Source organism: Maylandia zebra, linkage group LG4 (genome assembly GCF_041146795.1).
Source record: "Maylandia zebra isolate NMK-2024a linkage group LG4, Mzebra_GT3a, whole genome shotgun sequence".
Taxonomy (NCBI): domain Eukaryota; kingdom Metazoa; phylum Chordata; class Actinopteri; order Cichliformes; family Cichlidae; genus Maylandia; species Maylandia zebra.
The window spans coordinates 8,973,194-9,045,282 of NC_135170.1; the positions used below are offsets into that span (position 1 = coordinate 8,973,194).

General features: G+C 38.1%; 1 long non-coding RNA gene across 1 annotated transcript; it reads left to right on the forward strand.

Moving 5' to 3' along the window:
* Positions 1-34,609: 34,609 nt before the first annotated feature.
* Positions 34,610-36,306, forward strand: LOC143418325 (uncharacterized). The gene is made up of 2 exons (XR_013098270.1): positions 34,610-35,019; positions 35,129-36,306. It is a non-coding gene; the product is annotated as an uncharacterized LOC143418325 (long non-coding RNA).
* The last annotated feature ends 35,783 nt before the right edge of the window (positions 36,307-72,089 follow it).

Genomic DNA, 72,089 nt, shown 5'->3' on the forward strand with positions numbered 1-72,089 from the left:
CCCATTCAAATGCATGTAACAGTGAGAAACGCACTGTCTTGGCGAAAGAAAGCTATTTTGTACAACTTCATATAAATAGCTGTAACTTTTGATAGAAGACTCAGACAAACATGTTTATGGCCTTATATTATAGAACTCAAGGTCTCCGTGCTGGGAAAACAGGTTTTGCAGCTGTTTGAGCTAAGATTTCCAAGTTATTCACATAATGAAAACCTATACTTTGTTTCGGTCGAGTTCCCCATTCAAAATGCATGTAACAGTGAGAAACGCACTGTCTTGGCGAAAGAAAACGTTTTTGTACAACTTCATATAAATAGCTGTAACTTTTGATAGAAGACTCAGACAAACATGTTTATGGCCTTATATTATAGAACTCAAGGTCTCCGTGCTGGGAAAACAGGTTTTGCAGCTGTTTGAGCTAAGATTTCCAAGTTATTCACATAATGAAAACCTATACTTTGTTTCGGTCGAGTTCCCCATTCAAAATGCATGTAACAGTGAGAAACGCACTGTCTTGGCGAAAGAAAACGTTTTTGTACAACTTCATATAAATAGCTGTAACTTTTGATAGAAGACTCGGATACACATGTTTATGGCTTTATCTTATAGAACTCAAGGTTCCCGTGCTGGGCAAACAGGTTTTGCAGCTGTTTGAGCTAAGATTTCCAAGTTATTCACATAATGAAAACCTATACTTTGTTTCGGTCGAGTTCCCCATTCAAATGCATGTAACAGTGAGAAACGCACTGTCTTGGCGAAAGAAAGCGTTTTTGTACAACTTCATATAAATAGCTGTAACTTTTGATAGAAGACTCGGATACACATGTTTATGGCTTTATCTTATAGAACTCAAGGTCTCCGTGCTGGGCAAACAGGTTTTGCAGCTGTTTGAGCTAAGATTTCCAAGTTATTCACATAATGAAAACCTATACTTTGTTTCGGTGGAGTTCCCCATTCAAATGCATGTAACAGTGAGAAACGCACTGTCTTGGCGAAAGAAAACGTTTTTGTACAACTTCATATAAATAGCTGTAACTTTTGATAGAAGACTCAGACAAACATGTTTATGGCCTTATATTATAGAACTCAAGGTCTCCGTGCTGGGAAAACAGGTTTTGCAGCTGTTTGAGCTAAGATTTCCAAGTTATTCACATAATGAAAACCTATACTTTGTTTCGGTCGAGTTCCCCATTCAAATGCATGTAACAGTGAGAAACGCACTGTCTTGGCGAAAGAAAGCGTTTTTGTACAACTTCATATAAATAGCTGTAACTTTTGATAGAAGACTCGGATACACATGTTTATGGCTTTATCTTATAGAACTCAAGGTCTCCGTGCTGGGCAAACAGGTTTTGCAGCTGTTTGAGCTAAGATTTCCAAGTTATTCACATAATGAAAACCTATACTTTGTTTCGGTCGAGTTCCCCATTCAAATGCATGTAACAGTGAGAAACGCACTGTCTTGGCGAAAGAAAGCTATTTTGTACAACTTCATATAAATAGCTGTAACTTTTGATAGAAGACTCAGACAAACATGTTTATGGCCTTATATTATAGAACTCAAGGTCTCCGTGCTGGGAAAACAGGTTTTGCAGCTGTTTGAGCTAAGATTTCCAAGTTATTCACATAATGAAAACCTATACTTTGTTTCGGTCGAGTTCCCCATTCAAAATGCATGTAACAGTGAGAAACGCACTGTCTTGGCGAAAGAAAACGTTTTTGTACAACTTCATATAAATAGCTGTAACTTTTGATAGAAGACTCAGACAAACATGTTTATGGCCTTATATTATAGAACTCAAGGTCTCCGTGCTGGGAAAACAGGTTTTGCAGCTGTTTGAGCTAAGATTTCCAAGTTATTCACATAATGAAAACCTATACTTTGTTTCGGTCGAGTTCCCCATTCAAAATGCATGTAACAGTGAGAAACGCACTGTCTTGGCGAAAGAAAACGTTTTTGTACAACTTCATATAAATAGCTGTAACTTTTGATAGAAGACTCGGATACACATGTTTATGGCTTTATCTTATAGAACTCAAGGTTCCCGTGCTGGGCAAACAGGTTTTGCAGCTGTTTGAGCTAAGATTTCCAAGTTATTCACATAATGAAAACCTATACTTTGTTTCGGTCGAGTTCCCCATTCAAATGCATGTAACAGTGAGAAACGCACTGTCTTGGCGAAAGAAAGCGTTTTTGTACAACTTCATATAAATAGCTGTAACTTTTGATAGAAGACTCGGATACACATGTTTATGGCTTTATCTTATAGAACTCAAGGTCTCCGTGCTGGGCAAACAGGTTTTGCAGCTGTTTGAGCTAAGATTTCCAAGTTATTCACATAATGAAAACCTATACTTTGTTTCGGTCGAGTTCCCCATTCAAATGCATGTAACAGTGAGAAACGCACTGTCTTGGCGAAAGAAAACGTTTTTGTACAACTTCATATAAATAGCTGTAACTTTTGATAGAAGACTCAGACAAACATGTTTATGGCCTTATATTATAGAACTCAAGGTCTCCGTGCTGGGAAAACAGGTTTTGCAGCTGTTTGAGCTAAGATTTCCAAGTTATTCACATAATGAAAACCTATACTTTGTTTCGGTCGAGTTCCCCATTCAAAATGCATGTAACAGTGAGAAACGCACTGTCTTGGCGAAAGAAAACGTTTTTGTACAACTTCATATAAATAGCTGTAACTTTTGATAGAAGACTCAGACAAACATGTTTATGGCCTTATATTATAGAACTCAAGGTCTCCGTGCTGGGAAAACAGGTTTTGCAGCTGTTTGAGCTAAGATTTCCAAGTTATTCACATAATGAAAACCTATACTTTGTTTCGGTCGAGTTCCCCATTCAAAATGCATGTAACAGTGAGAAACGCACTGTCTTGGCGAAAGAAAACGTTTTTGTACAACTTCATATAAATAGCTGTAACTTTTGATAGAAGACTCGGATACACATGTTTATGGCTTTATCTTATAGAACTCAAGGTTCCCGTGCTGGGCAAACAGGTTTTGCAGCTGTTTGAGCTAAGATTTCCAAGTTATTCACATAATGAAAACCTATACTTTGTTTCGGTGGAGTTCCCCATTCAAATGCATGTAACAGTGAGAAACGCACTGTCTTGGCGAAAGAAAGCGTTTTTGTACAACTTCATATAAATAGCTGTAACTTTTGATAGAAGACTCGGATACACATGTTTATGGCTTTATCTTATAGAACTCAAGGTCTCCGTGCTGGGCAAACAGGTTTTGCAGCTGTTTGAGCTAAGATTTCCAAGTTATTCACATAATGAAAACCTATACTTTGTTTCGGTCGAGTTCCCCATTCAAATGCATGTAACAGTGAGAAACGCACTGTCTTGGCGAAAGAAAGCTATTTTGTACAACTTCATATAAATAGCTGTAACTTTTGATAGAAGACTCAGACAAACATGTTTATGGCCTTATATTATAGAACTCAAGGTCTCCGTGCTGGGAAAACAGGTTTTGCAGCTGTTTGAGCTAAGATTTCCAAGTTATTCACATAATGAAAACCTATACTTTGTTTCGGTGGAGTTCCCCATTCAAATGCATGTAACAGTGAGAAACGCACTGTCTTGGCGAAAGAAAGCGTTTTTGTACAACTTCATATAAATAGCTGTAACTTTTGATAGAAGACTCAGACACACATGTTTATGGCTTTATCTTATAGAACTCAAGGTTCCCGTGCTGGGAAAACAGGTTTTGCAGCTGTTTGAGCTAAGATTTCCAAGTTATTCACATAATGAAAACCTATACTTTGTTTCGGTGGAGTTCCCCATTCAAATGCATGTAACAGTGAGAAACACACTGTCTTGGCGAAAGAAAGCGTTTTTGTACAACTTCATATAAATAGCTGTAACTTTTGATAGAAGACTCGGATACACATGTTTATGGCTTTATCTTATAGAACTCAAGGTTCCCGTGCTGGGCAAACAGGTTTTGCAGCTGTTTGAGCTAAGATTTCCAAGTTATTCACATAATGAAAACCTATACTTTGTTTCGGTGGAGTTCCCCATTCAAATGCATGTAACAGTGAGAAACGCACTGTCTTGGCGAAAGAAAGCGTTTTTGTACAACTTCATATAAATAGCTGTAACTTTTGATAGAAGACTCGGATACACATGTTTATGGCTTTATCTTATAGAACTCAAGGTCTCCGTGCTGGGCAAACAGGTTTTGCAGCTGTTTGAGCTAAGATTTCCAAGTTATTCACATAATGAAAACCTATACTTTGTTTCGGTCGAGTTCCCCATTCAAATGCATGTAACAGTGAGAAACGCACTGTCTTGGCGAAAGAAAGCTATTTTGTACAACTTCATATAAATAGCTGTAACTTTTGATAGAAGACTCAGACAAACATGTTTATGGCCTTATATTATAGAACTCAAGGTCTCCGTGCTGGGCAAACAGGTTTTGCAGCTGTTTGAGCTAAGATTTCCAAGTTATTCACATAATGAAAACCTATACTTTGTTTCGGTCGAGTTCCCCATTCAAATGCATGTAACAGTGAGAAACGCACTGTCTTGGCGAAAGAAAACGTTTTTGTACAACTTCATATAAATAGCTGTAACTTTTGATAGAAGACTCAGACAAACATGTTTATGGCCTTATATTATAGAACTCAAGGTCTCCGTGCTGGGAAAACAGGTTTTGCAGCTGTTTGAGCTAAGATTTCCAAGTTATTCACATAATGAAAACCTATACTTTGTTTCGGTCGAGTTCCCCATTCAAATGCATGTAACAGTGAGAAACGCACTGTCTTGGCGAAAGAAAGCGTTTTTGTACAACTTCATATAAATAGCTGTAACTTTTGATAGAAGACTCAGACAAACATGTTTATGGCTTTATCTTATAGAACTCAAGGTTCCCGTGCTGGGCAAACAGGTTTTGCAGCTGTTTGAGCTAAGATTTCCAAGTTATTCACATAATGAAAACCTATACTTTGTTTCGGTGGAGTTCCCCATTCAAATGCATGTAACAGTGAGAAACACACTGTCTTGGCGAAAGAAAGCGTTTTTGTACAACTTCACATAAATAGCTGTAACTTTTGATAGAAGACTCGGATACACATGTTTATGGCTTTATCTTATAGAACTCAAGGTTCCCGTGCTGGGCAAACAGGTTTTGCAGCTGTTTGAGCTAAGATTTCCAAGTTATTCACATAATGAAAACCTATACTTTGTTTCGGTCGAGTTCCCCATTCAAATGCATGTAACAGTGAGAAACGCACTGTCTTGGCGAAAGAAAGCGTTTTTGTACAACTTCATATAAATAGCTGTAACTTTTGATAGAAGACTCGGATACACATGTTTATGGCTTTATCTTATAGAACTCAAGGTTCCCGTGCTGGGCAAACAGGTTTTGCAGCTGTTTGAGCTAAGATTTCCAAGTTATTCACATAATGAAAACCTATACTTTGTTTCGGTCGAGTTCCCCATTCAAATGCATGTAACAGTGAGAAACGCACTGTCTTGGCGAAAGAAAGCGTTTTTGTACAACTTCATATAAATAGCTGTAACTTTTGATAGAAGACTCGGATACACATGTTTATGGCTTTATCTTATAGAACTCAAGGTTCCCGTGCTGGGAAAACAGGTTTTGCAGCTGTTTGAGCTAAGATTTCCAAGTTATTCACATAATGAAAACCTATACTTTGTTTCGGTCGAGTTCCCCATTCAAATGCATGTAACAGTGAGAAACGCACTGTCTTGGCGAAAGAAAGCGTTTTTGTACAACTTCATATAAATAGCTGTAACTTTTGATAGAAGACTCGGATACACATGTTTATGGCTTTATCTTATAGAACTCAAGGTCTCCGTGCTGGGCAAACAGGTTTTGCAGCTGTTTGAGCTAAGATTTCCAAGTTATTCACATAATGAAAACCTATACTTTGTTTCGGTCGAGTTCCCCATTCAAATGCATGTAACAGTGAGAAACGCACTGTCTTGGCGAAAGAAAACGTTTTTGTACAACTTCATATAAATAGCTGTAACTTTTGATAGAAGACTCAGACAAACATGTTTATGGCTTTATCTTATAGAACTCAAGGTTCCCGTGCTGGGAAAACAGGTTTTGCAGCTGTTTGAGCTAAGATTTCCAAGTTATTCACATAATGAAAACCTATACTTTGTTTCGGTCGAGTTCCCCATTCAAATGCATGTAACAGTGAGAAACGCACTGTCTTGGCGAAAGAAAGCGTTTTTGTACAACTTCATATAAATAGCTGTAACTTTTGATAGAAGACTCGGATACACATGTTTATGGCTTTATCTTATAGAACTCAAGGTCTCCGTGCTGGGCAAACAGGTTTTGCAGCTGTTTGAGCTAAGATTTCCAAGTTATTCACATAATGAAAACCTATACTTTGTTTCGGTCGAGTTCCCCATTCAAATGCATGTAACAGTGAGAAACGCACTGTCTTGGCGAAAGAAAGCTATTTTGTACAACTTCATATAAATAGCTGTAACTTTTGATAGAAGACTCAGACAAACATGTTTATGGCCTTATATTATAGAACTCAAGGTCTCCGTGCTGGGAAAACAGGTTTTGCAGCTGTTTGAGCTAAGATTTCCAAGTTATTCACATAATGAAAACCTATACTTTGTTTCGGTCGAGTTCCCCATTCAAATGCATGTAACAGTGAGAAACACACTGTCTTGGCGAAAGAAAGCGTTTTTGTACAACTTCATATAAATAGCTGTAACTTTTGATAGAAGACTCAGACAAACATGTTTATGGCCTTATATTATAGAACTCAAGGTCTCCGTGCTGGGAAAACAGGTTTTGCAGCTGTTTGAGCTAAGATTTCCAAGTTATTCACATAATGAAAACCTATACTTTGTTTCGGTCGAGTTCCCCATTCAAATGCATGTAACAGTGAGAAACGCACTGTCTTGGCGAAAGAAAACGTTTTTGTACAACTTCATATAAATAGCTGTAACTTTTGATAGAAGACTCAGACAAACATGTTTATGGCCTTATATTATAGAACTCAAGGTCTCCGTGCTGGGAAAACAGGTTTTGCAGCTGTTTGAGCTAAGATTTCCAAGTTATTCACATAATGAAAACCTATACTTTGTTTCGGTCGAGTTCCCCATTCAAATGCATGTAACAGTGAGAAACACACTGTCTTGGCGAAAGAAAGCGTTTTTGTACAACTTCATATAAATAGCTGTAACTTTTGATAGAAGACTCGGATACACATGTTTATGGCTTTATCTTATAGAACTCAAGGTTCCCGTGCTGGGAAAACAGGTTTTGCAGCTGTTTGAGCTAAGATTTCCAAGTTATTCACATAATGAAAACCTATACTTTGTTTCGGTCGAGTTCCCCATTCAAATGCATGTAACAGTGAGAAACGCACTGTCTTGGCGAAAGAAAGCGTTTTTGTACAACTTCATATAAATAGCTGTAACTTTTGATAGAAGACTCGGATACACATGTTTATGGCTTTATCTTATAGAACTCAAGGTCTCCGTGCTGGGCAAACAGGTTTTGCAGCTGTTTGAGCTAAGATTTCCAAGTTATTCACATAATGAAAACCTATACTTTGTTTCGGTGGAGTTCCCCATTCAAATGCATGTAACAGTGAGAAACGCACTGTCTTGGCGAAAGAAAGCTATTTTGTACAACTTCATATAAATAGCTGTAACTTTTGATAGAAGACTCAGACAAACATGTTTATGGCCTTATATTATAGAACTCAAGGTCTCCGTGCTGGGCAAACAGGTTTTGCAGCTGTTTGAGCTAAGATTTCCAAGTTATTCACATAATGAAAACCTATACTTTGTTTCGGTCGAGTTCCCCATTCAAATGCATGTAACAGTGAGAAACGCACTGTCTTGGCGAAAGAAAACGTTTTTGTACAACTTCATATAAATAGCTGTAACTTTTGATAGAAGACTCAGACAAACATGTTTATGGCCTTATATTATAGAACTCAAGGTCTCCGTGCTGGGAAAACAGGTTTTGCAGCTGTTTGAGCTAAGATTTCCAAGTTATTCACATAATGAAAACCTATACTTTGTTTCGGTCGAGTTCCCCATTCAAATGCATGTAACAGTGAGAAACGCACTGTCTTGGCGAAAGAAAGAGTTTTTGTACAACTTCATATAAATAGCTGTAACTTTTGATAGAAGATTCAGACAAACATGTTTATGGCTTTATCTTATAGAACTCAAGGTTCCCGTGCTGGGAAAACAGGTTTTGCAGCTGTTTGAGCTAAGATTTCCAAGTTATTCACATAATGAAAACCTATACTTTGTTTCGGTCGAGTTCCCCATTCAAATGCATGTAACAGTGAGAAACGCACTGTCTTGGCGAAAGAAAGCGTTTTTGTACAACTTCATATAAATAGCTGTAACTTTTGATAGAAGACTCGGATACACATGTTTATGGCTTTATCTTATAGAACTCAAGGTCTCCGTGCTGGGCAAACAGGTTTTGCAGCTGTTTGAGCTAAGATTTCCAAGTTATTCACATAATGAAAACCTATACTTTGTTTCGGTCGAGTTCCCCATTCAAATGCATGTAACAGTGAGAAACGCACTGTCTTGGCGAAAGAAAGCTATTTTGTACAACTTCATATAAATAGCTGTAACTTTTGATAGAAGACTCAGACAAACATGTTTATGGCCTTATATTATAGAACTCAAGGTCTCCGTGCTGGGCAAACAGGTTTTGCAGCTGTTTGAGCTAAGATTTCCAAGTTATTCACATAATGAAAACCTATACTTTGTTTCGGTCGAGTTCCCCATTCAAATGCATGTAACAGTGAGAAACGCACTGTCTTGGCGAAAGAAAGCGTTTTTGTACAACTTCATATAAATAGCTGTAACTTTTGATAGAAGACTCGGATACACATGTTTATGGCTTTATCTTATAGAACTCAAGGTCTCCGTGCTGGGCAAACAGGTTTTGCAGCTGTTTGAGCTAAGATTTCCAAGTTATTCACATAATGAAAACCTATACTTTGTTTCGGTCGAGTTCCCCATTCAAATGCATGTAACAGTGAGAAACGCACTGTCTTGGCGAAGGAAAGCGTTTTTGTACAACTTCATATAAATAGCTGTAACTTTTGATAGAAGACTCAGACAAACATGTTTATGGCTTTATCTTATAGAACTCAAGGTTCCCGTGCTGGGCAAACAGGTTTTGCAGCTGTTTGAGCTAAGATTTCCAAGTTATTCACATAATGAAAACCTATACTTTGTTTCGGTGGAGTTCCCCATTCAAATGCATGTAACAGTGAGAAACGCACTGTCTTGGCGAAAGAAAACGTTTTTGTACAACTTCATATAAATAGCTGTAACTTTTGATAGAAGACTCAGACAAACATGTTTATGGCTTTATCTTATAGAACTCAAGGTTCCCGTGCTGGGAAAACAGGTTTTGCAGCTGTTTGAGCTAAGATTTCCAAGTTATTCACATAATGAAAACCTATACTTTGTTTCGGTCGAGTTCCCCATTCAAATGCATGTAACAGTGAGAAACACACTGTCTTGGCGAAAGAAAGCTATTTTGTACAACTTCATATAAATAGCTGTAACTTTTGATAGAAGACTCGGATACACATGTTTATGGCTTTATCTTATAGAACTCAAGGTTCCCGTGCTGGGCAAACAGGTTTTGCAGCTGTTTGAGCTAAGATTTCCAAGTTATTCACATAATGAAAACCTATACTTTGTTTCGGTGGAGTTCCCCATTCAAATGCATGTAACAGTGAGAAACGCACTGTCTTGGCGAAAGAAAGCGTTTTTGTACAACTTCATATAAATAGCTGTAACTTTTGATAGAAGACTCGGATACACATGTTTATGGCTGTATCTTATAGAACTCAAGGTTCCCGTGCTGTGCAAACAGGTTTTGCAGCTGTTTGAGCTAAGATTTCCAAGTTATTCACATAATGAAAACCTATACTTTGTTTCGGTCGAGTTCCCCATTCAAATGCATGTAACAATGAGAAACGCACTGTCTTGGCGAAAGAAAACGTTTTTGTACAACTTCATATAAATAGCTGTAACTTTTGATAGAAGACTCCGATACACATGTTTATGGCTTTATCTTATAGAACTCAAGGTTCCCGTGCTGGGCAAACAGGTTTTGCAGCTGTTTGAGCTAAGATTTCCAAGTTATTCACATAATGAAAACCTATACTTTGTTTCGGTCGAGTTCCCCATTCAAATGCATGTAACAGTGAGAAACGCACTGTCTTGGCGAAAGAAAGCGTTTTTGTACAACTTCATATAAATAGCTGTAACTTTTGATAGAAGACTCGGATACACATGTTTATGGCTTTATCTTATAGAACTCAAGGTCTCCGTGCTGGGCAAACAGGTTTTGCAGCTGTTTGAGCTAAGATTTCCAAGTTATTCACATAATGAAAACCTATACTTTGTTTCGGTCGAGTTCCCCATTCAAATGCATGTAACAGTGAGAAACGCACTGTCTTGGCGAAAGAAAGCTATTTTGTACAACTTCATATAAATAGCTGTAACTTTTGATAGAAGACTCAGACAAACATGTTTATGGCCTTATATTATAGAACTCAAGGTCTCCGTGCTGGGCAAACAGGTTTTGCAGCTGTTTGAGCTAAGATTTCCAAGTTATTCACATAATGAAAACCTATACTTTGTTTCGGTCGAGTTCCCCATTCAAATGCATGTAACAGTGAGAAACGCACTGTCTTGGCGAAAGAAAACGTTTTTGTACAACTTCATATAAATAGCTGTAACTTTTGATAGAAGACTCAGACAAACATGTTTATGGCCTTATATTATAGAACTCAAGGTCTCCGTGCTGGGCAAACAGGTTTTGCAGCTGTTTGAGCTAAGATTTCCAAGTTATTCACATAATGAAAACCTATACTTTGTTTCGGTGGAGTTCCCCATTCAAATGCATGTAACAGTGAGAAACGCACTGTCTTGGCGAAAGAAAGCGTTTTTGTACAACTTCATATAAATAGCTGTAACTTTTGATAGAAGACTCGGATACACATGTTTATGGCTTTATCTTATAGAACTCAAGGTCTCCGTGCTGGGCAAACAGGTTTTGCAGCTGTTTGAGCTAAGATTTCCAAGTTATTCACATAATGAAAACCTATACTTTGTTTCGGTCGAGTTCCCCATTCAAATGCATGTAACAGTGAGAAACGCACTGTCTTGGCGAAAGAAGCGTTATTTTGTACAACTTCATATAAATAGCTGTAACTTTTGATAGAAGACTCAGACAAACATGTTTATGGCCTTATATTATAGAACTCAAGGTCTCCGTGCTGGGCAAACAGGTTTTGCAGCTGTTTGAGCTAAGATTTCCAAGTTATTCACATAATGAAAACCTATACTTTGTTTCGGTGGAGTTCCCCATTCAAATGCATGTAACAGTGAGAAACGCACTGTCTTGGCGAAAGAAAACGTTTTTGTACAACTTCATATAAATAGCTGTAACTTTTGATAGAAGACTCAGACAAACATGTTTATGGCCTTATATTATAGAACTCAAGGTCTCCGTGCTGGGAAAACAGGTTTTGCAGCTGTTTGAGCTAAGATTTCCAAGTTATTCACATAATGAAAACCTATACTTTGTTTCGGTGGAGTTCCCCATTCAAATGCATGTAACAGTGAGAAACACACTGTCTTGGCGAAAGAAAGCGTTTTTGTACAACTTCATATAAATAGCTGTAACTTTTGATAGAAGACTCGGATACACAGGTTTATGGCTTTATCTTATAGAACTCAAGGTTCCCGTGCTGGGCAAACAGGTTTTGCAGCTGTTTGAGCTAAGATTTCCAAGTTATTCACATAATGAAAACCTATACTTTGTTTCGGTCGAGTTCCCCATTCAAATGCATGTAACAGTGAGAAACGCACTGTCTTGGCGAAAGAAAGCGTTTTTGTACAACTTCATATAAATAGCTGTAACTTTTGATAGAAGACTCGGATACACATGTTTATGGCTTTATCTTATAGAACTCAAGGTTCCCGTGCTGGGCAAACAGGTTTTGCAGCTGTTTGAGCTAAGATTTCCAAGTTATTCACATAATGAAAACCTATACTTTGTTTCGGTGGAGTTCCCCATTCAAATGCATGTAACAGTGAGAAACGCACTGTCTTGGCGAAAGAAAGCGTTTTTGTACAACTTCATATAAATAGCTGTAACTTTTGATAGAAGACTCGGATACACATGTTTATGGCTTTATCTTATAGAACTCAAGGTTCCCGTGCTGGGAAAACAGGTTTTGCAGCTGTTTGAGCTAAGATTTCCAAGTTATTCACATAATGAAAACCTATACTTTGTTTCGGTCGAGTTCCCCATTCAAATGCATGTAACAGTGAGAAACGCACTGTCTTGGCGAAAGAAAGCGTTTTTGTACAACTTCATATAAATAGCTGTAACTTTTGATAGAAGACTCGGATACACATGTTTATGGCTTTATCTTATAGAACTCAAGGTCTCCGTGCTGGGCAAACAGGTTTTGCAGCTGTTTGAGCTAAGATTTCCAAGTTATTCACATAATGAAAACCTATACTTTGTTTCGGTCGAGTTCCCCATTCAAATGCATGTAACAGTGAGAAACGCACTGTCTTGGCGAAAGAAAGCGTTTTTGTATAACTTCATATAAATAGCTGTAACTTTTGATAGAAGACTCAGACAAACATGTTTATGGCTTTATCTTATAGAACTCAAGGTTCCCGTGCTGGGAAAACAGGTTTTGCAGCTGTTTGAGCTAAGATTTCCAAGTTATTCACATAATGAAAACCTATACTTTGTTTCGGTGGAGTTCCCCATTCAAATGCATGTAACAGTGAGAAACACACTGTCTTGGCGAAAGAAAGCTATTTTGTACAACTTCATATAAATAGCTGTAACTTTTGATAGAAGACTCGGATACACATGTTTATGGCTTTATCTTATAGAACTCAAGGTATCCGTGCTGGGAAAACAGGTTTTGCAGCTGTTTGAGCTAAGATTTCCAAGTTATTCACATAATGAAAACCTATACTTTGTTTCGGTCGAGTTCCCCATTCAAATGCATGTAACAGTGAGAAACGCACTGTCTTGGCGAAAGAAAGCTATTTTGTACAACTTCATATAAATAGCTGTAACTTTTGATAGAAGACTCAGACAAACATGTTTATGGCCTTATATTATAGAACTCAAGGTCTCCGTGCTGGGCAAACAGGTTTTGCAGCTGTTTGAGCTAAGATTTCCAAGTTATTCACATAATGAAAACCTATACTTTGTTTCGGTCGAGTTCCCCATTCAAATGCATGTAACAGTGAGAAACGCACTGTCTTGGCGAAAGAAAACGTTTTTGTACAACTTCATATAAATAGCTGTAACTTTTGATAGAAGACTCGGATACACATGTTTATGGCTTTATCTTATAGAACTCAAGGTTCCCGTGCTGGGCAAACAGGTTTTGCAGCTGTTTGAGCTAAGATTTCCAAGTTATTCACATAATGAAAACCTATACTTTGTTTCGGTCGAGTTCCCCATTCAAATGCATGTAACAGTGAGAAACGCACTGTCTTGGCGAAAGAAAGCGTTTTTGTATAACTTCATATAAATAGCTGTAACTTTTGATAGAAGACTCAGACAAACATGTTTATGGCTTTATCTTATAGAACTCAAGGTTCCCGTGCTGGGAAAACAGGTTTTGCAGCTGTTTGAGCTAAGATTTCCAAGTTATTCACATAATGAAAACCTATACTTTGTTTCGGTGGAGTTCCCCATTCAAATGCATGTAACAGTGAGAAACACACTGTCTTGGCGAAAGAAAGCGTTTTTGTACAACTTCATATAAATAGCTGTAACTTTTGATAGAAGACTCGGATACACATGTTTATGGCTTTATCTTATAGAACTCAAGGTATCCGTGCTGGGAAAACAGGTTTTGCAGCTGTTTGAGCTAAGATTTCCAAGTTATTCACATAATGAAAACCTATACTTTGTTTCGGTCGAGTTCCCCATTCAAATGCATGTAACAGTGAGAAACGCACTGTCTTGGCGAAAGAAAGCTATTTTGTACAACTTCATATAAATAGCTGTAACTTTTGATAGAAGACTCAGACAAACATGTTTATGGCCTTATATTATAGAACTCAAGGTCTCCGTGCTGGGCAAACAGGTTTTGCAGCTGTTTGAGCTAAGATTTCCAAGTTATTCACATAATGAAAACCTATACTTTGTTTCGGTCGAGTTCCCCATTCAAATACATGTAACAGTGAGAAACGCACTGTCTTGGCGAAAGAAAACGTTTTTGTACAACTTCATATAAATAGCTGTAACTTTTGATAGAAGACTCAGACAAACATGTTTATGGCCTTATATTATAGAACTCAAGGTTCCCGTGCTGGGAAAACAGGTTTTGCAGCTGTTTGAGCTAAGATTTCCAAGTTATTCACATAATGAAAACCTATACTTTGTTTCGGTCGAGTTCCCCATTCAAATGCATGTAACAGTGAGAAACGCACTGTCTTGGTGAAAGAAAGCGTTTTTGTACAACTTCATATAAATAGCTGTAACTTTTGATAGAAGACTCGGATACACATGTTTATGGCTTTATCTTATAGAACTCAAGGTCTCCGTGCTGGGCAAACAGGTTTTGCAGCTGTTTGAGCTAAGATTTCCAAGTTATTCACATAATGAAAACCTACACTTTGTTTCGGTCGAGTTCCCCATTCAAATGCATGTAACAGTGAGAAACGCACTGTCTTGGTGAAAGAAAGCGTTTTTGTACAACTTCATATAAATAGCTGTAACTTTTGATAGAAGACTCAGACAAACATGTTTATGGCTTTATCTTATAGAACTCAAGGTTCCCGTGCTGGGCAAACAGGTTTTGCAGCTGTTTGAGCTAAGATTTCCAAGTTATTCACATAATGAAAACCTATACTTTGTTTCGGTGGAGTTCCCCATTCAAATGCATGTAACAGTGAGAAACGCACTGTCTTGGCGAAAGAAAACGTTTTTGTACAACTTCATAGAAATAGCTGTAACTTTTGATAGAAGACTCAGACAAACATGTTTATGGCCTTATATTATAGAACTCAAGGTCTCCGTGCTGGGAAAACAGGTTTTGCAGCTGTTTGAGCTAAGATTTCCAAGTTATTCACATAATGAAAACCTATACTTTGTTTCGGTCGAGTTCCCCATTCAAATGCATGTAACAGTGAGAAACGCACTGTCTTGGCGAAAGAAAGCGTTTTTGTACAACTTCATATAAATAGCTGTAACTTTTGATAGAAGACTCGGATACACATGTTTATGGCTTTATCTTATAGAACTCAAGGTTCCCGTGCTGGGCAAACAGGTTTTGCAGCTGTTTGAGCTAAGATTTCCAAGTTATTCACATAATGAAAACCTATACTTTGTTTCGGTCGAGTTCCCCATTCAAATGCATGTAACAGTGAGAAACGCACTGTCTTGGCGAAAGAAAGCTATTTTGTACAACTTCATAGAAATAGCTGTAACTTTTGATAGAAGACTCAGACAAACATGTTTATGGCCTTATATTATAGAACTCAAGGTCTCCGTGCTGGGCAAACAGGTTTTGCAGCTGTTTGAGCTAAGATTTCCAAGTTATTCACATAATGAAAACCTATACTTTGTTTCGGTCGAGTTCCCCATTCAAAATGCATGTAACAGTGAGAAACGCACTGTCTTGGCGAAAGAAAACGTTTTTGTACAACTTCATAGAAATAGCTGTAACTTTTGATAGAAGACTCAGACAAACATGTTTATGGCCTTATATTATAGAACTCAAGGTCTCCGTGCTGGGAAAACAGGTTTTGCAGCTGTTTGAGCTAAGATTTCCAAGTTATTCACATAATGAAAACCTATACTTTGTTTCGGTGGAGTTCCCCATTCAAATGCATGTAACAGTGAGAAACGCACTGTCTTGGCGAAAGAAAGCGTTTTTGTACAACTTCATATAAATAGCTGTAACTTTTGATAGAAGACTCAGACAAACATGTTTATGGCTTTATCTTATAGAACTCAAGGTTCCCGTGCTGGGAAAACAGGTTTTGCAGCTGTTTGAGCTAAGATTTCCAAGTTATTCACATAATGAAAACCTATACTTTGTTTCGGTCGAGTTCCCCATTCAAATGCATGTAACAGTGAGAAACGCACTGTCTTGGCGAAAGAAAGCGTTTTTGTATAACTTCATATAAATAGCTGTAACTTTTGATAGAAGACTCAGACAAACATGTTTATGGCTTTATCTTATAGAACTCAAGGTTCCCGTGCTGGGAAAACAGGTTTTGCAGCTGTTTGAGCTAAGATTTCCAAGTTATTCACATAATGAAAACCTATACTTTGTTTCGGTCGAGTTCCCCATTCAAATGCATGTAACAGTGAGAAACACACTGTCTTGGCGAAAGAAAGCGTTTTTGTACAACTTCATATAAATAGCTGTAACTTTTGATAGAAGACTCGGATACACATGTTTATGGCTTTATCTTATAGAACTCAAGGTATCCGTGCTGGGAAAACAGGTTTTGCAGCTGTTTGAGCTAAGATTTCCAAGTTATTCACATAATGAAAACCTATACTTTGTTTCGGTCGAGTTCCCCATTCAAATGCATGTAACAGTGAGAAACGCACTGTCTTGGCGAAAGAAAACGTTTTTGTACAACTTCATAGAAATAGCTGTAACTTTTGATAGAAGACTCAGACAAACATGTTTATGGCCTTATATTATAGAACTCAAGGTCTCCGTGCTGGGCAAACAGGTTTTGCAGCTGTTTGAGCTAAGATTTCCAAGTTATTCACATAATGAAAACCTATACTTTGTTTCGGTCGAGTTCCCCATTCAAATGCATGTAACAGTGAGAAACGCACTGTCTTGGCGAAAGAAAACGTTTTTGTACAACTTCATATAAATAGCTGTAACTTTTGATAGAAGACTCAGACAAACATGTTTATGGCCTTATATTATAGAACTCAAGGTCTCCGTGCTGGGAAAACAGGTTTTGCAGCTGTTTGAGCTAAGATTTCCAAGTTATTCACATAATGAAAACCTATACTTTGTTTCGGTCGAGTTCCCCATTCAAATGCATGTAACAGTGAGAAACGCACTGTCTTGGCGAAAGAAAGCGTTTTTGTACAACTTCATATAAATAGCTGTAACTTTTGATAGAAGACTCGGATACACATGTTTATGGCTTTATCTTATAGAACTCAAGGTCTCCGTGCTGGGCAAACAGGTTTTGCAGCTGTTTGAGCTAAGATTTCCAAGTTATTCACATAATGAAAACCTATACTTTGTTTCGGTCGAGTTCCCCATTCAAATGCATGTAACAGTGAGAAACGCACTGTCTTGGCGAAAGAAAACGTTTTTGTACAACTTCATATAAATAGCTGTAACTTTTGATAGAAGACTCAGACAAACATGTTTATGGCTTTATCTTATAGAACTCAAGGTTCCCGTGCTGGGAAAACAGGTTTTGCAGCTGTTTGAGCTAAGATTTCCAAGTTATTCACATAATGAAAACCTATACTTTGTTTCGGTCGAGTTCCCCATTCAAATGCATGTAACAGTGAGAAACGCACTGTCTTGGCGAAAGAAAGCGTTTTTGTATAACTTCATATAAATAGCTGTAACTTTTGATAGAAGACTCAGACAAACATGTTTATGGCTTTATCTTATAGAACTCAAGGTTCCCGTGCTGGGAAAACAGGTTTTGCAGCTGTTTGAGCTAAGATTTCCAAGTTATTCACATAATGAAAACCTATACTTTGTTTCGGTCGAGTTCCCCATTCAAATGCATGTAACAGTGAGAAACACACTGTCTTGGCGAAAGAAAGCGTTTTTGTACAACTTCATATAAATAGCTGTAACTTTTGATAGAAGACTCGGATACACATGTTTATGGCTTTATCTTATAGAACTCAAGGTATCCGTGCTGGGCAAACAGGTTTTGCAGCTGTTTGAGCTAAGATTTCCAAGTTATTCACATAATGAAAACCTATACTTTGTTTCGGTCGAGTTCCCCATTCAAATGCATGTAACAGTGAGAAACGCACTGTCTTGGCGAAAGAAAGCTATTTTGTACAACTTCATATAAATAGCTGTAACTTTTGATAGAAGACTCAGACAAACATGTTTATGGCCTTATATTATAGAACTCAAGGTCTCCGTGCTGGGAAAACAGGTTTTGCAGCTGTTTGAGCTAAGATTTCCAAGTTATTCACATAATGAAAACCTATACTTTGTTTCGGTCGAGTTCCCCATTCAAATGCATGTAACAGTGAGAAACGCACTGTCTTGGCGAAAGAAAGCGTTTTTGTACAACTTCATATAAATAGCTGTAACTTTTGATAGAAGACTCCGATACACATGTTTATGGCTTTATCTTATAGAACTCAAGGTCTCCGTGCTGGGCAAACAGGTTTTGCAGCTGTTTGAGCTAAGATTTCCAAGTTATTCACATAATGAAAACCTATACTTTGTTTCGGTCGAGTTCCCCATTCAAATGCATGTAACAGTGAGAAACGCACTGTCTTGGCGAAAGAAAACGTTTTTGTACAACTTCATAGAAATAGCTGTAACTTTTGATAGAAGACTCAGACAAACATGTTTATGGCCTTATATTATAGAACTCAAGGTCTCCGTGCTGGGAAAACAGGTTTTGCAGCTGTTTGAGCTAAGATTTCCAAGTTATTCACATAATGAAAACCTATACTTTGTTTCGGTCGAGTTCCCCATTCAAATGCATGTAACAGTGAGAAACGCACTGTCTTGGCGAAAGAAAGCTATTTTGTACAACTTCATATAAATAGCTGTAACTTTTGATAGAAGACTCAGACAAACATGTTTATGGCCTTATATTATAGAACTCAAGGTCTCCGTGCTGGGAAAACAGGTTTTGCAGCTGTTTGAGCTAAGATTTCCAAGTTATTCACATAATGAAAACCTATACTTTGTTTCGGTCGAGTTCCCCATTCAAATGCATGTAACAGTGAGAAACGCACTGTCTTGGCGAAAGAAAGCGTTTTTGTATAACTTCATATAAATAGCTGTAACTTTTGATAGAAGACTCAGACAAACATGTTTATGGCTTTATCTTATAGAACTCAAGGTTCCCGTGCTGGGAAAACAGGTTTTGCAGCTGTTTGAGCTAAGATTTCCAAGTTATTCACATAATGAAAACCTATACTTTGTTTCGGTCGAGTTCCCCATTCAAATGCATGTAACAGTGAGAAACACACTGTCTTGGCGAAAGAAAGCGTTTTTGTACAACTTCATATAAATAGCTGTAACTTTTGATAGAAGACTCGGATACACATGTTTATGGCTTTATCTTATAGAACTCAAGGTATCCGTGCTGGGAAAACAGGTTTTGCAGCTGTTTGAGCTAAGATTTCCAAGTTATTCACATAATGAAAACCTATACTTTGTTTCGGTCGAGTTCCCCATTCAAATGCATGTAACAGTGAGAAACGCACTGTCTTGGCGAAAGAAAACGTTTTTGTACAACTTCATAGAAATAGCTGTAACTTTTGATAGAAGACTCAGACAAACATGTTTATGGCCTTATATTATAGAACTCAAGGTCTCCGTGCTGGGCAAACAGGTTTTGCAGCTGTTTGAGCTAAGATTTCCAAGTTATTCACATAATGAAAACCTATACTTTGTTTCGGTCGAGTTCCCCATTCAAATGCATGTAACAGTGAGAAACGCACTGTCTTGGCGAAAGAAAACGTTTTTGTACAACTTCATATAAATAGCTGTAACTTTTGATAGAAGACTCAGACAAACATGTTTATGGCCTTATATTATAGAACTCAAGGTTCCCGTGCTGGGAAAACAGGTTTTGCAGCTGTTTGAGCTAAGATTTCCAAGTTATTCACATAATGAAAACCTATACTTTGTTTCGGTCGAGTTCCCCATTCAAATGCATGTAACAGTGAGAAACGCACTGTCTTGGCGAAAGAAAGCGTTTTTGTACAACTTCATATAAATAGCTGTAACTTTTGATAGAAGACTCGGATACACATGTTTATGGCTTTATCTTATAGAACTCAAGGTCTCCGTGCTGGGCAAACAGGTTTTGCAGCTGTTTGAGCTAAGATTTCCAAGTTATTCACATAATGAAAACCTATACTTTGTTTCGGTCGAGTTCCCCATTCAAATGCATGTAACAGTGAGAAACGCGCTGTCTTGGCGAAAGAAAGCGTTTTTGTACAACTTCATATAAATAGCTGTAACTTTTGATAGAAGACTCAGACAAACATGTTTATGGCTTTATCTTATAGAACTCAAGGTTCCCGTGCTGGGCAAACAGGTTTTGCAGCTGTTTGAGCTAAGATTTCCAAGTTATTCACATAATGAAAACCTATACTTTGTTTCGGTGGAGTTCCCCATTCAAATGCATGTAACAGTGAGAAACGCACTGTCTTGGCGAAAGAAAACGTTTTTGTACAACTTCATATAAATAGCTGTAACTTTTGATAGAAGACTCAGACAAACATGTTTATGGCCTTATATTATAGAACTCAAGGTCTCCGTGCTGGGAAAACAGGTTTTGCAGCTGTTTGAGCTAAGATTTCCAAGTTATTCACATAATGAAAACCTATACTTTGTTTCGGTGGAGTTCCCCATTCAAATGCATGTAACAGTGAGAAACGCACTGTCTTGGCGAAAGAAAGCGTTTTTGTACAACTTCATATAAATAGCTGTAACTTTTGATAGAAGACTCGGATACACATGTTTATGGCTTTATCTTATAGAACTCAAGGTTCCCGTGCTGGGCAAACAGGTTTTGCAGCTGTTTGAGCTAAGATTTCCAAGTTATTCACATAATGAAAACCTATACTTTGTTTCGGTCGAGTTCCCCATTCAAATGCATGTAACAGTGAGAAACGCACTGTCTTGGCGAAAGAAAGCTATTTTGTACAACTTCATAGAAATAGCTGTAACTTTTGATAGAAGACTCAGACAAACATGTTTATGGCCTTATATTATAGAACTCAAGGTCTCCGTGCTGGGAAAACAGGTTTTGCAGCTGTTTGAGCTAAGATTTCCAAGTTATTCACATAATGAAAACCTATACTTTGTTTCGGTGGAGTTCCCCATTCAAATGCATGTAACAGTGAGAAACGCACTGTCTTGGCGAAAGAAAACGTTTTTGTACAACTTCATATAAATAGCTGTAACTTTTGATAGAAGACTCCGATACACATGTTTATGGCTTTATCTTATAGAACTCAAGGTTCCCGTGCTGGGCAAACAGGTTTTGCAGCTGTTTGAGCTAAGATTTCCAAGTTATTCACATAATGAAAACCTATACTTTGTTTCGGTCGAGTTCCCCATTCAAATGCATGTAACAGTGAGAAACGCACTGTCTTGGCGAAAGAAAGCGTTTTTGTACAACTTCATATAAATAGCTGTAACTTTTGATAGAAGACTCGGATACACATGTTTATGGCTTTATCTTATAGAACTCAAGGTCTCCGTGCTGGGCAAACAGGTTTTGCAGCTGTTTGAGCTAAGATTTCCAAGTTATTCACATAATGAAAACCTATACTTTGTTTCGGTCGAGTTCCCCATTCAAATGCATGTAACAGTGAGAAACGCACTGTCTTGGCGAAAGAAAGCGTTTTTGTACAACTTCATATAAATAGCTGTAACTTTTGATAGAAGACTCAGACAAACATGTTTATGGCTTTATCTTATAGAACTCAAGGTTCCCGTGCTGGGCAAACAGGTTTTGCAGCTGTTTGAGCTAAGATTTCCAAGTTATTCACATAATGAAAACCTATACTTTGTTTCGGTGGAGTTCCCCATTCAAATGCATGTAACAGTGAGAAACGCACTGTCTTGGCGAAAGAAAACGTTTTTGTACAACTTCATATAAATAGCTGTAACTTTTGATAGAAGACTCAGACAAACATGTTTATGGCTTTATCTTATAGAACTCAAGGTTCCCGTGCTGGGAAAACAGGTTTTGCAGCTGTTTGAGCTAAGATTTCCAAGTTATTCACATAATGAAAACCTATACTTTGTTTCGGTCGAGTTCCCCATTCAAATGCATGTAACAGTGAGAAACACACTGTCTTGGCGAAAGAAAGCGTTTTTGTACAACTTCATATAAATAGCTGTAACTTTTGATAGAAGACTCGGATACACATGTTTATGGCTTTATCTTATAGAACTCAAGGTTCCCGTGCTGGGCAAACAGGTTTTGCAGCTGTTTGAGCTAAGATTTCCAAGTTATTCACATAATGAAAACCTATACTTTGTTTCGGTGGAGTTCCCCATTCAAATGCATGTAACAGTGAGAAACGCACTGTCTTGGCGAAAGAAAGCGTTTTTGTACAACTTCATATAAATAGCTGTAACTTTTGATAGAAGACTCGGATACACATGTTTATGGCTTTATCTTATAGAACTCAAGGTTCCCGTGCTGGGCAAACAGGTTTTGCAGCTGTTTGAGCTAAGATTTCCAAGTTATTCACATAATGAAAACCTATACTTTGTTTCGGTCGAGTTCCCCATTCAAATGCATGTAACAGTGAGAAACGCACTGTCTTGGCGAAAGAAAGCGTTTTTGTACAACTTCATATAAATAGCTGTAACTTTTGATAGAAGACTCGGATACACATGTTTATGGCTTTATCTTATAGAACTCAAGGTTCCCGTGCTGGGCAAACAGGTTTTGCAGCTGTTTGAGCTAAGATTTCCAAGTTATTCACATAATGAAAACCTATACTTTGTTTCGGTGGAGTTCCCCATTCAAATGCATGTAACAGTGAGAAACACACTGTCTTGGCGAAAGAAAGCGTTTTTGTACAACTTCATATAAATAGCTGTAACTTTTGATAGAAGACTCGGATACACATGTTTATGGCTTTATCTTATAGAACTCAAGGTTCCCGTGCTGGGCAAACAGGTTTTGCAGCTGTTTGAGCTAAGATTTCCAAGTTATTCACATAATGAAAACCTATACTTTGTTTCGGTGGAGTTCCCCATTCAAATGCATGTAACAGTGAGAAACGCACTGTCTTGGCGAAAGAAAGCGTTTTTGTACAACTTCATATAAATAGCTGTAACCTTTGATAGAAGACTCGGATACACATGTTTATGGCTTTATCTTATAGAACTCAAGGTCTCCGTGCTGGGCAAACAGGTTTTGCAGCTGTTTGAGCTAAGATTTCCAAGTTATTCACATAATGAAAACCTATACTTTGTTTCGGTGGAGTTCCCCATTCAAATGCATGTAACAGTGAGAAACGCACTGTCTTGGCGAAAGAAGCGTTATTTTGTACAACTTCATATAAATAGCTGTAACTTTTGATAGAAGACTCAGACAAACATGTTTATGGCCTTATATTATAGAACTCAAGGTCTCCGTGCTGGGCAAACAGGTTTTGCAGCTGTTTGAGCTAAGATTTCCAAGTTATTCACATAATGAAAACCTATACTTTGTTTCGGTGGAGTTCCCCATTCAAATGCATGTAACAGTGAGAAACGCACTGTCTTGGCGAAAGAAAACGTTTTTGTACAACTTCATATAAATAGCTGTAACTTTTGATAGAAGACTCAGACAAACATGTTTATGGCCTTATATTATAGAACTCAAGGTCTCCGTGCTGGGAAAACAGGTTTTGCAGCTGTTTGAGCTAAGATTTCCAAGTTATTCACATAATGAAAACCTATACTTTGTTTCGGTCGAGTTCCCCATTCAAATGCATGTAACAGTGAGAAACGCACTGTCTTGGCGAAAGAAAGCGTTTTTGTACAACTTCATATAAATAGCTGTAACTTTTGATAGAAGACTCAGACAAACATGTTTATGGCTTTATCTTATAGAACTCAAGGTTCCCGTGCTGGGAAAACAGGTTTTGCAGCTGTTTGAGCTAAGATTTCCAAGTTATTCACATAATGAAAACCTATACTTTGTTTCGGTGGAGTTCCCCATTCAAATGCATGTAACAGTGAGAAACACACTGTCTTGGCGAAAGAAAGCGTTTTTGTACAACTTCATATAAATAGCTGTAACTTTTGATAGAAGACTCGGATACACATGTTTATGGCTTTATCTTATAGAACTCAAGGTTCCCGTGCTGGGCAAACAGGTTTTGCAGCTGTTTGAGCTAAGATTTCCAAGTTATTCACATAATGAAAACCTATACTTTGTTTCGGTCGAGTTCCCCATTCAAATGCATGTAACAGTGAGAAACGCACTGTCTTGGCGAAAGAAAGCGTTTTTGTACAACTTCATATAAATAGCTGTAACTTTTGATAGAAGACTCAGACAAACATGTTTATGGCTTTATCTTATAGAACTCAAGGTTCCCGTGCTGGGAAAACAGGTTTTGCAGCTGTTTGAGCTAAGATTTCCAAGTTATTCACATAATGAAAACCTATACTTTGTTTCGGTGGAGTTCCCCATTCAAATGCATGTAACAGTGAGAAACACACTGTCTTGGCGAAAGAAAGCGTTTTTGTACAACTTCATATAAATAGCTGTAACTTTTGATAGAAGACTCGGATACACATGTTTATGGCTTTATCTTATAGAACTCAAGGTTCCCGTGCTGGGCAAACAGGTTTTGCAGCTGTTTGAGCTAAGATTTCCAAGTTATTCACATAATGAAAACCTATACTTTGTTTCGGTCGAGTTCCCCATTCAAATGCATGTAACAGTGAGAAACGCACTGTCTTGGCGAAAGAAAGCGTTTTTGTACAACTTCATATAAATAGCTGTAACTTTTGATAGAAGACTCGGATACACATGTTTATGGCTTTATCTTATAGAACTCAAGGTTCCCGTGCTGGGCAAACAGGTTTTGCAGCTGTTTGAGCTAAGATTTCCAAGTTATTCACATAATGAAAACCTATACTTTGTTTCGGTGGAGTTCCCCATTCAAATGCATGTAACAGTGAGAAACGCACTGTCTTGGCGAAAGAAAGCGTTTTTGTACAACTTCATATAAATAGCTGTAACTTTTGATAGAAGACTCGGATACACATGTTTATGGCTTTATCTTATAGAACTCAAGGTTCCCGTGCTGGGAAAACAGGTTTTGCAGCTGTTTGAGCTAAGATTTCCAAGTTATTCACATAATGAAAACCTATACTTTGTTTCGGTCGAGTTCCCCATTCAAATGCATGTAACAGTGAGAAACGCACTGTCTTGGCGAAAGAAAGTGTTTTTGTACAACTTCATATAAATAGCTGTAACTTTTGATAGAAGACTCGGATACACATGTTTATGGCTTTATCTTATAGAACTCAAGGTCTCCGTGCTGGGCAAACAGGTTTTGCAGCTGTTTGAGCTAAGATTTCCAAGTTATTCACATAATGAAAACCTATACTTTGTTTCGGTGGAGTTCCCCATTCAAATGCATGTAACAGTGAGAAACGCACTGTCTTGGCGAAAGAAAGCGTTTTTGTATAACTTCATATAAACAGCTGTAACTTTTGATAGAAGACTCAGACAAACATGTTTATGGCTTTATCTTATAGAACTCAAGGTTCCCGTGCTGGGAAAACAGGTTTTGCAGCTGTTTGAGCTAAGATTTCCAAGTTATTCACATAATGAAAACCTATACTTTGTTTCGGTGGAGTTCCCCATTCAAATGCATGTAACAGTGAGAAACACACTGTCTTGGCGAAAGAAAGCGTTTTTGTACAACTTCATATAAATAGCTGTAACTTTTGATAGAAGACTCGGATACACATGTTTATGGCTTTATCTTATAGAACTCAAGGTATCCGTGCTGGGAAAACAGGTTTTGCAGCTGTTTGAGCTAAGATTTCCAAGTTATTCACATAATGAAAACCTATACTTTGTTTCGGTCGAGTTCCCCATTCAAATGCATGTAACAGTGAGAAACGCACTGTCTTGGCGAAAGAAAGCTATTTTGTACAACTTCATAGAAATAGCTGTAACTTTTGATAGAAGACTCAGACAAACATGTTTATGGCCTTATATTATAGAACTCAAGGTCTCCGTGCTGGGCAAACAGGTTTTGCAGCTGTTTGAGCTAAGATTTCCAAGTTATTCACATAATGAAAACCTATACTTTGTTTCGGTCGAGTTCCCCATTCAAAATGCATGTAACAGTGAGAAACGCACTGTCTTGGCGAAAGAAAACGTTTTTGTACAACTTCATAGAAATAGCTGTAACTTTTGATAGAAGACTCAGACAAACATGTTTATGGCCTTATATTATAGAACTCAAGGTCTCCGTGCTGGGCAAACAGGTTTTGCAGCTGTTTGAGCTAAGATTTCCAAGTTATTCACATAATGAAAACCTATACTTTGTTTCGGTCGAGTTCCCCATTCAAATGCATGTAACAGTGAGAAACGCACTGTCTTGGCGAAAGAAAACGTTTTTGTACAACTTCATATAAATAGCTGTAACTTTTGATAGAAGACTCAGACAAACATGTTTATGGCCTTATATTATAGAACTCAAGGTCTCCGTGCTGGGAAAACAGGTTTTGCAGCTGTTTGAGCTAAGATTTCCAAGTTATTCACATAATGAAAACCTATACTTTGTTTCGGTGGAGTTCCCCATTCAAATGCATGTAACAGTGAGAAACGCACTGTCTTGGCGAAAGAAAGCGTTTTTGTACAACTTCATATAAATAGCTGTAACTTTTGATAGAAGACTCAGACAAACATGTTTATGGCTTTATCTTATAGAACTCAAGGTTCCCGTGCTGGGAAAACAGGTTTTGCAGCTGTTTGAGCTAAGATTTCCAAGTTATTCACATAATGAAAACCTATACTTTGTTTCGGTCGAGTTCCCCATTCAAATGCATGTAACAGTGAGAAACGCACTGTCTTGGCGAAAGAAAGCGTTTTTGTATAACTTCATATAAATAGCTGTAACTTTTGATAGAAGACTCAGACAAACATGTTTATGGCTTTATCTTATAGAACTCAAGGTTCCCGTGCTGGGAAAACAGGTTTTGCAGCTGTTTGAGCTAAGATTTCCAAGTTATTCACATAATGAAAACCTATACTTTGTTTCGGTCGAGTTCCCCATTCAAATGCATGTAACAGTGAGAAACGCACTGTCTTGGCGAAAGAAAACGTTTTTGTACAACTTCATATAAATAGCTGTAACTTTTGATAGAAGACTCAGACAAACATGTTTATGGCCTTATATTATAGAACTCAAGGTCTCCGTGCTGGGAAAACAGGTTTTGCAGCTGTTTGAGCTAAGATTTCCAAGTTATTCACATAATGAAAACCTATACTTTGTTTCGGTGGAGTTCCCCATTCAAATGCATGTAACAGTGAGAAACGCACTGTCTTGGCGAAAGAAAGCGTTTTTGTACAACTTCATATAAATAGCTGTAACTTTTGATAGAAGACTCAGACAAACATGTTTATGGCTTTATCTTATAGAACTCAAGGTTCCCGTGCTGGGAAAACAGGTTTTGCAGCTGTTTGAGCTAAGATTTCCAAGTTATTCACATAATGAAAACCTATACTTTGTTTCGGTCGAGTTCCCCATTCAAATGCATGTAACAGTGAGAAACGCACTGTCTTGGCGAAAGAAAGCGTTTTTGTATAACTTCATATAAATAGCTGTAACTTTTGATAGAAGACTCAGACAAACATGTTTATGGCTTTATCTTATAGAACTCAAGGTTCCCGTGCTGGGAAAACAGGTTTTGCAGCTGTTTGAGCTAAGATTTCCAAGTTATTCACATAATGAAAACCTATACTTTGTTTCGGTCGAGTTCCCCATTCAAATGCATGTAACAGTGAGAAACGCACTGTCTTGGCGAAAGAAAACGTTTTTGTACAACTTCATATAAATAGCTGTAACTTTTGATAGAAGACTCAGACAAACATGTTTATGGCCTTATATTATAGAACTCAAGGTTCCCGTGCTGGGAAAACAGGTTTTGCAGCTGTTTGAGCTAAGATTTCCAAGTTATTCACATAATGAAAACCTATACTTTGTTTCGGTCGAGTTCCCCATTCAAATGCATGTAACAGTGAGAAACGCACTGTCTTGGCGAAAGAAAGCGTTTTTGTACAACTTCATATAAATAGCTGTAACTTTTGATAGAAGACTCGGATACACATGTTTATGGCTTTATCTTATAGAACTCAAGGTCTCCGTGCTGGGCAAACAGGTTTTGCAGCTGTTTGAGCTAAGATTTCCAAGTTATTCACATAATGAAAACCTATACTTTGTTTCGGTCGAGTTCCCCATTCAAATGCATGTAACAGTGAGAAACGCGCTGTCTTGGCGTAAGAAAGCGTTTTTGTACAACTTCATATAAATAGCTGTAACTTTTGATAGAAGACTCAGACAAACATGTTTATGGCTTTATCTTATAGAACTCAAGGTTCCCGTGCTGGGCAAACAGGTTTTGCAGCTGTTTGAGCTAAGATTTCCAAGTTATTCACATAATGAAAACCTATACTTTGTTTCGGTGGAGTTCCCCATTCAAATGCATGTAACAGTGAGAAACGCACTGTCTTGGCGAAAGAAAACGTTTTTGTACAACTTCATATAAATAGCTGTAACTTTTGATAGAAGACTCAGACAAACATGTTTATGGCCTTATATTATAGAACTCAAGGTCTCCGTGCTGGGAAAACAGGTTTTGCAGCTGTTTGAGCTAAGATTTCCAAGTTATTCACATAATGAAAACCTATACTTTGTTTCGGTGGAGTTCCCCATTCAAATGCATGTAACAGTGAGAAACGCACTGTCTTGGCGAAAGAAAGCGTTTTTGTACAACTTCATATAAATAGCTGTAACTTTTGATAGAAGACTCGGAAACACATGTTTATGGCTTTATCTTATAGAACTCAAGGTTCCCGTGCTGGGCAAACAGGTTTTGCAGCTGTTTGAGCTAAGATTTCCAAGTTATTCACATAATGAAAACCTATACTTTGTTTCGGTCGAGTTCCCCATTCAAATGCATGTAACAGTGAGAAACGCACTGTCTTGGCGAAAGAAAGCTATTTTGTACAACTTCATAGAAATAGCTGTAACTTTTGATAGAAGACTCAGACAAACATGTTTATGGCCTTATATTATAGAACTCAAGGTCTCCGTGCTGGGCAAACAGGTTTTGCAGCTGTTTGAGCTAAGATTTCCAAGTTATTCACATAATGAAAACCTATACTTTGTTTCGGTGGAGTTCCCCATTCAAATGCATGTAACAGTGAGAAACGCACTGTCTTGGCGAAAGAAAACGTTTTTGTACAACTTCATATAAATAGCTGTAACTTTTGATAGAAGACTCAGACAAACATGTTTATGGCCTTATATTATAGAACTCAAGGTCTCCGTGCTGGGAAAACAGGTTTTGCAGCTGTTTGAGCTAAGATTTCCAAGTTATTCACATAATGAAAACCTATACTTTGTTTCGGTGGAGTTCCCCATTCAAATGCATGTAACAGTGAGAAACGCACTGTCTTGGCGAAAGAAAGCGTTTTTGTACAACTTCATATAAATAGCTGTAACTTTTGATAGAAGACTCGGAAACACATGTTTATGGCTTTATCTTATAGAACTCAAGGTTCCCGTGCTGGGCAAACAGGTTTTGCAGCTGTTTGAGCTAAGATTTCCAAGTTATTCACATAATGAAAACCTATACTTTGTTTCGGTCGAGTTCCCCATTCAAATGCATGTAACAGTGAGAAACGCACTGTCTTGGCGAAAGAAAGCTATTTTGTACAACTTCATAGAAATAGCTGTAACTTTTGATAGAAGACTCAGACAAACATGTTTATGGCCTTATATTATAGAACTCAAGGTCTCCGTGCTGGGCAAACAGGTTTTGCAGCTGTTTGAGCTAAGATTTCCAAGTTATTCACATAATGAAAACCTATACTTTGTTTCGGTGGAGTTCCCCATTCAAATGCATGTAACAGTGAGAAACGCACTGTCTTGGCGAAAGAAAACGTTTTTGTACAACTTCATATAAATAGCTGTAACTTTTGATAGAAGACTCAGACAAACATGTTTATGGCCTTATATTATAGAACTCAAGGTCTCCGTGCTGGGAAAACAGGTTTTGCAGCTGTTTGAGCTAAGATTTCCAAGTTATTCACATAATGAAAACCTATACTTTGTTTCGGTGGAGTTCCCCATTCAAATGCATGTAACAGTGAGAAACGCACTGTCTTGGCGAAAGAAAGCGTTTTTGTACAACTTCATATAAATAGCTGTAACTTTTGATAGAAGACTCGGAAACACATGTTTATGGCTTTATCTTATAGAACTCAAGGTTCCCGTGCTGGGCAAACAGGTTTTGCAGCTGTTTGAGCTAAGATTTCCAAGTTATTCACATAATGAAAACCTATACTTTGTTTCGGTCGAGTTCCCCATTCAAATGCATGTAACAGTGAGAAACGCACTGTCTTGGCGAAAGAAAGCTATTTTGTACAACTTCATAGAAATAGCTGTAACTTTTGATAGAAGACTCAGACAAACATGTTTATGGCCTTATATTATAGAACTCAAGGTCTCCGTGCTGGGCAAACAGGTTTTGCAGCTGTTTGAGCTAAGATTTCCAAGTTATTCACATAATGAAAACCTATACTTTGTTTCGGTCGAGTTCCCCATTCAAAATGCATGTAACAGTGAGAAACGCACTGTCTTGGCGAAAGAAAACGTTTTTGTACAACTTCATAGAAATAGCTGTAACTTTTGATAGAAGACTCAGACAAACATGTTTATGGCCTTATATTATAGAACTCAAGGTCTCCGTGCTGGGCAAACAGGTTTTGCAGCTGTTTGAGCTAAGATTTCCAAGTTATTCACATAATGAAAACCTATACTTTGTTTCGGTCGAGTTCCCCATTCAAATGCATGTAACAGTGAGAAACGCACTGTCTTGGCGAAAGAAAACGTTTTTGTACAACTTCATATAAATAGCTGTAACTTTTGATAGAAGACTCAGACAAACATGTTTATGGCCTTATATTATAGAACTCAAGGTCTCCGTGCTGGGAAAACAGGTTTTCCAGCTGTTTGAGCTAAGATTTCCAAGTTATTCACATAATGAAAACCTATACTTTGTTTCGGTGGAGTTCCCCATTCAAATGCATGTAACAGTGAGAAACGCACTGTCTTGGCGAAAGAAAGCGTTTTTGTACAACTTCATATAAATAGCTGTAACTTTTGATAGAAGACTCAGACAAACATGTTTATGGCTTTATCTTATAGAACTCAAGGTTCCCGTGCTGGGAAAACAGGTTTTGCAGCTGTTTGAGCTAAGATTTCCAAGTTATTCACATAATGAAAACCTATACTTTGTTTCGGTCGAGTTCCCCATTCAAATGCATGTAACAGTGAGAAACGCACTGTCTTGGCGAAAGAAAGCGTTTTTGTATAACTTCATATAAATAGCTGTAACTTTTGATAGAAGACTCAGACAAACATGTTTATGGCTTTATCTTATAGAACTCAAGGTTCCCGTGCTGGGAAAACAGGTTTTGCAGCTGTTTGAGCTAAGATTTCCAAGTTATTCACATAATGAAAACCTATACTTTGTTTCGGTCGAGTTCCCCATTCAAATGCATGTAACAGTGAGAAACGCACTGTCTTGGCGAAAGAAAGCGTTTTTGTATAACTTCATATAAATAGCTGTAACTTTTGATAGAAGACTCAGACAAACATGTTTATGGCTTTATCTTATAGAACTCAAGGTTCCCGTGCTGGGAAAACAGGTTTTGCAGCTGTTTGAGCTAAGATTTCCAAGTTATTCACATAATGAAAACCTATACTTTGTTTCGGTCGAGTTCCCCATTCAAATGCATGTAACAGTGAGAAACGCACTGTCTTGGCGAAAGAAAGCGTTTTTGTACAACTTCATATAAATAGCTGTAACTTTTGATAGAAGACTCAGACAAACATGTTTATGGCTTTATCTTATAGAACTCAAGGTTCCCGTGCTGGGAAAACAGGTTTTGCAGCTGTTTGAGCTAAGATTTCCAAGTTATTCACATAATGAAAACCTATACTTTGTTTCGGTCGAGTTCCCCATTCAAATGCATGTAACAGTGAGAAACGCACTGTCTTGGCGAAAGAAAGCGTTTTTGTATAACTTCATATAAATAGCTGTAACTTTTGATAGAAGACTCAGACAAACATGTTTATGGCTTTATCTTATAGAACTCAAGGTTCCCGTGCTGGGAAAACAGGTTTTGCAGCTGTTTGAGCTAAGATTTCCAAGTTATTCACATAATGAAAACCTATACTTTGTTTCGGTCGAGTTCCCCATTCAAATGCATGTAACAGTGAGAAACGCACTGTCTTGGCGAAAGAAAACGTTTTTGTACAACTTCATATAAATAGCTGTAACTTTTGATAGAAGACTCAGACAAACATGTTTATGGCCTTATATTATAGAACTCAAGGTCTCCGTGCTGGGAAAACAGGTTTTGCAGCTGTTTGAGCTAAGATTTCCAAGTTATTCACATAATGAAAACCTATACTTTGTTTCGGTGGAGTTCCCCATTCAAATGCATGTAACAGTGAGAAACGCACTGTCTTGGCGAAAGAAAGCGTTTTTGTACAACTTCATATAAATAGCTGTAACTTTTGATAGAAGACTCAGACAAACATGTTTATGGCTTTATCTTATAGAACTCAAGGTTCCCGTGCTGGGAAAACAGGTTTTGCAGCTGTTTGAGCTAAGATTTCCAAGTTATTCACATAATGAAAACCTATACTTTGTTTCGGTCGAGTTCCCCATTCAAATGCATGTAACAGTGAGAAACGCACTGTCTTGGCGAAAGAAAGCGTTTTTGTATAACTTCATATAAATAGCTGTAACTTTTGATAGAAGACTCAGACAAACATGTTTATGGCTTTATCTTATAGAACTCAAGGTTCCCGTGCTGGGAAAACAGGTTTTGCAGCTGTTTGAGCTAAGATTTCCAAGTTATTCACATAATGAAAACCTATACTTTGTTTCGGTGGAGTTCCCCATTCAAATGCATGTAACAGTGAGAAACACACTGTCTTGGCGAAAGAAAGCGTTTTTGTACAACTTCATATAAATAGCTGTAACTTTTGATAGAAGACTCGGATACACATGTTTATGGCTTTATCTTATAGAACTCAAGGTATCCGTGCTGGGAAAACAGGTTTTGCAGCTGTTTGAGCTAAGATTTCCAAGTTATTCACATAATGAAAACCTATACTTTGTTTCGGTCGAGTTCCCCATTCAAATGCATGTAACAGTGAGAAACGCACTGTCTTGGCGAAAGAAAGCTATTTTGTACAACTTCATATAAATAGCTGTAACTTTTGATAGAAGACTCAGACAAACATGTTTATGGCCTTATATTATAGAACTCAAGGTCTCCGTGCTGGGCAAACAGGTTTTGCAGCTGTTTGAGCTAAGATTTCCAAGTTATTCACATAATGAAAACCTATACTTTGTTTCGGTCGAGTTCCCCATTCAAATACATGTAACAGTGAGAAACGCACTGTCTTGGCGAAAGAAAACGTTTTTGTACAACTTCATATAAATAGCTGTAACTTTTGATAGAAGACTCAGACAAACATGTTTATGGCCTTATATTATAGAACTCAAGGTTCCCGTGCTGGGAAAACAGGTTTTGCAGCTGTTTGAGCTAAGATTTCCAAGTTATTCACATAATGAAAACCTATACTTTGTTTCGGTCGAGTTCCCCATTCAAATGCATGTAACAGTGAGAAACGCACTGTCTTGGCGAAAGAAAGCGTTTTTGTACAACTTCATATAAATAGCTGTAACTTTTGATAGAAGACTCGGATACACATGTTTATGGCTTTATCTTATAGAACTCAAGGTCTCCGTGCTGGGCAAACAGGTTTTGCAGCTGTTTGAGCTAAGATTTCCAAGTTATTCACATAATGAAAACCTACACTTTGTTTCGGTCGAGTTCCCCATTCAAATGCATGTAACAGTGAGAAACGCACTGTCTTGGTGAAAGAAAGCGTTTTTGTACAACTTCATATAAATAGCTGTAACTTTTGATAGAAGACTCAGACAAACATGTTTATGGCTTTATCTTATAGAACTCAAGGTTCCCGTGCTGGGCAAACAGGTTTTGCAGCTGTTTGAGCTAAGATTTCCAAGTTATTCACATAATGAAAACCTATACTTTGTTTCGGTGGAGTTCCCCATTCAAATGCATGTAACAGTGAGAAACGCACTGTCTTGGCGAAAGAAAACGTTTTTGTACAACTTCATAGAAATAGCTGTAACTTTTGATAGAAGACTCGGATACACATGTTTATGGCTTTATCTTATAGAACTCAAGGTTCCCGTGCTGGGCAAACAGGTTTTGCAGCTGTTTGAGCTAAGATTTCCAAGTTATTCACATAATGAAAACCTATACTTTGTTTCGGTCGAGTTCCCCATTCAAATGCATGTAACAGTGAGAAACGCACTGTCTTGGCGAAAGAAAGCTATTTTGTACAACTTCATAGAAATAGCTGTAACTTTTGATAGAAGACTCAGACAAACATGTTTATGGCCTTATATTATAGAACTCAAGGTCTCCGTGCTGGGCAAACAGGTTTTGCAGCTGTTTGAGCTAAGATTTCCAAGTTATTCACATAATGAAAACCTATACTTTGTTTCTGTTAAGAGAATTTTTATTTTAGTTAAATCATTAAAGTATAATCAAGTAGAAACAAGTATGCCTTATAATCAAGTGTTTATATATTTTCACACGGTAAAGCTTACTGTTGAAAAGAACACAATGTATTCCTTGCTTAAGTGTGTGGGATGTTTGACAAAGACAGGATATATACATGCATTCTTTACTTCAGTGTCTGCGATGTCAGATAAGCATGAATACTGCTGTGTCGTTGTTTTTCAGTTTGTGTGCAGAAGTTAGATAGCTAAGACAATGCCTGAGCTCTCCCCTCTTCAGTTGAAAGAGGAAGTACTATGTAACCCATTTTGCCTTATAAATAAAGCGAGTAAACGGTGCTCGGTGTGTTAGTCTGCTCAGAGACTCTCACCCGTGCGCACGTCTTTGAAACTCTGAGTCGGTCTGCCAGTGTCTCATTTCTCTCTTACTGTGCTTTTACAAATGTCAACCCCTTGACATTTAATTGGTCCTTCGTAGCCGGAGAACTGACTGTTATTTTTAACGTCTAGTTTTCCACAGACGGTCTCCATCGGATCCTGACGTCGTGACGCCTGCGCTGGAAGAAATCTGATCAGTAAAACGAAAAACCCGGGAACGTGAATTCGATCTCCGGTCAGCGTTCGGCCTTCACGGCTCCAGGACCCGATGAGCACCGGATCTTAAAACGCAGCGCCACAGTAGAGGTGAATATGACACGCATTCCACCAAGCGCTAAAATACGTTGATATTGAGATTTTCCTTTAAGTAGTGTGTAAACCTAGGTACGCCGACAGATCTCAGTGTCCATGCGGGACTAGGAAGACGACAGGCAAGAGCGAAATTCTAGAAAAATCGCTATTAAAAGTTCCGGTCGCTCTGGGAGTGGCTGTAACGGAACAGGTTTCCGGTCACTCAAGAAGAGTGGCTGAAGGTGAAGGTGTTACACAAATAAATAGGCCTACGGAAAATCTCAATAAAAATCATAGAAACGCGCTTTGTTTGTGAGGAGTGAGTTGTTTTTACGACCCAATACGCGGTCGAACCACTTCTCAAACTGTTTTCCTGTGTACACTCACGTATTGGTAAAGGTGGAAAAAAGGGTTGTGCTTCATCACGTAAAATTGATAACCGCTCTCTCAATTAGTGGGAGAGTAGAAGGCTGTTATCGAAAACCCATTCTCACTTTTTCATGCCAAAGAAGGTGTCACAGTTCTGACGTAATTAGTTCAAAATGGGTAACTCTAAAACTAAAGTAAAATTAACAGCAGACGAAGAGTGGTTAGAAAAAACTGTTCAAATGCAGGAATAGTCAGTGCAAAAAGGTGGAGAAATCCACATAAAATATATTGTCCAGCTTGGCAAGGCAAATGCACCCCTGATTCAATAAATGCTTTAAAAACCGCTTTGCAAAAAGAGTTATATGTGGAAAAAAGTCAAAAGCCAAACCAGCAGTTGTAATATATGTGAAAGGTGTGCCGTTAAAAATGTTTTGAGACACAGGAGCTTGTAGAACTGTCTTAACTGTAGAAGTCCCAAATGTAACATTCTCAAAAAACACTATAATTGTGAAATCAGCCTCAGGACATGTGACAAAACAGCATCTAACCGATCCCCTTTTTATGTCACATAGAGATAGTGGCCGTGGCTGCAAAAATCAGTGCATTTATGACCCATCATGCCCAGATTGTATGAAATAAATAAAAGGAAATCATTCATATGAAGACCTTTTCTATAAAAAAGAGAGATGCATAAGGTAGATTAAGGCTGTGTCATTGTTCAGCCAAGGAAAGTGTGTGAAAAGATAAATGTTTCCATCCTGGAGGGTGAGTGAGACTGCAGCTCACTCACGGTCCCTGATGGATACAAAATAAAATATAATAATCTGAAGGTTGGATCTGAGATGAGGCAAACAGAAGACCAGTCTAAAAGTAGGCACAAACCTGTTAAGAGAAAAAAGCAAATCTTGTACAGATTGGATGAACTATAAATTATCTGTTTGCCGAGTAAGATGATCCTAACTATTAAATTGGCTCAGTAATAATATAGTGATATACACTAATAAAATATTGTAATACACTATTGTTATTATATAGAGAGAAAAAGATGATAATAATTAATAAAAATATAATATTAATATTGACAAGAAGTATCTTAGCCAGTATGATGTGAGATGGACAATTGTTATGAAGAAGTCTGCATCAAGCTTAAAGGTTTGCTCAAACTCAGTATAATGACATATGAGATGAAGAAAATAAAAGCAATATCTAAACCAATTAGGTGCATAGAGGCACTTAACCTGCTTGAAAACCTGTCATTTATCCTAGATAAATATTACTGAGATACAGAGCACATCTATAATAACAACTAATAAGCCAAACCCTGTAGATAATAACTAAACCTACAGGATTATGAAGCTGAATTAAATGTGTGGACACCGCTAAGTTGATAAGCATGTTACACATTTTCTTTTATTTTTATTGGTTCTTTTTTTTTTAGAGCAGAGGCTGCATGCTGTTAAAAGCGAACACATACAGCTGTCTGTGAGCTCAGTTTCCCCTCACACTTCTGCTTTGTTTCTGGCAGCATTTTTCTTTGTCTCTTTGTATCCTGACTCATGTACGTTTTTGTTTTGTTTGATTATTTTGTTAGTTTGGAAACAAATTTGTGCCAATACTTGTGGATTATGGTGACACATAGTGATTAGACATATGATTTACAAATGCCCAGTTTTAGAACTGTGAGCTATGAACAATGCAAAGTTTAGGAAATAATATATATACAAAACAAAAAACTTCAAAGTTTGAAATATGTAAGATGTGTGAATTCTTTGAAAAACTAGAAGGTATCTAAAATTGCCTCAAGTGAAAATGAAATTCTCTAATGACACTCTGATAGTTAGGTCAGCATAAGGGCCAGAAGGCCTGTGAAACCACAATATCCTTTGAGTGCAGAAGCAAAGGAAAGAATTAGGCCAGTAATTGCAGACATGCAGAAAGCAGGTATTCTCGTGAAAACTAATAAAGCCACGTGTAATACACCAATTCTTCCAGTAAAAAAGACCTAGCAGTAAAAAAGACAAAGTACAATGGACTCCAGAAGCAGAAAAAGCTTTCGTTGATTTGAAAATAGCACTGCAGACATGTACCATCTTAGCATTACCAGACTATGGAAAACCTTTCGTTCTCCATGTTGATGGTGCAGGAGGGTATATGAAAGCAGTCTTAACTCAAGCTTTTGGAGAAAAACAACGTCCATTAGCTTTCTACTCATGCAAACTTGACTCTGTAGCTGCTGGATTACCTACCTGTGTTCAGGCATGCGCAGCAGCAGCAGAGGCAGTTAAAAAATGTGCAGACATTGTTCTAGGACATAAATTGATCATCAAAGTCCCATATGCAGTGACCTCTATTTTGCTCCAAGCGAACCTCTCTTTCCTCACGCATGCAAGACAACTTTCTTATGTGGGGATTCTACTTACACAATCACACATAAAAATAGAGAAGTGTGGCCAGCTAAACCCAAGTACACTTTTGCCGATTTCTCTGGACGGAGAACAACACTGTTGCATTCAAAAATTAGAGGAAGATACAAAACCTCGCACTGATATATACAGCTCCCCCCAGAGCAGTTTCAGTAATGTTTTTGTGGACGGCTCAGCGTCAAAAGACATTCACGGTAGAAATTGTGTGGGTTATGCGGTCACAACTGTTGATAAAGTGATAGAAGCAAAAGCTCTCAGCTCCTCAAACTCTGCTCAAAGCGCAGAACTAACCGCAGTCATCAGAGCATGTACTTTGTATAAGGGTCAAAGTGTTAATGTTTACACAGACAGTCAATATGTCTATTCAGCAGTTCATCATTTCGCTAAAATATGGCATAACAGAAGAATGACAACTTCCTCAGGCAACACAGTTCAACATGCAAACCTTCTAAAAAAGCTATTAGAAGTAATAACGTTGCCAAAAGAATTAGCACTATGCAAATGTGCAGCTCATCAAAAGGATGACACAGAAATTACGAGAGGAAATAACTTTGCTGACAAAGCAGCAAAAGCAGCTGCAGAAAAACAAATTGATGTTTTAACAACAGAAACCATAGATCTAATACCTTTAGAAATACTAGCAGATGCACAGAAAACAGCATCGCTGAGTGAACAAAAATCTTGGGTGAAAGATGGAGCAGAATTAAAAGACAACCTCATGATGTGTAATGGCAAACCAGTGCTTCCAAAATCTTTGCATAGAACTGCTGCTTTAGTGACACATGGGAAAACTCATGTGTCAACAGGAGGGATGACTAATATTCTTAATAAACAATTCTATACAAAAAATTTTGAAAGTTCAGCACAAGAGTTTATCAGAACATGTATAATTTGCCAAAGACACAACGCACAGGGAAATCTACGTCCAAAGCGAGGGCATTTCCCTATACCACCGCATCCATTTCACACTGTCCACATGGATTTCATAGAATTAAATGAATCACAATCCTCCAAATATGCACTTGTGATAATTGATGTATTTTCCAAGTGGCCAGAAATATACCCAGTGAAAAAAGCAGATGCAATATCAGTAGCAAAATGTCTATGTAATCATTTTATTCCAACGTACGGTATTCCATCTCTGATAAGATCAGACAATGGCACACATTTTGTAAATGAAGTAATAAGTAAAGTTTCTGAAGCTTTAGGCTTCAGCATAAAACATCACTGTTCTTATCATCCACAAAGTGCAGGATTAGTCGAGAGAACTAACGGCACAATTAAACAAAGGTTGAGGAAATGTATGGAAGAGACTAAAAAACCTTGGCCTGAATGTCTAAGCTTGGTTAAATTATGGATGAGAATAACTCAAGGAACAGGTGGTCTAACGCCATTTGAAATCGTACATGGCAGACATTTTCCACTCCCCATAATGAGTGAGCCAATTAATAAATCTATTGCAGAAACAACAATGGCAGAATGGATGACAAAACTATTTGAGAATAAAGAAGTGAGATTAAGCAATCAACTGCCGAGTGACTTTTCTTCAGTTTCTTGCAGGTTGAACCCCGGTGATTGGATTCTGATTAAAGTCCTCCAGCGGAAAAACTGGAGTGCTCCAAAGTGGGAAGGTCCCTTCCAGGTGCTACTTACCACACCCACAGCGTGTAAGATAGCCGAACGAGTTTCGTGGATTCATCAATCCCACGTGAAGAAAGTGTTTGCACCACAATAAGACGCCGGTTCCCCTGACTCTTACGTGAACCCCTGCTGGAGGACAGGGCTGAACGGGTTTCCCGCCCTGTGCTTCCTCGGCAGTGCTACTCACGTGGGAGCTCGGGTGTGCCTGGTCGCCCTGAAGATCAGACTGACCTATCCCACCGAAGAGCAGAACCAATAATAACACCAGGGACGCCTGAATAAAATCTCAACAAGATGACTGAGGAAAACAACCTGATAAATCCAGAAGAAGAACCAGCTTCAGAATCAATGCTAGCACCAGTTCCAGCCCCAAAGCTGTTGTGCTTGGGCGCTTGTGACATCAAACGAAAACTACTCATGTGCTACATATTCTGTCTAATGGCTATCCTCCTGATGACGACACTCTTTTGGTTGATGCCCAGTGGAACCCACAAGACAGTACCAATTATTCTCCGACCTAAGAGGTGGACCCACGACAACTCGCACCTGAAGGAGATAGACAAAGAACACAACCACCCGTGGCTGAACAATGCATGGTACCGGTATGTCCATGACAGAGTGCACAGAGAAGACAATGCCACAAACTGCTATGTCTGCTCACATATGCCCACGACAGCACTCCATGCCACAGTGTATGGAAAACCCCCAACCAAGGCTGAAGCACTCTGCATATATGACAAAGCCATTACCGGGACCTGCTCAACACCAGGAAAACCTGTGATGGTGATAGGTGGATCCATAAAGGACCAAAACAGCAACACATGCCACAACACTACACAATATATAGTCCCACAGAGTGTAAAGTCTCTAATCTACAACATAACAAACTGCACCCACCAGTACCCAAATATAAACTACACCTGCAATGAAGCCTACTGGGTGCATATAAACGTCAGCCATAGAAAACTGAAATCATTCTCAGTTGTTTTGCCACCTGACATACAACACCCAGTGTGCTTTAACTTCACAGGAGCAACCGGACAAACAGGTACGCCCCAGGGTCTGAAGAAATTAGGACAAAACCGAAACTGCTCCATGATCCTGGCGGCACCAGATTGGGATGGCATCGGCTCATCAACAGGTACATACTGGGTACAGGGCGCAGCTTGGGCGTGTGGCCTGAAAGTCTATTTCATGCTGCCACCAAACAGCACCGGACTCTGTGCCCCTGTTCTGGTATCTGACCACACCTTTAAGATGTCAGTGAACAGCAACACCAGAGCTAAACGTAACACAGGCCTCAAGCCCCATGATCCATATCTTGGTTCTGATGTACCTGATGACTTCAAACTCTGGACCAAGAGCCAGAAGGTAATACACGCTTTGTTTCCATGGATAGGAGTAGGGAAACACGCACTACAGATAGAAACCCTGGACTATCGTTTTGGATTATTTTTAAATGCTTCAACCCGCATTAATCAAGGACAGAATGAAGAAATTGATGCAATTCGCATCACTGTCATGCAGCACCGAGTGGCTTTAGACATCATTCTCGCAGAGAAAGGTGGTCTCTGCGTATTGTTTAACACTACATGTTGTACCTACATACCTGATAACATCCATTCATTAAACATGACAAATGCTTTGAATGTTTTGAAACAACTGAGCGGCTCTTGGAAATCTCTACTGATTAAAGGCCTGTTGGCCCTTTTCAGTGTGATGTTACTATTTTGCCTTTTCATTGCTTGTATTATCCCATGTCTGAGAAGCATAATGACAAACATGTTCAAGCGTATGTTAGGAAACCATGTCTTGGCTCAGTCAGTTATGGAGGATCCCTATCGTCAGTATGATATGCTGAGTGTGAGAGAGAGAGAAGAAAATCTCTATGACAATCTTGACAAGCTTGTTGTTTAATTATTTCACTGAATGACGTGCAAGTTGAAAATGTGACTAACAAGTGACTATGCATTGAGTAAAACATGTGAAATATATTAACATCAGGAGGGAATGTTAAGAGAATTTTTATTTTAGTTAAATCATTAAAGTATAATCAAGTAGAAACAAGTATGCCTTATAATCAAGTGTTTATATATTTTCACACGGTAAAGCTTACTGTTGAAAAGAACACAATGTATTCCTTGCTTAAGTGTGTGGGATGTTTGACAAAGACAGGATATATACATGCATTCTTTACTTCAGTGTCTGCGATGTCAGATAAGCATGAATACTGCTGTGTCGTTGTTTTTCAGTTTGTGTGCAGAAGTTAGATAGCTAAGACAATGCCTGAGCTCTCCCCTCTTCAGTTGAAAGAGGAAGTACTATGTAACCCATTTTGCCTTATAAATAAAGCGAGTAAACGGTGCTCGGTGTGTTAGTCTGCTCAGAGACTCTCACCCGTGCGCACGTCTTTGAAACTCTGAGTCGGTCTGCCAGTGTCTCATTTCTCTCTTACTGTGCTTTTACAAATGTCAACCCCTTGACAGTTTCGGTCGAGTTCCCCATTCAAAATGCATGTAACAGTGAGAAACGCACTGTCTTGGCGAAAGAAAACGTTTTTGTACAACTTCATAGAAATAGCTGTAACTTTTGATAGAAGACTCAGACAAACATGTTTATGGCCTTATATTATAGAACTCAAGGTCTCCGTGCTGGGAAAACAGGTTTTGCAGCTGTTTGAGCTAAGATTTCCAAGTTATTCACATAATGAAAACCTATACTTTGTTTCGGTGGAGTTCCCCATTCAAATGCATGTAACAGTGAGAAACGCACTGTCTTGGCGAAAGAAAGCGTTTTTGTACAACTTCATATAAATAGCTGTAACTTTTGATAGAAGACTCAGACAAACATGTTTATGGCTTTATCTTATAGAACTCAAGGTTCCCGTGCTGGGAAAACAGGTTTTGCAGCTGTTTGAGCTAAGATTTCCAAGTTATTCACATAATGAAAACCTATACTTTGTTTCGGTCGAGTTCCCCATTCAAATGCATGTAACAGTGAGAAACGCACTGTCTTGGCGAAAGAAAGCGTTTTTGTATAACTTCATATAAATAGCTGTAACTTTTGATAGAAGACTCAGACAAACATGTTTATGGCTTTATCTTATAGAACTCAAGGTTCCCGTGCTGGGAAAACAGGTTTTGCAGCTGTTTGAGCTAAGATTTCCAAGTTATTCACATAATGAAAACCTATACTTTGTTTCGGTCGAGTTCCCCATTCAAATGCATGTAACAGTGAGAAACACACTGTCTTGGCGAAAGAAAGCGTTTTTGTACAACTTCATATAAATAGCTGTAACTTTTGATAGAAGACTCGGATACACATGTTTATGGCTTTATCTTATAGAACTCAAGGTATCCGTGCTGGGAAAACAGGTTTTGCAGCTGTTTGAGCTAAGATTTCCAAGTTATTCACATAATGAAAACCTATACTTTGTTTCGGTCGAGTTCCCCATTCAAATGCATGTAACAGTGAGAAACGCACTGTCTTGGCGAAAGAAAACGTTTTTGTACAACTTCATAGAAATAGCTGTAACTTTTGATAGAAGACTCAGACAAACATGTTTATGGCCTTATATTATAGAACTCAAGGTCTCCGTGCTGGGCAAACAGGTTTTGCAGCTGTTTGAGCTAAGATTTCCAAGTTATTCACATAATGAAAACCTATACTTTGTTTCGGTCGAGTTCCCCATTCAAATGCATGTAACAGTGAGAAACGCACTGTCTTGGCGAAAGAAAACGTTTTTGTACAACTTCATATAAATAGCTGTAACTTTTGATAGAAGACTCAGACAAACATGTTTATGGCCTTATATTATAGAACTCAAGGTCTCCGTGCTGGGCAAACAGGTTTTGCAGCTGTTTGAGCTAAGATTTCCAAGTTATTCACATAATGAAAACCTATACTTTGTTTCGGTCGAGTTCCCCATTCAAATGCATGTAACAGTGAGAAACGCACTGTCTTGGCGAAAGAAAGCGTTTTTGTACAACTTCATATAAATAGCTGTAACTTTTGATAGAAGACTCGGATACACATGTTTATGGCTTTATCTTATAGAACTCAAGGTCTCCGTGCTGGGCAAACAGGTTTTGCAGCTGTTTGAGCTAAGATTTCCAAGTTATTCACATAATGAAAACCTATACTTTGTTTCGGTCGAGTTCCCCATTCAAATGCATGTAACAGTGAGAAACGCACTGTCTTGGCGAAAGAAAACGTTTTTGTACAACTTCATATAAATAGCTGTAACTTTTGATAGAAGACTCAGACAAACATGTTTATGGCTTTATCTTATAGAACTCAAGGTTCCCGTGCTGGGAAAACAGGTTTTGCAGCTGTTTGAGCTAAGATTTCCAAGTTATTCACATAATGAAAACCTATACTTTGTTTCGGTCGAGTTCCCCATTCAAATGCATGTAACAGTGAGAAACGCACTGTCTTGGCGAAAGAAAGCGTTTTTGTATAACTTCATATAAATAGCTGTAACTTTTGATAGAAGACTCAGACAAACATGTTTATGGCTTTATCTTATAGAACTCAAGGTTCCCGTGCTGGGAAAACAGGTTTTGCAGCTGTTTGAGCTAAGATTTCCAAGTTATTCACATAATGAAAACCTATACTTTGTTTCGGTGGAGTTCCCCATTCAAATGCATGTAACAGTGAGAAACACACTGTCTTGGCGAAAGAAAGCGTTTTTGTACAACTTCATATAAATAGCTGTAACTTTTGATAGAAGACTCGGATACACATGTTTATGGCTTTATCTTATAGAACTCAAGGTATCCGTGCTGGGAAAACAGGTTTTGCAGCTGTTTGAGCTAAGATTTCCAAGTTATTCACATAATGAAAACCTATACTTTGTTTCGGTCGAGTTCCCCATTCAAATGCATGTAACAGTGAGAAACGCACTGTCTTGGCGAAAGAAAGCTATTTTGTACAACTTCATATAAATAGCTGTAACTTTTGATAGAAGACTCAGACAAACATGTTTATGGCCTTATATTATAGAACTCAAGGTCTCCGTGCTGGGCAAACAGGTTTTGCAGCTGTTTGAGCTAAGATTTCCAAGTTATTCACATAATGAAAACCTATACTTTGTTTCGGTCGAGTTCCCCATTCAAATGCATGTAACAGTGAGAAACGCACTGTCTTGGCGAAAGAAAACGTTTTTGTACAACTTCATATAAATAGCTGTAACTTTTGATAGAAGACTCAGACAAACATGTTTATGGCCTTATATTATAGAACTCAAGGTCTCCGTGCTGGGAAAACAGGTTTTGCAGCTGTTTGAGCTAAGATTTCCAAGTTATTCACATAATGAAAACCTATACTTTGTTTCGGTCGAGTTCCCCATTCAAATGCATGTAACAGTGAGAAACGCACTGTCTTGGCGAAAGAAAACGTTTTTGTACAACTTCATATAAATAGCTGTAACTTTTGATAGAAGACTCAGACAAACATGTTTATGGCCTTATATTATAGAACTCAAGGTCTCCGTGCTGGGCAAACAGGTTTTGCAGCTGTTTGAGCTAAGATTTCCAAGTTATTCACATAATGAAAACCTATACTTTGTTTCGGTCGAGTTCCCCATTCAAATGCATGTAACAGTGAGAAACGCACTGTCTTGGCGAAAGAAAACGTTTTTGTACAACTTCATATAAATAGCTGTAACTTTTGATAGAAGACTCAGACAAACATGTTTATGGCCTTATATTATAGAACTCAAGGTCTCCGTGCTGGGAAAACAGGTTTTGCAGCTGTTTGAGCTAAGATTTCCAAGTTATTCACATAATGAAAACCTATACTTTGTTTCGGTCGAGTTCCCCATTCAAATGCATGTAACAGTGAGAAACGCACTGTCTTGGCGAAAGAAAGCGTTTTTGTACAACTTCATAGAAATAGCTGTAACTTCTGATAGAAGACTCAGACAAACATGTTTATGGCCTTATATTATAGAACTCAAGGTCTCCGTGCTGGGAAAACAGGTTTTGCAGCTGTTTGAGCTAAGATTTCCAAGTTATTCACATAATGAAAACCTATACTTTGTTTCGGTTGAGTTCCCCATTCAAAATGCATATAACAGTGAGAAACGCACTGTCTTGGCGAAAGAAAACGTTTTTGTACAACTTCATATAAATAGCTGTAACTTTTGATAGAAGACTCAGACAAACATGTTTATGGCCTTATATTATAGAACTCAAGGTCTCCGTGCTGGGAAAACAGGTTTTGCAGCTGTTTGAGCTAAGATTTCCAAGTTATTCACATAATGAAAACCTATACTTTGTTTCGGTGGAGTTCCCCATTCAAATGCATGTAACAGTGAGAAACGCACTGTCTTGGCGAAAGAAAGCGTTTTTGTACAACTTCATATAAATAGCTGTAACCTTTGATAGAAGACTCAGACAAACATGTTTATGGCTTTATCTTATAGAACTCAAGGTCTCCGTGCTGGGCAAACAGGTTTTGCAGCTGTTTGAGCTAAGATTTCCAAGTTATTCACATAATGAAAACCTATACTTTGTTTCGGTCGAGTTCCCCATTCAAATGCATGTAACAGTGAGAAACGCACTGTCTTGGCGAAAGAAAGCGTTTTTGTACAACTTCATATAAATAGCTGTAACTTTTGATAGAAGACTCGGATACACATGTTTATGGCTTTATCTTATAGAACTCAAGGTCTCCGTGCTGGGCAAACAGGTTTTGCAGCTGTTTGAGCTAAGATTTCCAAGTTATTCACATAATGAAAACCTATACTTTGTTTCGGTCGAGTTCCCCATTCAAATGCATGTAACAGTGAGAAACGCACTGTCTTGGCGAAAGAAAACGTTTTTGTACAACTTCATATAAATAGCTGTAACTTTTGATAGAAGACTCAGACAAACATGTTTATGGCTTTATCTTATAGAACTCAAGGTTCCCGTGCTGGGAAAACAGGTTTTGCAGCTGTTTGAGCTAAGATTTCCAAGTTATTCACATAATGAAAACCTATACTTTGTTTCGGTCGAGTTCCCCATTCAAATGCATGTAACAGTGAGAAACGCACTGTCTTGGCGAAAGAAAGCGTTTTTGTATAACTTCATATAAATAGCTGTAACTTTTGATAGAAGACTCAGACAAACATGTTTATGGCTTTATCTTATAGAACTCAAGGTTCCCGTGCTGGGAAAACAGGTTTTGCAGCTGTTTGAGCTAAGATTTCCAAGTTATTCACATAATGAAAACCTATACTTTGTTTCGGTGGAGTTCCCCATTCAAATGCATGTAACAGTGAGAAACACACTGTCTTGGCGAAAGAAAGCGTTTTTGTACAACTTCATATAAATAGCTGTAACTTTTGATAGAAGACTCGGATACACATGTTTATGGCTTTATCTTATAGAACTCAAGGTATCCGTGCTGGGAAAACAGGTTTTGCAGCTGTTTGAGCTAAGATTTCCAAGTTATTCACATAATGAAAACCTATACTTTGTTTCGGTCGAGTTCCCCATTCAAATGCATGTAACAGTGAGAAACGCACTGTCTTGGCGAAAGAAAGCTATTTTGTACAACTTCATATAAATAGCTGTAACTTTTGATAGAAGACTCAGACAAACATGTTTATGGCCTTATATTATAGAACTCAAGGTCTCCGTGCTGGGCAAACAGGTTTTGCAGCTGTTTGAGCTAAGATTTCCAAGTTATTCACATAATGAAAACCTATACTTTGTTTCGGTCGAGTTCCCCATTCAAATGCATGTAACAGTGAGAAACGCACTGTCTTGGCGAAAGAAAGCGTTTTTGTACAACTTCATATAAATAGCTGTAACTTTTGATAGAAGACTCGGATACACATGTTTATGGCTTTATCTTATAGAACTCAAGGTCTCCGTGCTGGGCAAACAGGTTTTGCAGCTGTTTGAGCTAAGATTTCCAAGTTATTCACATAATGAAAACCTATACTTTGTTTCGGTCGAGTTCCCCATTCAAATGCATGTAACAGTGAGAAACGCACTGTCTTGGCGAAAGAAAGCGTTTTTGTACAACTTCATATAAATAGCTGTAACTTTTGATAGAAGACTCGGATACACATGTTTATGGCTTTATCTTATAGAACTCAAGGTCTCCGTGCTGGGCAAACAGGTTTTGCAGCTGTTTGAGCTAAGATTTCCAAGTTATTCACATAATGAAAACCTATACTTTGTTTCGGTCGAGTTCCCCATTCAAATGCATGTAACAGTGAGAAACGCACTGTCTTGGCGAAAGAAAGCGTTTTTGTACAACTTCATAGAAATAGCTGTAACTTTTGATAGAAGACTCAGACAAACATGTTTATGGCCTTATATTATAGAACTCAAGGTCTCCGTGCTGGGAAAACAGGTTTTGCAGCTGTTTGAGCTAAGATTTCCAAGTTATTCACATAATGAAAACCTATACTTTGTTTCGGTTGAGTTCCCCATTCAAAATGCATGTAACAGTGAGAAACGCACTGTCTTGGCGAAAGAAAACGTTTTTGTACAACTTCATATAAATAGCTGTAACTTTTGATAGAAGACTCAGACAAACATGTTTATGGCCTTATATTATAGAACTCAAGGTCTCCGTGCTGGGAAAACAGGTTTTGCAGCTGTTTGAGCTAAGATTTCCAAGTTATTCACATAATGAAAACCTATACTTTGTTTCGGTGGAGTTCCCCATTCAAATGCATGTAACAGTGAGAAACGCACTGTCTTGGCGAAAGAAAGCGTTTTTGTACAACTTCATATAAATAGCTGTAACCTTTGATAGAAGACTCAGACAAACATGTTTATGGCTTTATCTTATAGAACTCAAGGTCTCCGTGCTGGGCAAACAGGTTTTGCAGCTGTTTGAGCTAAGATTTCCAAGTTATTCACATAATGAAAACCTATACTTTGTTTCGGTCGAGTTCCCCATTCAAATGCATGTAACAGTGAGAAACGCACTGTCTTGGCGAAAGAAAGCGTTTTTGTACAACTTCATATAAATAGCTGTAACTTTTGATAGAAGACTCGGATACACATGTTTATGGCTTTATCTTATAGAACTCAAGGTCTCCGTGCTGGGCAAACAGGTTTTGCAGCTGTTTGAGCTAAGATTTCCAAGTTATTCACATAATGAAAACCTATACTTTGTTTCGGTCGAGTTCCCCATTCAAATGCATGTAACAGTGAGAAACGCACTGTCTTGGCGAAAGAAAACGTTTTTGTACAACTTCATATAAATAGCTGTAACTTTTGATAGAAGACTCAGACAAACATGTTTATGGCTTTATCTTATAGAACTCAAGGTTCCCGTGCTGGGAAAACAGGTTTTGCAGCTGTTTGAGCTAAGATTTCCAAGTTATTCACATAATGAAAACCTATACTTTGTTTCGGTCGAGTTCCCCATTCAAATGCATGTAACAGTGAGAAACGCACTGTCTTGGCGAAAGAAAGCGTTTTTGTATAACTTCATATAAATAGCTGTAACTTTTGATAGAAGACTCAGACAAACATGTTTATGGCTTTATCTTATAGAACTCAAGGTTCCCGTGCTGGGAAAACAGGTTTTGCAGCTGTTTGAGCTAAGATTTCCAAGTTATTCACATAATGAAAACCTATACTTTGTTTCGGTGGAGTTCCCCATTCAAATGCATGTAACAGTGAGAAACACACTGTCTTGGCGAAAGAAAGCGTTTTTGTACAACTTCATATAAATAGCTGTAACTTTTGATAGAAGACTCGGATACACATGTTTATGGCTTTATCTTATAGAACTCAAGGTATCCGTGCTGGGAAAACAGGTTTTGCAGCTGTTTGAGCTAAGATTTCCAAGTTATTCACATAATGAAAACCTATACTTTGTTTCGGTCGAGTTCCCCATTCAAATGCATGTAACAGTGAGAAACGCACTGTCTTGGCGAAAGAAAGCTATTTTGTACAACTTCATATAAATAGCTGTAACTTTTGATAGAAGACTCAGACAAACATGTTTATGGCCTTATATTATAGAACTCAAGGTCTCCGTGCTGGGCAAACAGGTTTTGCAGCTGTTTGAGCTAAGATTTCCAAGTTATTCACATAATGAAAACCTATACTTTGTTTCGGTCGAGTTCCCCATTCAAATGCATGTAACAGTGAGAAACGCACTGTCTTGGCGAAAGAAAACGTTTTTGTACAACTTCATAGAAATAGCTGTAACTTTTGATAGAAGACTCAGACAAACATGTTTATGGCCTTATATTATAGAACTCAAGGTCTCCGTGCTGGGAAAACAGGTTTTGCAGCTGTTTGAGCTAAGATTTCCAAGTTATTCACATAATGAAAACCTATACTTTGTTTCGGTCGAGTTCCCCATTCAAATGCATGTAACAGTGAGAAACGCACTGTCTTGGCGAAAGAAAGCGTTTTTGTACAACTTCATATAAATAGCTGTAACTTTTGATAGAAGACTCGGATACACATGTTTATGGCTTTATCTTATAGAACTCAAGGTCTCCGTGCTGGGCAAACAGGTTTTGCAGCTGTTTGAGCTAAGATTTCCAAGTTATTCACATAATGAAAACCTATACTTTGTTTCGGTCGAGTTCCCCATTCAAATGCATGTAACAGTGAGAAACGCACTGTCTTGGCGAAAGAAAACGTTTTTGTACAACTTCATAGAAATAGCTGTAACTTTTGATAGAAGACTCAGACAAACATGTTTATGGCCTTATATTATAGAACTCAAGGTCTCCGTGCTGGGAAAACAGGTTTTGCAGCTGTTTGAGCTAAGATTTCCAAGTTATTCACATAATGAAAACCTATACTTTGTTTCGGTCGAGTTCCCCATTCAAATGCATGTAACAGTGAGAAACGCACTGTCTTGGCGAAAGAAAGCGTTTTTGTACAACTTCATAGAAATAGCTGTAACTTTTGATAGAAGACTCAGACAAACATGTTTATGGCCTTATATTATAGAACTCAAGGTCTCCGTGCTGGGAAAACAGGTTTTGCAGCTGTTTGAGCTAAGATTTCCAAGTTATTCACATAATGAAAACCTATACTTTGTTTCGGTTGAGTTCCCCATTCAAAATGCATGTAACAGTGAGAAACGCACTGTCTTGGCGAAAGAAAACGTTTTTGTACAACTTCATATAAATAGCTGTAACTTTTGATAGAAGACTCAGACAAACATGTTTATGGCCTTATATTATAGAACTCAAGGTCTCCGTGCTGGGAAAACAGGTTTTGCAGCTGTTTGAGCTAAGATTTCCAAGTTATTCACATAATGAAAACCTATACTTTGTTTCGGTGGAGTTCCCCATTCAAATGCATGTAACAGTGAGAAACGCACTGTCTTGGCGAAAGAAAGCGTTTTTGTACAACTTCATATAAATAGCTGTAACCTTTGATAGAAGACTCAGACAAACATGTTTATGGCTTTATCTTATAGAACTCAAGGTCTCCGTGCTGGGCAAACAGGTTTTGCAGCTGTTTGAGCTAAGATTTCCAAGTTATTCACATAATGAAAACCTATACTTTGTTTCGGTCGAGTTCCCCATTCAAATGCATGTAACAGTGAGAAACGCACTGTCTTGGCGAAAGAAAGCTATTTTGTACAACTTCATATAAATAGCTGTAACTTTTGATAGAAGACTCAGACAAACATGTTTATGGCTTTATCTTATAGAACTCAAGGTCTCCGTGCTGGGAAAACAGGTTTTGCAGCTGTTTGAGCTAAGATTTCCAAGTTATTCACATAATGAAAACCTATACTTTGTTTCGGTGGAGTTCCCCATTCAAATGCATGTAACAGTGAGGAACGCACTGTCTTGGCGAAAGAAAGCGTTTTTGTACAACTTCATATAAATAGCTGTAACTTTTGATAGAAGACTCGGATACACATGTTTATGGCCTTATATTATAGAACTCAAGGTCTCCGTGCTGGGAAAACAGGTTTTGCAGCTGTTTGAGCTAAGATTTCCAAGTTATTCACATAATGAAAACCTATACTTTGTTTCGGTCGAGTTCCCCATTCAAATGCATGTAACAGTGAGAAACGCACTGTCTTGGCGAAAGAAAACGTTTTTGTACAACTTCATAGAAATAGCTGTAACTTTTGATAGAAGACTCAGACAAACATGTTTATGGCCTTATATTATAGAACTCAAGGTCTCCGTGCTGGGAAAACAGGTTTTGCAGCTGTTTGAGCTAAGATTTCCAAGTTATTCACATAATGAAAACCTATACTTTGTTTCGGTGGAGTTCCCCATTCAAATGCATGTAACAGTGAGAAACGCACTGTCTTGGCGAAAGAAAGCGTTTTTGTACAACTTCATAGAAATAGCTGTAACTTTTGATAGAAGACTCAGACAAACATGTTTATGGCCTTATATTATAGAACTCAAGGTCTCCGTGCTGGGAAAACAGGTTTTGCAGCTGTTTGAGCTAAGATTTCCAAGTTATTCACATAATGAAAACCTATACTTTGTTTCGGTCGAGTTCCCCATTCAAATGCATGTAACAGTGAGAAATGCACTGTCTTGGCGAAAGAAAGCTATTTTGTACAACCTCATAGAAATAGCTGTAACTTTTGATAGAAGACTCAGACAAACATGTTTATGGCCTTATATTATAGAACTCAAGGTCTCCGTGCTGGGAAAACAGGTTTTGCAGCTGTTTGAGCTAAGATTTCCAAGTTATTCACATAATGAAAACCTATACTTTGTTTCGGTGGAGTTCCCCATTCAAAATGCATGTAACAGTGAGAAACGCACTGTCTTGGTGAAAGAAAGCGTTTTTGTACAACTTCATATAAATAGCTGTAACCTTTGATAGAAGACTCAGACAAACATGTTTATGGCTTTATCTTATAGAACTCAAGGTTCCCGTGCTGGGCAAACAGGTTTTGCAGCTGTTTGAGCTAAGATTTCCAAGTTATTCACATAATGAAAACCTATATATTGTTTCGGTCGAGTTCCCCATTCAAATGCATGTAACAGTGAGAAACGCACTGTCTTGGCGAAAGAAAGCTATTTTGTACAACTTCATATAAATAGCTGTAACTTTTGATAGAAGACTCAGACAAACATGTTTATGGCTTTATCTTATAGAACTCAAGGTTCCCGTGCTGGGAAAACAGGTTTTGCAGCTGTTTGAGCTAAGATTTCCAAGTTATTCACATAATGAAAACCTATACTTTGTTTCGGTGGAGTTCCCCATTCAAATGCATGTAACAGTGAGAAACGCACTGTCTTGGCGAAAGAAAGCGTTTTTGTACAACTTCATATAAATAGCTGTAACTTTTGATAGAAGACTCCGATACACATGTTTATGGCTTTATCTTATAGAACTCAAGGTCTCCGTGCTGTGCAAACAGGTTTTGCAGCTGTTTGAGCTAAGATTTCCAAGTTATTCACATAATGAAAACCTATACTTTGTTTCGGTCGAGTTCCCCATTCAAATGCATGTAACAGTGAGAAACGCACTGTCTTGGCGAAAGAAAGCGTTTTTGTACAACTTCATAGAAATAGCTGTAACTTTTGATAGAAGACTCAGACAAACATGTTTATGGCCTTATATTATAGAACTCAAGGTCTCCGTGCTGGGAAAACAGGTTTTGCAGCTGTTTGAGCTAAGATTTCCAAGTTATTCACATAATGAAAACCTATACTTTGTTTCGGTTGAGTTCCCCATTCAAAATGCATGTAACAGTGAGAAACGCACTGTCTTGGCGAAAGAAAACGTTTTTGTACAACTTCATATAAATAGCTGTAACTTTTGATAGAAGACTCAGACAAACATGTTTATGGCCTTATATTATAGAACTCAAGGTCTCCGTGCTGGGAAAACAGGTTTTGCAGCTGTTTGAGCTAAGATTTCCAAGTTATTCACATAATGAAAACCTATACTTTGTTTCGGTGGAGTTCCCCATTCAAATGCATGTAACAGTGAGAAACGCACTGTCTTGGCGAAAGAAAGCGTTTTTGTACAACTTCATATAAATAGCTGTAACCTTTGATAGAAGACTCAGACAAACATGTTTATGGCTTTATCTTATAGAACTCAAGGTCTCCGTGCTGGGCAAACAGGTTTTGCAGCTGTTTGAGCTAAGATTTCCAAGTTATTCACATAATGAAAACCTATACTTTGTTTCGGTCGAGTTCCCCATTCAAATGCATGTAACAGTGAGAAACGCACTGTCTTGGCGAAAGAAAGCTATTTTGTACAACTTCATATAAATAGCTGTAACTTTTGATAGAAGACTCAGACAAACATGTTTATGGCTTTATCTTATAGAACTCAAGGTCTCCGTGCTGGGAAAACAGGTTTTGCAGCTGTTTGAGCTAAGATTTCCAAGTTATTCACATAATGAAAACCTATACTTTGTTTCGGTGGAGTTCCCCATTCAAATGCATGTAACAGTGAGGAACGCACTGTCTTGGCGAAAGAAAGCGTTTTTGTACAACTTCATATAAATAGCTGTAACTTTTGATAGAAGACTCGGATACACATGTTTATGGCCTTATATTATAGAACTCAAGGTCTCCGTGCTGGGCAAACAGGTTTTGCAGCTGTTTGAGCTAAGATTTCCAAGTTATTCACATAATGAAAACCTATACTTTGTTTCGGTCGAGTTCCCCATTCAAATGCATGTAACAGTGAGAAACGCACTGTCTTGGCGAAAGAAAACGTTTTTGTACAACTTCATAGAAATAGCTGTAACTTTTGATAGAAGACTCAGACAAACATGTTTATGGCCTTATATTATAGAACTCAAGGTCTCCGTGCTGGGAAAACAGGTTTTGCAGCTGTTTGAGCTAAGATTTCCAAGTTATTCACATAATGAAAACCTATACTTTGTTTCGGTGGAGTTCCCCATTCAAATGCATGTAACAGTGAGAAACGCACTGTCTTGGCGAAAGAAAGCGTTTTTGTACAACTTCATAGAAATAGCTGTAACTTTTGATAGAAGACTCAGACAAACATGTTTATGGCCTTATATTATAGAACTCAAGGTCTCCGTGCTGGGAAAACAGGTTTTGCAGCTGTTTGAGCTAAGATTTCCAAGTTATTCACATAATGAAAACCTATACTTTGTTTCGGTGGAGTTCCCCATTCAAAATGCATGTAACAGTGAGAAACGCACTGTCTTGGTGAAAGAAAGCGTTTTTGTACAACTTCATATAAATAGCTGTAACCTTTGATAGAAGACTCAGACAAACATGTTTATGGCTTTATCTTATAGAACTCAAGGTTCCCGTGCTGGGCAAACAGGTTTTGCAGCTGTTTGAGCTAAGATTTCCAAGTTATTCACATAATGAAAACCTATATATTGTTTCGGTCGAGTTCCCCATTCAAATGCATGTAACAGTGAGAAACGCACTGTCTTGGCGAAAGAAAGCTATTTTGTACAACTTCATATAAATAGCTGTAACTTTTGATAGAAGACTCAGACAAACATGTTTATGGCTTTATCTTATAGAACTCAAGGTTCCCGTGCTGGGAAAACAGGTTTTGCAGCTGTTTGAGCTAAGATTTCCAAGTTATTCACATAATGAAAACCTATACTTTGTTTCGGTCGAGTTCCCCATTCAAATGCATGTAACAGTGAGAAACGCACTGTCTTGGCAAAAGAAAGCGTTTTTGTACAACTTCATATAAATAGCTGTAACTTTTGATAGAAGACTCGGATACACATGTTTATGGCTTTATCTTATAGAACTCAAGGTCTCCGTGCTGGGCAAACAGGTTTTGCAGCTGTTTGAGCTAAGATTTCCAAGTTATTCACATAATGAAAACCTATACTTTGTTTCGGTCGAGTTCCCCATTCAAATGCATGTAACAGTGAGAAACGCACTGTCTTGGCGAAAGAAAACGTTTTTGTACAACTTCATAGAAATAGCTGTAACTTTTGATAGAAGACTCAGACAAACATGTTTATGGCCTTATATTATAGAACTCAAGGTCTCCGTGCTGGGCAAACAGGTTTTGCAGCTGTTTGAGCTAAGATTTCCAAGTTATTCACATAATGAAAACCTATACTTTGTTTCGGTCGAGTTCCCCATTCAAAATGCATGTAACAGTGAGAAACGCACTGTCTTGGCGAAAGAAAACGTTTTTGTACAACTTCATAGAAATAGCTGTAACTTTTGATAGAAGACTCAGACAAACATGTTTATGGCCTTATATTATAGAACTCAAGGTCTCCGTGCTGGGCAAACAGGTTTTGCAGCTGTTTGAGCTAAGATTTCCAAGTTATTCACATAATGAAAACCTATACTTTGTTTCGGTCGAGTTCCCCATTCAAATGCATGTAACAGTGAGAAACGCACTGTCTTGGCGAAAGAAAACGTTTTTGTACAACTTCATAGAAATAGCTGTAACTTTTGATAGAAGACTCAGACAAACATGTTTATGGCCTTATATTATAGAACTCAAGGTCTCCGTGCTGGGCAAACAGGTTTTGCAGCTGTTTGAGCTAAGATTTCCAAGTTATTCACATAATGAAAACCTATACTTTGTTTCGGTCGAGTTCCCCATTCAAATGCATGTAACAGTGAGAAACGCACTGTCTTGGCGAAAGAAAGCGTTTTTGTACAACTTCATATAAATAGCTGTAACTTTTGATAGAAGACTCGGATACACATGTTTATGGCTTTATCTTATAGAACTCAAGGTTCCCGTGCTGGGCAAACAGGTTTTGCAGCTGTTTGAGCTAAGATTTCCAAGTTATTCACATAATGAAAACCTATACTTTGTTTCGGTGGAGTTCCCCATTCAAATGCATGTAACAGTGAGAAACGCACTGTCTTGGCGAAAGAAAGCGTTTTTGTACAACTTCATATAAATAGCTGTAACTTTTGATAGAAGACTCAGACAAACATGTTTATGGCTTTATCTTATAGAACTCAAGGTCTCCGTGCTGGGAAAACAGGTTTTGCAGCTGTTTGAGCTAAGATTTCCAAGTTATTCACATAATGAAAACCTATACTTTGTTTCGGTCGAGTTCCCCATTCAAATGCATGTAACAGTGAGAAACGCACTGTCTTGGCGAAAGAAAGCGTTTTTGTACAACTTCATATAAATAGCTGTAACTTTTGATAGAAGACTCCGATACACATGTTTATGGCTTTATCTTATAGAACTCAAGGTCTCCGTGCTGGGCAAACAGGTTTTGCAGCTGTTTGAGCTAAGATTTCCAAGTTATTCACATAATGAAAACCTATACTTTGTTTCGGTCGAGTTCCCCATTCAAATGCATGTAACAGTGAGAAACGCACTGTCTTGGCGAAAGAAAACGTTTTTGTACAACTTCATAGAAATAGCTGTAACTTTTGATAGAAGACTCAGACAAACATGTTTATGGCCTTATATTATAGAACTCAAGGTCTCCGTGCTGGGCAAACAGGTTTTGCAGCTGTTTGAGCTAAGATTTCCAAGTTATTCACATAATGAAAACCTATACTTTGTTTCGGTCGAGTTCCCCATTCAAATGCATGTAACAGTGAGAAACGCACTGTCTTGGCGAAAGAAAGCGTTTTTGTACAACTTCATAGAAATAGCTGTAACTTTTGATAGAAGACTCCGATACACATGTTTATGGCTTTATCTTATAGAACTCAAGGTTCCCGTGCTGGGCAAACAGGTTTTGCAGCTGTTTGAGCTAAGATTTCCAAGTTATTCACATAATGAAAACCTATACTTTGTTTCGGTGGAGTTCCCCATTCAAATGCATGTAACAGTGAGAAACGCACTGTCTTGGCGAAAGAAAGCTATTTTGTACAACTTCATATAAATAGCTGTAACTTTTGATAGAAGACTCAGACAAACATGTTTATGGCTTTATCTTATAGAACTCAAGGTCTCCGTGCTGGGAAAACAGGTTTTGCAGCTGTTTGAGCTAAGATTTCCAAGTTATTCACATAATGAAAACCTATACTTTGTTTCGGTCGAGTTCCCCATTCAAATGCATGTAACAGTGAGAAACGCACTGTCTTGGCGAAAGAAAGCGTTTTTGTACAACTTCATATAAATAGCTGTAACTTTTGATAGAAGACTCCGATACACATGTTTATGGCTTTATCTTATAGAACTCAAGGTCTCCGTGCTGGGCAAACAGGTTTTGCAGCTGTTTGAGCTAAGATTTCCAAGTTATTCACATAATGAAAACCTATACTTTGTTTCGGTCGAGTTCCCCATTCAAATGCATGTAACAGTGAGAAACGCACTGTCTTGGCGAAAGAAAACGTTTTTGTACAACTTCATAGAAATAGCTGTAACTTTTGATAGAAGACTCAGACAAACATGTTTATGGCCTTATATTATAGAACTCAAGGTCTCCGTGCTGGGCAAACAGGTTTTGCAGCTGTTTGAGCTAAGATTTCCAAGTTATTCACATAATGAAAACCTATACTTTGTTTCAGTCGAGTTCCCCATTCAAATGCATGTAACAGTGAGAAACGCACTGTCTTGGCGAAAGAAAACGTTTTTGTACAACTTCATAGAAATAGCTGTAACTTTTGATAGAAGACTCAGACAAACATGTTTATGGCCTTATATTATAGAACTCAAGGTCTCCGTGCTGGGCAAACAGGTTTTGCAGCTGTTTGAGCTAAGATTTCCAAGTTATTCACATAATGAAAACCTATACTTTGTTTCGGTGGAGTTCCCCATTCAAATGCATGTAACAGTGAGAAACGCACTGTCTTGGCGAAAGAAAACGTTTTTGTACAACTTCATATAAATAGCTGTAACTTTTGATAGAAGACTCGGATACACATGTTTATGGCTTTATCTTATAGAACTCAAGGTTCCCGTGCTGGGCAAACAGGTTTTGCAGCTGTTTGAGCTAAGATTTCCAAGTTATTCACATAATGAAAACCTATACTTTGTTTCGGTCGAGTTCCCCATTCAAATGCATGTAACAGTGAGAAACGCACTGTCTTGGCGAAAGAAAGCTATTTTGTACAACTTCATATAAATAGCTGTAACTTTTGATAGAAGACTCAGACAAACATGTTTATGGCTTTATCTTATAGAACTCAAGGTTCCCGTGCTGGGCAAACAGGTTTTGCAGCTGTTTGAGCTAAGATTTCCAAGTTATTCACATAATGAAAACCTATACTTTGTTTCGGTCGAGTTCCCCATTCAAATGCATGTAACAGTGAGAAACGCACTGTCTTGGCGAAAGAAAGCGTTTTTGTACAACTTCATATAAATAGCTGTAACTTTTGATAGAAGACTCAGACAAACATGTTTATGGCTTTATCTTATAGAACTCAAGGTCTCCGTGCTGGGAAAACAGGTTTTGCAGCTGTTTGAGCTAAGATTTCCAAGTTATTCACATAATGAAAACCTATACTTTGTTTCGGTCGAGTTCCCCATTCAAATGCATGTAACAGTGAGAAACGCACTGTCTTGGCGAAAGAAAGCGTTTTTGTACAACTTCATATAAATAGCTGTAACCTTTGATAGAAGACTCAGACAAACATGTTTATGGCTTTATCTTATAGAACTCAAGGTTCCCGTGCTGGGCAAACAGGTTTTGCAGCTGTTTGAGCTAAGATTTCCAAGTTATTCACATAATGAAAACCTATACTTTGTTTCGGTCGAGTTCCCCATTCAAATGCATGTAACAGTGAGAAACGCACTGTCTTGGCGAAAGAAAGCTATTTTGTACAACTTCATATAAATAGCTGTAACTTTTGATAGAAGACTCAGACAAACATGTTTATGGCTTTATCTTATAGAACTCAAGGTTCCCGTGCTGGGAAAACAGGTTTTGCAGCTGTTTGAGCTAAGATTTCCAAGTTATTCACATAATGAAAACCTATACTTTGTTTCGGTGGAGTTCCCCATTCAAATGCATGTAACAGTGAGAAACGCACTGTCTTGGCGAAAGAAAGCGTTTTTGTACAACTTCATATAAATAGCTGTAACTTTTGATAGAAGACTCGGATACACATGTTTATGGCTTTATCTTATAGAACTCAAGGTCTCCGTGCTGGGCAAACAGGTTTTGCAGCTGTTTGAGCTAAGATTTCCAAGTTATTCACATAATGAAAACCTATACTTTGTTTCGGTCGAGTTCCCCATTCAAATGCATGTAACAGTGAGAAACGCACTGTCTTGGCGAAAGAAAGCTATTTTGTACAACTTCATAGAAATAGCTGTAACTTTTGATAGAAGACTCAGACAAACATGTTTATGGCCTTATATTATAGAACTCAAGGTCTCCGTGCTGGGAAAACAGGTTTTGCAGCTGTTTGAGCTAAGATTTCCAAGTTATTCACATAATGAAAACCTATACTTTGTTTCGGTCGAGTTCCCCATTCAAATGCATGTAACAGTGAGAAACGCACTGTCTTGGCGAAAGAAAGCGTTTTTGTACAACTTCATATAAATAGCTGTAACCTTTGATAGAAGACTCAGACAAACATGTTTATGGCTTTATCTTATAGAACTCAAGGTTCCCGTGCTGGGAAAACAGGTTTTGCAGCTGTTTGAGCTAAGATTTCCAAGTTATTAACATAATGAAAACCTATACTTTGTTTCGGTGGAGTTCCCCATTCAAATGCATGTAACAGTGAGAAACGCACTGTCTTGGCGAAAGAAAACGTTTTTGTACAACTTCATATAAATAGCTGTAACTTTTGATAGAAGACTCGGATACACATGTTTATGGCTTTATCTTATAGAACTCAAGGTTCCCGTGCTGGGCAAACAGGTTTTGCAGCTGTTTGAGATAAGATTTCCAAGTTATTCACATAATGAAAACCTATACTTTGTTTCGGTGGAGTTCCCCATTCAAATGCATGTAACAGTGAGAAACGCACTGTCTTGGCGAAAGAAAGCTATTTTGTACAACTTCATAGAAATAGCTGTAACTTTTGATAGAAGACTCAGACAAACATGTTTATGGCCTTATATTATAGAACTCAAGGTCTCCGTGCTGGGAAAACAGGTTTTGCAGCTGTTTGAGCTAAGATTTCCAAGTTATTCACATAATGAAAACCTATACTTTGTTTCGGTCGAGTTCCCCATTCAAAATGCATGTAACAGTGAGAAACGCACTGTCTTGGCGAAAGAAAACGTTTTTGTACAACTTCATAGAAATAGCTGTAACTTTTGATAGAAGACTCAGACAAACATGTTTATGGCCTTATATTATAGAACTCAAGGTCTCCGTGCTGGGAAAACAGGTTTTGCAGCTGTTTGAGCTAAGATTTCCAAGTTATTCACATAATGAAAACCTATACTTTGTTTCGGTGGAGTTCCCCATTCAAATGCATGTAACAGTGAGAAACGCACTGTCTTGGCGAAAGAAAGCGTTTTTGTACAACTTCATATAAATAGCTGTAACTTTTGATAGAAGACTCGGATACACATGTTTATGGCTTTATCTTATAGAACTCAAGGTTCCCGTGCTGGGCAAACAGGTTTTGCAGCTGTTTGAGCTAAGATTTCCAAGTTATTCACATAATGAAAACCTATACTTTGTTTCGGTCGAGTTCCCCATTCAAATGCATGTAACAGTGAGAAACGCACTGTCTTGGCGAAAGAAAGCTATTTTGTACAACTTCATATAAATAGCTGTAACTTTTGATAGAAGACTCAGACAAACATGTTTATCGCTTTATCTTATAGAACTCAAGGTTCCCGTGCTGGGAAAACAGGTTTTGCAGCTGTTTGAGCTAAGATTTCCAAGTTATTCACATAATGAAAACCTATACTTTGTTTCGGTGGAGTTCCCCATTCAAATGCATGTAACAGTGAGAAACGCACTGTCTTGGCGAAAGAAAGCGTTTTTGTACAACTTCATATAAATAGCTGTAACTTTTGATAGAAGACTCGGATACACATGTTTATGGCTTTATCTTATAGAACTCAAGGTCTCCGTGCTGGGCAAACAGGTTTTGCAGCTGTTTGAGCTAAGATTTCCAAGTTATTCACATAATGAAAACCTATACTTTGTTTCGGTCGAGTTCCCCATTCAAATGCATGTAATAGCGAGAAACGCACTGTCTTGGCGAAAGAAAGCGTTTTTGTACAACTTCATATAGATAGGTGTAACTTTTGATAGACGACTCAGGCACACATGTTTATGGCTTCATCATATAGAATTCAATTTCCCCGTGCTGGGCAAACATGTTTTGCAGCTGTTTGAGCTAAGATGTTAAAGTTATTCACATAATGAAAACCTATACTTTGTGTCGGGCGAGAACTCCATTCAAATGCATGTAATAGCGAGAAACGCACTAACATGGTGAAATAAAGCGTTTTTCATGGTCTTCATAAAGACAGCTGTAACTTTTGATAGAAGACTCAGAAATACATATTTATGGCTTTTTCTTATAGAATTCAATATCCCCGTGCTGGGCAAACAAGTTTTGCAGCTGTTTGAGCTAAGATTTTCAATTTATTCACATAATGAAAACCTATACTTTGTTTCGTGCGAGTTCCCCATTCAAATGCATGTAATCGTCAGAAACGCACTGTCTTGGCGAAATAAAGCGTTTTTGCACAACTTCATATAAATCGGTGTAACTTTTGATAGACAACTCAGACACACATGTTTATGGCTTCATCTTATAGAGTTCAATATCCCTGTGTTGAGCAAACAGGTTTTGCAGCTGTTTGAGCTAAGATGTTAAAGTTATTCACATAATGAAAACCTATACTTTGTGTCGGGCGAGTTCCCCATTCAAATGCATGTAATAGCGAGAAACGCACTAACTTGGTGAAATAAATCGTTTTTCATGGTCTTCATAAAGAGAGCTGTAACTTTTGAGAGAAGACTCAAAATACACATTTATGGCTTCATCTTATAGAATTCAATATCCCCGTGCTGGGCAAAAAAGTTTTGCAGCTGTTTGAGCTAAGATTTTCAAGTTATTCACATAATGAAAACCTATACTTTCTTTCGTGCGAGTTCCCCATTCAAATGCATGTAATAGCGAGAAACGCACTGTCTTGGCGAAATAAAGCGTTTTTGTACAACTTCATATAGATAGGTGTAACTTTTGATAGACGACTCAGGCACACATGTTTATGGATTCATCATATAGAATTCAATATCCCCGTGCTGGGCAAAAAAGTTTTGCAGCTGTTTGAGCTAAGATCTTCAAGTTATTCACATAATGAAAACCTATACTTTGTTTCAGGCGATCTCCCCATTGAAATGCATGTAATCGTCAGAAACGCACTGTCTTGACGAAATAAAGCGTTGTTGTACAACTTCATATAAATAGCTGTAACTTTTGATAGAAGACTCAGATATACGTATTCATGGCTTTATCGTATAGAATTCAATATCCCAGTGTTGAGCAAACAGGTTTTGCAGCTGTTTGAGCTAAGATTTTAAAGTTATTCACATAATGAAAACCTATACTTTGTTTTGGGCGAATTCCCCATTCAAATGCATGTAATAGTCAGAAACGCACTGTCTTGACGAAATAAAGCGTTTTTGTACAACTTCATATAAATAGCTGTAACTTTTGATAAAAGATTCAGACATACGTATTCATGGCTTTATCGTATAGAATTCATTATCCCCGTGCTAGGCAAAACGGTTTTGCAGCTGTTTGAGCTAAGATTTTCAAGTTATTCACATAATGAAAACCTATACTTTGTTTCGGTCGAGTTCCCCATTCAAATGCATGTAATCGTCAGAAACGCACTGTCTTGGCGAAATAAAGCGTTTTTGCACAACTTCATATAAATCGGTGTAACTTTTGATAGACGACTCAGACACACATGTTTATGGCTTCATCTTATAGAATTCAATATCCCTGTGTTGAGCAAACAGGTTTTGCAGCTGTTTGAGCTAAGATGTTAAAGTTATTCACATAATGAAAACCTATACTTTGTGTCGGGCGAGTTCCCCATTCAAATGCATGTAATAGCGAGAAACGCACTAACGTGGTGAAATAAAGCGTTTTTCATGGTCTTCATAAGGAGAGCTGTAACTTTTGAGAGAAGACTCAAAATACACATTTATGGCTTCATCTTATAGAATTCAATATCCCCGTGCTGGGCAAACAAGTTTTGCAGCTGTTTGAGCTAAGATGTTAAAGTTATTCACATAATGAAAACCTATACTTTGTGTCGGGCGAGAACTCTATTCAAATGCATGTAATAGCGAGAAACGCACTAACGTGGTGAAATAAAGTGTTTTTAATGGTCTTTATGAAGACAGCTGTAACTTTTGATAGAAGATTCAGATATACGTATTCATGGCTTTATCTTACAGAATTCAATATCCCCGTGCTGGGCAAACAGGTTTTGCAGATGTTTGAGCTAAGATTTCCAAGTTATTCACATAATGAAAACTACTTTGTGTCGGGCGAGAACTCCATTCAAATGCATGTAATCGTCAGAAACGCACTGTCTTGGCGGAATAAAGCGTTTTTGCACAACTTCATATAAATCGGTGTAACTTTTGATAGAAGACTCAGAAATACATATTTATGGCTTTGCCTGATAGAATTCAATATCCCCCGTGTTGAGCAAACAGGTTTTGCAGCTGTGTGAGCTAAGATGTTAAAGTTATTCATATAATGAAAACTTTGTTTCGGGCGAGTTCCCCATTCAAATGCATGTAAATAGCGAGAAATGCACTGTCTTGGCGAAATAAAGCGTTTTTGTACAACTTCATATAAATCAGTGTAACTTTTGATAGACGACTCAGACACACATCTTTATTGCTTCATCAGAAATCAGAAATCAGAAATCAGAATGGGTTTATTGCCAGATGTTGAGGTTTACAACATTAGGAAATTGCTGCGGTGCTTCAGTGCAGACAATAAGAATTAAAGTGCTATGTAGAAAGAAAGATATTTGCATGAGATATACATGAGATATATACATGAGAATAAGAATTATGAGTGCTACGTAGAAAGATATATACCTGAGTGCAGGTGGTGATCAGTGCCAAACATGAAATGATGCAGTTACACAGCGTAGGGTCATATGTTAGTGGCGGGGACAATCATGTGGTTATTGTTCATGTGTCCAACAGCAGAGGGGAAGAAACTGTTCTTGTGGCGAGAGGTTCTGGTGCGAATGGACCGGAGCCTCCTGCCTGAGGGGAGCAGGTCAAACAGACTGTGTCCAGGGTGAGAAGGGTCAGCTGAGATCCGGGCTGCACGCCGCAGTGACCTGGAGGTGTACAGGTCCTGCAGAGATGGGAGTCTGCAGCGAATCACCTTCTCAGCAGAGCGCACAACACGCTGCAGTCTCTGTTTGTCCCTGATAGTGGCTCCAGCGTACCACACGGTGATGGAGGAGGTGAGGATGGACTCGATGATTGCAGTGTAGAATTGCATCATCGTCCGTGTTGGCAGGTTGAATTTCTTCAGCTGCCTCAGGAAGTACATCCTCTGCTGCGCTTTCTTGATGACGGAGGTGATGGTGGGCTCCCACTTCAGGTCCTGGGTTCATCTTCTAGAATTCAATTTCCCCGTGCTGGGCAAACAGGTTTTGCAGCTGTTTGAGCTAAGATGTTAAAGTTATTCACATAATGAAAACCTATACTTTGTGTCGGGCGAGAACTCTATTCAAATGCATGTAATAGCGAGAAACGCACTAACGTGGTGAAATAAAGTGTTTTTAATGGTCTTTATGAAGACAGCTGTAACTTTTGATAGAAGATTCAGATATACGTATTCATGGCTTTATCTTACAGAATTCAATATCCCCGTGCTGGGCAAACAAGTTTTGCAGCCGTTTGAGCTAAGATTTTCAATTTATTCACATAATGAAAACCTATACTTTGTGTCCGGCGAGTTCCCCATTCAAATGCATGTAATCATCAGAAAAGTACTGTCTTGGCGAAAGAAAGCGTTTTTGTACAACTTCATATATATAGCTGTAACTTTTGATAGAAGACTCAGATATACGTATTCATGGCTTTATCGTATAGAATTCAATATCCCAGTGTTGAGCAAACAGGTTTTGCAGCTGTTTGAGCTAAGATTTTAAAGTTATTCACATAATGAAAACCTATACTTTGTTTCGGGCGAATTCCCCATTCAAATGCATGTAATAGTCAGAAACGCACTGTCTTGACGAAATAAAGCGTTTTTGTACAACTTCATATAGATAGGTGTAACTTTTGATAGACGACTCAGGCACACATGTTTATGGCTTCATCATATAGAACTCAAGGTCCCCGTGCTGGGCAAACATGTTTTGCAGCTGTTTGAGCTAGGTTTTTCAAGTTATTCACATAATGAAAACCTATACTTTGTGTCGGGCGAGAACTCCATTCAAATGCATGTAATAGCGAGAAACGCACTAACATGGTGAAATAAAGCGTTTTTCATGGTCTTCATAAAGACAGCTGTAACTTTTGATAGAAGACTCAGAAATACATATTTATGGCTTTTTCTTATAGAATTCAATATCCCCGTGCTGGGCAAACAAGTTTTGCAGCTGTTTGAGCTAAGATTTTCAATTTATTCACATAATGAAAACCTATACTTTGTTTCGTGCGAGTTCCCCATTCAAATGCATGTAATCGTCAGAAACGCACTGTCTTGGCGAAATAAAGCGTTTTTGCACAACTTCATATAAATCGGTGTAACTTTTGATAGACGACTCAGACACACATGTTTATGGCTTCATCTTATAGAATTCAATATCCCTGTGTTGAGCAAACAGGTTTTGCAGCTGTTTGAGCTAAGATGTTAAAGTTATTCACATAATGAAAACCTATACTTTGTGTCGGGCGAGTTCCCCATTCAAATGCATGTAATAGCGAGAAACGCACTAACTTGGTGAAATAAATCGTTTTTCATGGTCTTCATAAAGAGAGCTGTAACTTTTGATAGAAGACTCAAAATACACATTTATGGCTTCATCTTATAGAATTCAATATCCCCGTGCTGGGCAAAAAAGTTTTGCAGCTGTTTGAGCTAAGATTTTCAAGTTATTCACATAATGAAAACCTATACTTTCTTTCGTGCGAGTTCCCCATTCAAATGCATGTAATAGCGAGAAACGCACTGTCTTGGCGAAATAAAGCGTTTTTGTACAACTTCATATAGATAGGTGTAACTTTTGATAGACGACTCAGGCACACATGTTTATGGCTTCATCATATAGAATTCAATTTCCCCGTGCTGGGCAAACAGGTTTTGCAGCTGTTTGAGCTAAGATGTTAAAGTTATTCACATAATGAAAACCTATACTTTGTGTCGGGCGAGAACTCTATTCAAATGCATGTAATAGCGAGAAACGCACTAACGTGGTGAAATAAAGTGTTTTTAATGGTCTTTATGAAGACAGCTGTAACTTTTGATAGAAGATTCAGATATACGTATTCATGGCTTTATCTTATAGAATTCAATATCCCCGTGCTGGGCAAACAAGTTTTGCAGCTGTTTGAGCTAAGATTTTCAATTTATTCACATAATGAAAACCTATACTTTGTGTCCGGCGAGTTCCCCATTCAAATGCATGTAATCATCAGAAAAGTACTGTCTTGGCGAAAGAAAGCGTTTTTGTACAACTTCATATATATAGCTGTAACTTTTGATAGAAGACTCAGATATACGTATTCATGGCTTTATCGTATAGAATTCAATATCCCAGTGTTGAGCAAACAGGTTTTGCAGCTGTTTGAGCTAAGATTTTAAAGTTATTCACATAATGAAAACCTATACTTTGTTTCGGGCGAATTCCCCATTCAAATGCATGTAATAGTCAGAAACGCACTGTCTTGACGAAATAAAGCGTTTTTGTACAACTTCATATAGATAGGTGTAACTTTTGATAGACGACTCAGGCACACATGTTTATGGCTTCATCATATAGAACTCAAGGTCCCCGTGCTGGGCAAACATGTTTTGCAGCTGTTTGAGCTAGGTTTTTCAAGTTATTCACATAATGAAAACCTATACTTTGTGTCGGGCGAGAACTCCATTCAAATGCATGTAATAGCGAGAAACGCACTAACATGGTGAAATAAAGCGTTTTTCATGGTCTTCATAAAGACAGCTGTAACTTTTGATAGAAGACTCAGAAATACATATTTATGGCTTTTTCTTATAGAATTCAATATCCCCGTGCTGGGCAAACAAGTTTTGAAACTGTTTGAGCTAAGATTTTCAATTTATTCACATAATGAAAACCTATACTTTGTTTCGTGCGAGTTCCCCATTCAAATGCATGTAATCGTCAGAAACGCACTGTCTTGGCGAAATAAAGCGTTTTTGCACAACTTCATATAAATCGGTGTAACTTTTGATAGACGACTCAGACACACATGTTTATGGCTTCATCTTATAGAATTCAATATCCCTGTGTTGAGCAAACAGGTTTTGCAGCTGTTTGAGCTAAGATGTTAAAGTTATTCACATAATGAAAACCTATACTTTGTGTCGGGCGAGTTCCCCATTCAAATGCATGTAATAGCGAGAAACGCACTAACTTGGTGAAATAAATCGTTTTTCATGGTCTTCATAAAGAGAGCTGTAACTTTTGAGAGAAGACTCAAAATACACATTTATGGCTTCATCTTATAGAATTCAATATCCCCGTGCTGGGCAAAAAAGTTTTGCAGCTGTTTGAGCTAAGATTTTCAAGTTATTCACATAATGAAAACCTATACTTTCTTTCGTGCGAGTTCCCCATTCAAATGCATGTAATAGCGAGAAACGCACTGTCTTGGCGAAATAAAGCGTTTTTGTACAACTTCATATAGATAGGTGTAACTTTTGATAGACGACTCAGGCACACATGTTTATGGCTTCATCATATAGAATTCAATTTCCCCGTGCTGGGCAAACAGGTTTTGCAGCTGTTTGAGCTAAGATTTTCAAGTTATTCACATAATGAAAACCTATACTTTGTGTCAGGCGAGAACTCCATTCAAATGCATGTAATAGCGAGAAACGCACTAACGTGGTGAAATAAATCGTTTTTCATGGTCTTCATAAAGAGAGCTGTAACTTTTGAGAGAAGACTCAAAATACATATTTATGGCTTCATCTTATAGAATTCAATATCCTCGTGCTGGGCAAAAAAGTTTTGCAGCTGTTTGAGCTAAGATCTTCAAGTTATTCACATAATGAAAACCTATACTTTGTTTCGTGCGAGTTCCCCATTCAAATGCATGTAATAGCGAGAAACGCACTAACGTGGTGAAATAAAGCGTTTTTAATGGTCTTCATAAAGAAGGCTGTAACTTTTGATAGAAGACTCAGAAATACATATTTATGGCTTTATCTTATAGACTTCAATATCCCCGTGCTGGGCAAACAGGTTTTGCAGCTGTGTGAGCTAAGATGTTAAAGTTATTCACATAATGAATACCTATCCTTTGTTTCAGGCGAGTTCCCCATTCAAATGCATGTAATAGTCAGAAACGCACTGTCTTGACGAAATAAAGCCTTTTTGTAAAACTTCATATAAATAGCTGTAACTTTTGATAGAAGATTCAGACATACGTATTCATGGCTTTATCGTATAGAATTCAAAATCCCCGTGTTGAGCAAACAGGTTTTGCAGCTGTGTGAGCTAAGATTTTCAAGTTATTCACATAATGAATACCTATACTTTGTTTCAGGCGAGTTCCCCATTCAAATGCATGTAATAGTCAGAAACGCACTGTCTTGACGAAATAAAGCGTTTTGATACAACTTCATATAAAGAGCTGTAACTTTTGATAGAAGATTCAGACATACGTATTCATGGCTTTATCGTATAGAATTCAATATCCCCGTGTTGAGCAAACAGGTTTTGCAGCTGTGTGAGCTAAGATTTTCAAGTTATTCACATAATGAAAACCTATACTTTGTTTCAGGCGAGTTCCCCATTCAAAATGCATGTAATCGTCAGAAACGCACTGTCTTGGCGAAATACAGCCTTTTTGTACAACTTCATATAAATAGCTGTAACTTTTGATAGAAGATTGAGATATACGTATTCATGGCTTTATCTTATAAAATTCAATATCCCTGTGGTGGCCAAACAGGTTTTGCAGCTGTGTGAGCTAAGATGTTAAAGTTATTCACATAATGAATACCTATACTTTGTTTCAGGCGAGTTCCCCTTTCAAATGCATGTAATCGTCAGAAACGCACTGTCTTGGCGAAATAAAGCCTTTTTGTACAACTTCATGAAGACAGCTTTAGTTTTTGATAGAAGTTTCAGAAACACATATTTATGGCTTTGTAGCACCCTCAAGGATTGACGTACGCACAATGTAGTTATAAAACAGGGTTTATTCTGGTCTTGGCAACCCGTGAGAACTGCTCACGGACAAAACAATAAAACAAAAACATCACATCAAAATGCGCTCTTGTACGTAGTGTCAATCAATCAAAAATCCTTAATTACAGAAAATAAACATTTAAAATACACAAACCTCGTGAGCTGACATCCAGGAGGTGCTAAATAGTCCCTTATGGCCTTATTGCCTTATCTTCCATCTTCTTTGTCAATTATTTCCACTCTTTAAACGATAATTTCTCCATGTGTGGAGCTAACAGCATGCGGACACCATGTGCGCTAGCAAAAGAAAAGTGGCTGGGTGGAGACCCAAGCAGCAAAGCTGTACCCTACACAGTTCACCACCAGAGGGCGCAAAGGAACAAAATCCAGACATACAGCTTAACAAATATCAAATGCAACAAACATCAAATCCAACAAACATCAAATGCAAAAGACCGTTACACTCCCACCAATAACTTGTGATTAAAAAGAATAAAGTATTGCCTATGAACTAATGAACGGCTTTTGAATGAACTATCATGAATTATCCTTCAAGCAGAGTGCGGTGGAGAATCTTCTTCCGCTTCCATCAGAATCTTCTGAATGGGTCTTTCCAGGTGCACAGGTTTGGAGGTACGTTTCCCTGCTCCAGGGTTGGATCACTCAGCAGCAATTTCACCTTCCTCACTTTTCCATCCTTTCCAGGATACACTTCAATGATCCTTGCCAACTTCCACTGGTTGCGTGGAGTTATCTCATCCTTCAGGAGGACAACATCATTGATCTTAGCATTTCTGTGCTCTTTGGTCCACTTCTGTCTGCCTTGAAGATTTAACAAATACTCCTTTTTCCACCTTGTCCAGAAAGTGTTGGCAAGTAGTTGAACACGACGCCACCTCTTACGGAGATAAAGATCTTCTTTCACAAACCTTCCTGGAGGTGGAGAGATGATTGTGGACTTCATGGTTAGTATGTGATTCGGTGTCAAAGGTTCTGGGTTTGATGGATCACATAGGTGGTCAGTAGTCAATGGTCTGCTATTAATCACTGCCATGACTTCATACAGGAATGTCCTCAGAGAGGAGCTGTCGAGTTGTTTGGCTGACTGTTCCAGAATGGACATGAGAACACTTCTTATGGTGCGAATTTGTCTTTCCCAGACACCACCCATATGACTAGATGCTGGGGTGTTCATGAGAAACTCACAGTCCAGTTTCCCTAGCTTGGCTTGATCCATTTCCTTAAATGCTCCAATAAACTCATTTCTCGTGCCGACAAAATTAGTGCCTTGATCGCATCTTATCTGGCGAACTGTACCTCTGATGGCCATGAATGCACGTAAGGAGTTGATGAGGGAATCTGTAGAGAGATCGTCAAGCATTTCAAGATGCACTGCTCTGGAGCACATGCAAGTGATTAACAAGCCATAACGCTTTAGCTCCTTGCGGCCTTCTTTGACATAAAAAGGACCAAAGCAGTCCATCCCACAGTAGGTGAATGGCGGTGTGGTCTCCATCCGATCCTCTGGGAGGTCTGCCATCTTCTGCTGCTCTGTGCGCCTTCTGAACCTTCTGCATTTTACACATTTATAGATGTAAGATGACACAATCTTGCTGCATCCAAGAATCCAGAATCCGTTAGCTCGAAGTTCATTCATGGTGATCCCTCGTCCTTGATGGTATGTCTTCTCGTGATAATGTTTGACCAGTAATGCCGACACGTGACTGTCTCTTGGCAGGATCGCAGGATGCTTGACATTGGGGTGCAAAGCTGCATGTGTTAAGCGTCCGCCTACCCGAAGAATACCTTGGTCATCAAGAAATGGACATAACTTGTGTAACTTGCTAACCTTGTCTTTCATCTGCATCACATCATGATGTTGCAAGGTTTTTATTTGCTGAGCAAAGGCTGTTTCTTGAACCATCTTTATGATTGTTAACTCTGCTTCCTTTCTCTCTTGTAGGCTACTGATGTCGTGTGATCTACTCTTGTGATCCTTTGTTTCTTTCACATAGCGCTTGAGTCTAGCAACTGCCTTAATCATCCTAGACCAGTCGGAAAACTTGTGTAAGCGATCTAACAGTGACCTTTGTTCCTCCCCTTGTATCTTGTGGACTTGAACCTTCTTAACCTCCTGGTCACTGGTTGATAACTCTCCCACCTTAATTTCCCCACTGGGTATGACCTTCTGCCAAA